Source organism: Choloepus didactylus, chromosome 25 (genome assembly GCF_015220235.1).
Source record: "Choloepus didactylus isolate mChoDid1 chromosome 25, mChoDid1.pri, whole genome shotgun sequence".
Classification (NCBI taxonomy): domain Eukaryota; kingdom Metazoa; phylum Chordata; class Mammalia; order Pilosa; family Megalonychidae; genus Choloepus; species Choloepus didactylus.
Window position 1 is genome coordinate 5,810,404 of NC_051331.1, and position 60,948 is coordinate 5,871,351.

Sequence of the window (60,948 nt, forward strand, 5' to 3'; positions counted from 1 at the left end):
CTAAGATGGCGGCATAGAGAGGAGTGGAAGCTAAGTAGTCCCCTTGGAACAACTAAAAAAAAATGGAAACAACTAGTAAATAATCCAGAATAACTGCAGGGGGACAAACGTGACCATCCACTCATCATACACCAACCTGAATTGGAAGGAATGCCCGAGATCACAGCATAAAATCTGTAAGAACTGCGGATCCAAATCGGGAGACCCCTCCCCCACAGTCCAAGCTACCAAGCCTTGTGGTGCCAGAGAGAAGCTTTCTCCCAGCAAGGGAATATAGCTCAGCTGAGCTCCAACTGGGGTTTAAATTAGCGAGTGTGAACTGCTCACTACGAGGTAGAAATCCCCAACAAGCAGACAGAGGCTTTGGGTGACGGCTGACCTTGGAGAGCCAGAGGGTTGCCTCGGACTAGCTCCGTTCCTTTTTCGGCTCAGTGGAGAAAGCCTCGGCCATTTTCAGTTCCCAGTTCTGTGACCCAGACAAGGGTATAGCACAGGCAGAGAGAGACCACTGAAATGCTAATGACCTCCCCCAGGGGCATCTATCTTCTCTAAGAGGAAAGGGGTGGGGCCCAGCTCTACTACCTGCCTTTCATCCAGAACTTACACCAGTCAAGAATTATAGGCTAATCTTTGCATAAGGCAGAGAGCCTCCCTGCACGGCCCGGCGGCCTGGGGCTTCCCTTGAGCGATGGTGCGCACCAGTGACATAGCACAGCCTTCCCTCAGCAGAGGTCCTGGAAGATCACAGCTGAGAAGGGGGGCCCGCTCGGAAAACCCAGGGATGCTACATCAATGCCGGTAGTTTGTGGGTCAGCAACAGAGAAAATCTGGGGCAAAACTGAAATGAAGGCTTAGACTCTTGCAACAGCCTTGAATCTCCAGGAACACCTGGGAGGTTTGAATATTAAAGCGGCCCTGCCTCCCTGACCACCCAGACACACGCCCCACGTTCAGGGTGGACGGCTCCAACAACAAACCCAAAATGAGTTCACCAACTGAACCCCACAAAAATCATTTCCCCACACACCACAGAGACAAGAGTTGGGGACAACTGACTTGAGGGGTATAGGTGACTCGCAGATGCCATCTGCTGGTTAGTTGAAGAAAGTGTACGCCACCAACTTGTATTTTCTGAAAAATTAGATTGGTATTTTTTTTACAACTTGAAAGAACCCTATCAAGCAAAGCAAATGCCAAGAGGCCAAAAACAACAGAAAATCTTAATGCATTTGATAAAACCAGATGCTATGGAGAACCCAATCCCAAACACCCAAATCAAAAGATCAGAAGAGACACAGTACTTGGCACAATTAATCAAACAACTACAATCGAGGAACAAAAACATGGCCCAGGATATAAAAGACATGAAGAAGACCCTAGAAGAGCATAAAGAAGAAATTGCAAGATTAAATAAAAAAATAGAAGATCTTATGGAAATAAAAGGAACTGTTGGCCAAATTTAAAAGACTCTGGATACTCATAATACAAGATTAGAGGAAGTTGAACAATGACTCAGTGTCCTAGAGGTCCACAGAACAGAAAATGAAAGAACAAAAGAAAGAATGGGGAAAAATTCAAAAAAATTGAAAGGGATCTCAGGGATACGATAGATAAGATAAAACGTCCAAATGTAAGACTCATTGGTGTCCCAGAAGGGGAAGAGAAGGGTAAAGGCCTAGAAAGCGTATTCAAAGAAATTGTTGGGGAAAACTTCCCAAACCTTCTACACAATAGAAATACACAAAGCATAAATGCCCAGCAAACTCCAAATAGAATAAATCCAAATAAACCCACTCCAAGACATATTCTGATCAGACTCTCAAATACTGAAGAGAAGGAGCAAGTTCTGAAAGCAGCAAGAGAAAAGCAGTTCACCACATACAAAGGAAACAACATAAGACTAAGTTGTGACTACTTAGCGGCCACCATGGAGGCGAGAAGGCAGTGGCTTGACATATTTAAAACTCTGAGAGAGAAAAATTTCCAACCAAGAATACTTTATCCAGCAAAACTTTCCTTCATATTTGAGGGAGAGCTTAAATTTTTCACAAACAAATGCTGAGAGAGTTTGCCAATAAAAGACCTGCCCTACTTCAGATACTAAAGGGAGCCCTACCAACAGAGAAACAAAGAAAGGAGAAAGAGAGATAGAGAATTTTAACAGACATACATAGAACATTACATCCCAAATCACCAGGACACTTATTTTTCTCTAGTGATCACGGATCTTTCTCCAGAATGGACCATATGCTGGGACATAAAACAAGCCTCAGTAAATTAAAAAAAAAAAAAAAAAAGGCAAAACAAAAAAACACACACACACAAAAACAATTGAACATATTCAAAGCACAATCTCTGACCAAAATGGAATACAAATAGAAGTCAATAATTTTTGAATTGTAACTCCACTATTTACTTCTTACATGATATAGAATACACAAACTCTAATGACAAATCAGTGGTTTTGAACTCAATGTAAAATAGGTAATTTTTGACAAGAACTATATAAAGGTGGGGAGATGGAGGAGTATAGGTACATAGTTTATGTGTCCTATTGAAATTAAGTTGGTGTCAAAGAAAAACAAGATTGTTATGAATTTAAAAGTTTAATTTTAAGCCCCACAGTAAACACAAAGAAATTATCAGAGAATATGACCATAGAGATGAAAAGTAGACTATGGGTTAAGAGAAATGGGGGAAGGGGCAATGGGGAGTTAAGAAATGAGTGTAGGGTTGCTGTTTGAGGTGAAGGGAAATTTCTAGTAATGGATGGTGGGAAGGGGATAGCATTACAACATTCTAAATGTGATTAATCCCACTAATGGAAGGCTAGGGAGGGGGTGGAATGGGAAGATTTAGGCTGTAAAAACATAATATATATATTGTGTTTATATATAATGTTTCCACAACTGAGGGAAAAAAAAAAAAAGTCTAAATAGATGACAATTGAATGCCAAGGATGACCCTGGATGGGATCTGAGGATGGAGGACAGGAGGCTCAAAGGGACACAGCTGACATAAGGAAAAGGAAATATAGAATGTAAGCTTTTATCATTGTTGAATCTCTTGTACTTCTTAGCTGCGCTTAATGGGATTGCATAAAAGAATGTTCTTGCTCATGGGAATTGTATATGTGAATTATAGTGTTTGTTCAAGGATGTGTACAGCTAGCTCTCATATATTCAAAAGACAGCAATAGATGATGGGTGATAGATAGGGAGAGAGGGAGGGAGGGAGGGAGGGAAAGAAATAGCGGTGTGACATGTTAAAGTTAGTGGATCAGGGTATCGGGGGAGGGGGGTCAGGGAATGCTGGAGTTCCGTGTATGGGGTTTGTATTGTTTTTGCAACTGTTTCTGTAACTTTGAATTTATTTCAAAACAAAATAAAATAAAATAAAGAAATCACACGTGGTGATCTTTTAGATTTGAGTGGAAGTCTGGATCCATCATGTGGAAATAAATCTGGATAGCAGACTAGTAGGAAAGTCTTGAATTGCTTTTTCTGAAAATTTTGGCAGTTTTGTGGGGTCACTCTCATATGGTCGATGTCCTAGTTTGCTAATGCTGCAGAATGCAAAACACCAGAGATGGATTGGCTTTTATAAAACGGGGATTTATTTCGCTACACAGTTACAGTCTTAAGGCCACAAAGCGTCCAAGGCAACACATCAGCAATCGGGTACCCTCACCGGAGGATGGCCAATGGCCTCCGGAAAACCTCTGTTAGCTAGGAAGGCAGCTGGCATCTGCTCCAAAGCTCCGGCCTCAAAACGGCTTTCTCCCGGGACGTTCCTCTCCAGCAAGCTTGCTTCTCTTCAAAACATCACTCCCAGCTGCACTCTCTTTCCTCTCTTTGAGTCAGCTCATTTATATAGCTCCACCGATCAAGGCCCACCCCGAATGGGTGGGGCCAAGCCTCCATGAGAACATCTCATCAAAATTATCACCGACAGCTGGGTGGGGCACACTCCAAGCAAATCCAACCAGCACCAAAACTTCTGCCCCACACAAGACTACAAAGATAATGGCATTTGGGGGACACAATACACTCAAACCGGCACATTCCACCCCCTGGAACCCAAAATGACATTATCTTTCCAAATACAAAATACATTCATTTATCACAAAAACTTAAATCATTTCAGTAACAAAAGTTAAGTACAAAATCCCATCAAAATAAGTTTAGGCTTGGTCAGTTCTAAGGCATAATTCCCCTCTAGCTGTGGATCTGTGAACCTAGAACAAGTTATGTGCTTCCAATATACAAAGGAGAGACATTCATAGGATAAACATTTCCATTGCCATAAGGAGAAACAGTAAGGAAAACAGGGTTAACAGGAGCAAAACAGTTCCTAAAACCCACAGGACAAAGTCCATTAGATTTCAAAGTCCGAGAGTCATTTCCTTGGGGCTTGAGAGAGTGGGAGCCTAACCCTTCCCAAGGGCCTTTTCGGCAGCCGTTCCTCTCCAAACACTTAGGTGAGTGCTCCAACATTTTCACACATTGGGGAGACCACCTTCTCGGCCCCACCCTCCTCAAACATCGGGGCAGCTCCCGGATTCCCTTCCATCTCCGGGGCACACGCTCAACCCCTTCAGAACAGTGGGGTGGCAGCCAGGCTCTCCCCAATTCCCTGGAAATGTGCTCCAACCTCTTTGGGACCTGAGGTGGCAAAACTCTTCCAGAGCATCGAGGCGGAAAGCCCGCCCTTGACCTCCAGGGCAAACTCACCCTTTCCATGCATGTGGGCTGCTCCGCTCTCCCAGCCCGAGACCTCCTGACTCCAGACCTCAACCTCCATGGCTCTGTCTTTGAAGAGATTTTTCCTTTAATTTTTTCCTTGTCTGTCTCCTCCAGTCCAGACCGGCAATGGCTCTGTCTATAAAGATCTCGCAAAAATTCTGTTGGCTTTGCATGAAGCATGCAGGGGTCAAAGCCATCAGACAATAGGACTTCCCACAAATCCTTTCTGGATAATTCCATCTCCAATCCTGGCTTGTACTGAAATGGTGGCTGGGTTCCATGTTTGGTTACATCCTCACGTTGGGCTGTAGCTTCTGGGATTCCACCCCCTGGAAGCTCATAATTTTCCAAGCCATCAGTTTCTGGTTTCTTGGAATCCAAGAGTTCAGTTCTAAGTTTATCTCTCTCTGCTCGCATTTTACTATAAGCTGCAAGGAGAAGCCAGGGTATATCTTCCACATGTAGTCTGGAGATTTCCTCAGCTAAGTATTCCAGGTTGTCACTTTTAAATTCTTCCTTCAATCTGACACCAGGACTCAATTTTGCCAAATTCTCTGCCACTTTAAAACAAGGATCGCCTTTCTTCCAGTTTGCAACAACACATTCATCATTTCTGCTCAAGTCCTCATCAGAAGTGTCTTTAGAGTCCATATTTCCACAAACAGTCTCTTTAAAGCAGTTTTGGCCTTTTCTATCAAGCTCCTCACAACTCTTCCAGAAACTCCCCCTTATCCATTTAAAAAGCCGTTCCAACATGTTTGGTATTTGCAAACTCAGCAGCAAAAGCACCCCACTTCTCTGGTACCAAAATCTGTCCTAGTTTGCTAATGCTGCAGAATGCAAAACACCAGAGATGGATTGGCTTTTATAAAACGGGGATTTATTTCGCTACACAGTTACAGTCTTAAGGCCACAAAGCGTCCAAGGCAACACATCAGCAATCGGGTACCCTCACCGGAGGATGGCCAATGGCCTCCGGAAAACCTCTGTTAGCTAGGAAGGCAGCTGGCATCTGCTCCAAAGCTCCGGCCTCAAAACGGCTTTCTCCCGGGACGTTCCTCTCCAGCAAGCTTGCTTCTCTTCAAAACATCACTCCCAGCTGCACTCTCTTTCCTCTCTTTGAGTCAGCTCATTTATATAGCTCCACCGATCAAGGCCCACCCCGAATGGGTGGGGCCACACCTCCATGGGAACATCTCATCAAAATTATCACCGACAGCTGGGTGGGGCACACTCCAAGCAAATCCAACCAGCACCAAAACTTCTGCCCCACACAAGACTACAAAGATAATGGCATTTGGGGGACACAATACACTCAAACCGGCACAGTCGATAACGTAATATTACGTCTGTAGTCATTCTACAGGAATCCAGTTACCCTTAATGAAGAGAGAATTTCTTAGCTGAGTTCCTCAGATCTATTAGAATGTAATTTATAATCAAGACTGTCTCTCCAAAACAGAGGGAAACAGGACCTAAAGTGCAAATATTGCAAAGAATAAGATTTGGTAGGGATAGCCTGTCTACAGAAAGGGGAAAAAGGAAAATCAAAATTCAACCCCAATATATTTCACCAAAGTGACTACTGATAAATGTGAATGTAATCCACAAACTTAAAAAGAAAACTACTTCTCTCACTAAAATAAGAGATCTGAATTACTGCCCTGTAAGATCACTTCCAGCTTAAAAATGGTAGTAGTCAAATGTCTAATTCAAGAGATATAAAGGATGTGGAAATATTCATATTAGGGTAGTAGCAATGGTTTTAAGACTATAAAGACAAAGAGTAAATTAGCGATTCTTAAAATACTGGATTCACATGAAACACAAAAATGCAGTAGTATTAAAAAATTTCAGACATCTGAATTGAGGACAATAAAAACCACTAATTTTTAATCTATCTGGAAGAAAATCAATTGTTTTACACTTAAAATTGAAATGAATTCCATTAAACAAATACACAGATTGAACACTTACTGATTTTTGATCTCATTCTCAGTAGCAAACACAAAACATATGGATGTGGTTTAACTGTTCATTTTAACCAGACAAGGAACTGACTTTGTGACAAAGCATCCTCTGTATATATGGGGCACTTAAGTACCATGATCTCCGAATTTCAATTTGGAGTAGGATATTGTACAAGAATGTACAACCTTATTTTTTTCTCTTAGAACATATAAGTGTTTTTTTATTTTTAAACTTTATTAAAAAAAACATTTCAAACAAAAGAAAGAAAAACAAATAACCTAAAAAACTACATTGCTTCCAACATGTTCCTACCATACTCCAAGAAAATTAAACCACAGTCATTCCCAAGCATTCCCATATCATTAAGATTACCCTCAATATCTTATCCGTTCTTATTAGATTATCATCCCCCTTGACTAGATGCTGTCTATCTCTAGGTTCCCTATATTCTACAATATAAGACACTTATTTTACATTTTTCACAGAACACAGAAGTTTTTAGGTTGCCCCAAATTAAATCATTGATGATAGGTTCTGGCATATACATAGGCTCAAGTACGAAGCCATCTAGGATTTGTAAGTAGGGCTTCCCAACCTGGCCAGAAACCCGAAGAGCCATAATGCAGGCTTTCATATCTTTAAATATTACAGAAAAAAAATAAAGAGGTGAATCCCCTCTTCTGAAGTCATTAGAGAATTACTTGATGAGGGTTCTGCTACTGCTAGGGAACCCATGAGTGGGGACTCCTGTCACGGTGTCACAATACTTATCTGACCACTGTCTCACTGTTAAGAGTCAGAAGTAACTAATAATGATTCTTTTCACCTACTGCTAATGTCCACTGACTAACATATTTGACAACTCTCAAATTCATAAATGACTTACTTTTTCTTTTTTGGTATATTTTTTTCTCATTTTTTAAATTGTAGAACATTTATACGTAGAAGTTATAATTTCCAAGTGCAATTTAACTAGTTAGAGAGATTTCAAAGAATATTATAGGTTACAATTCCGCAGTTTCAGTTATCTCCTTATTATGAAATATAACATATATACAAAAAGATACTATCTTTCAAAGTATGATTTAACAAGTAGATATACAGGAAATTTCCCAAGTTATTATGAGTTATAGCACCATAGTTTCAGTTATTTCCTTATTGTGAAATACATATATACAAAAAGGTATGGCTTTCAAATCACAATTTAACAAGGAGCTATAGAACAAATTTCAAAGGATGTTATGGGTTACCATTCCACTATTTCAATTCTTTTCTTCTATCTGTTCTAATAACCCAGCAACTAAGAATAAGCAAATTATATAAAGATTCAATATTCATAATCCTTTGTTAAATTCCATCTTGTCTGTTGCTACCTCTTCCTCTAGTTTAATCACCTTCCCGATCTTCAAGGATGTCCAGGCAGTGACCACCCTAACTTGTTCATGTTGGAAAGGGGTGAATGACTGATTCTTAATAACAATTTTTATATGGACCTAAACATAGGATAGCATATTCTTTCAAGAATTAGTATCGCTCTCTTCTTTTCCTTGCCCCTGCCTTATGATTTCCCCTGGTAGTCCTGGCACTGAGGATTCCTTCACTGTTGTCTCAATTTACTCAGTTTCATAATCCAAGGACACCTGCAGCTGTGAGTTCCTTTTAAATAAAAACTGTCTCTTCTAGACTAACAATATATTGTCTCAAAATTTTCCATATTTCAAATGACTATTTATTGTATTTGGTATTAGATATCAGTAAAATTAAAATTTGTGAGAATTCGTGATTAACCAGCACAAAAGAGAAGAACAGTGCCAAAGAGCTTTGATAAAGCTGAAACTATCAGTGAATTTCAAAGCACTCATCTTTCTAGGCTCCCAAAACATTCTTTCCCAGGTGTTTTCTGTTTTGGAAAATAAAAAGAATAATAGAAAACTAAAAACTCCCAATAGCAGTTAGCTTCTGTATTGCTGGAATTTAACTGTATTTAACAGCTTCTAATTTGTGCAAAATCACACTCAAAAGCTAATAGATCTGTTCCAAATTCCCATCAAAGCAGTGTGTAAGGGATTAATCTCTGGAAATGCTGTTTCCTTAATTAGGAGGCAACAGAGCATCTTGGAAACAGGACACAGTCCTGTGTTGAGAAAGTGCCTCAGTCACTTACCAGCTATGTGATCTTCATAAAGATACTTTAACACACGCTTTGTGAGACTGAGAGATAAAGAACATGACACTTAGCTCCTTTTTCTCTTTTCCCTTGTCTCCCCATATAACACATTTCAGCCCAGATGATCTGCTCAGGCTAAGCTTACAGGTTCCATCACTGTATTACCCAATATTGCAGAGCTTCTCATCCAACAGTGGACTTCTTAACTCCAGCCATCAGGATATGATTTATGTTACCAGTGGGACCGGTGAGCTTCTGGAATGTTCGTAAGAGGGGAATCCATAAAGAAGGTTAAGTACAATTCAGATGAATTCAAATGTCTATTGAGCACTTCTGTAGCTCAATCCAAGAAGGTACTACTATCCACATATTAGAGCATCCAAGAAATAAAATGTGCATTTGTGATAGTAAAAAACATGAAATAAAGTCAAAAACACTTCAAATAAAAGGTCTTCAGAAAACAATAGGAATTCCAGGAAAACTCTGAATTCCTGCGGTTTTCCCCCTAAATAATGACCTAATTAAATCATTAAACTTACTCAAAATTGTTTTCCCATGGACAGAAAATGAGAACTGACATGAGATTCTGGACCTATTTCCCCTATACACAATACTTTGAAATGAACTGCAGTGCGTTTTAACAAACCTCAGTTATTTGTTATAGTTTGGTGTATTTCTAAATCCTTGGCACTGTTGTCATGCAATACTACACTAATTTTACCAATGAAGCTGAAGCCTGGTAACTTTGTCAGTGCCACATGAAGAGACATGAGACAATGAAAAACCACTTTCGATGCACGCTGTAAATCATCCTGGTTCATGGGGATCTCATTGAGTAGAGTCCATACATCAGCTTCTGTAGTTAAATTCTGTTAATCCACTACAATCTTGTCAACACTCCAATTGCACCAGGGTTTGTTTCCCAGGAAGCATGAATTCTTGATGAAATAAAGGCTGCTCCCAGCGAGTCATACCCCCTCATCCTCCCACCAGCCCAGGCCAGCACTCTCTGGGTGCACGGAGATGGGTGGTTGGCAGGGGAACCTCACAGGCAGCCACTCATTTGGGGCTCCCCCTGGAGGCTCCCCCAAGGGACTGCCCACTGCCCAGTTTGAAATCCAATGGTTGAACCACAGCAGGAAAGATGCAGTTTCACATCTTACACCCAAGTGCATCCTCACCTTTATGTTATTGGCAGAGGACTGTATACCTGAAACCAAGAACTCAACTAGGAAAGTATCAAAAGTATAATGGAATTTGGTTGGCTAGGTTAAAAAAAATACACAGTGTACAAAATCAATAATCAGTACAAATCAATTCTCTTTCTGTAGGCAGAGGACCACAGTTCAGAAAGAAAAAAAAACCCGTTTTGTTAGTAACACAAGTACGAAATGCCTAGAAATTGAGTCAAGAATTCTGCAAGATCTGTATGAAAACTTTAAAGTACTATGAGGGACATCAAAGAGTATTTGAATAAACACGAAGGCTGTTCTTAGAAAGGATCATTAATCATTAAGATGTCAATTTTCCCCATAAGCCTGAAAATTGAATGCAATCCCTGTAAAAATACCCACTGGATTTTTAGAGGAGCCAATTCTAGATCTTTGACCCAGAAATTCAACTGGAAATCTATCCTGGATGTGAACTCACACACTCGTACAAACTTATGTACCACAATTCAACCCAACGAGGGACAGAAGTTGTTTCCAAATATTTGACAGTTTAAAATAAGGGCATTCCTTCCAACTTGATAATAAAAAGAAACAAACCAGTGACACACATTAAAATGGACAAATTGTCTGGGACAAAAGTGTCTGGGAATCTGGAAATGTAGACAGAATACTTTTTACTGTATTCATGGTGTACTTTTTAATGAGTTTCCAGCTTAAAAAATAGAAGCAAAAGGAAGACAAATATAACACTCCCAAAATAGAAAATCTCTGTATGAGGAAGATGTGATGAATCAAGATGAAAGAAACACAAGCAGGGACAAAAATCCCTCATGCCCAAACAGCTAACGGCAAGGGAGAAATCATGCGGTCACCACAAAGATAAAGAAAAAAATTCAGCGAGCACTGGGCACGGAGAAGTGTTAAGTCACTACTAGAAAATCCTTCAAAAAAAAAAAAAAAAAAAAAAAATGCTAGTAAGACTTTCACTATTCAGTGAGAGACAGAAGCCTGAATAAGCCAAAGGAAAGCTGGCAGTGTTGGTGGGACAGCAGTAGAACCTTCCCAGAGATGTCACTCAGCCCCATGTTCTGAAGAAGTAAAAATATTAAAATATTTAAGACTCGATGACCCAGAAATCTCCCTTCTAGACATTTGCCCCAAAGGAGATGTGGAAGACGGTACAAAAACGTTCAGATTGGATGCCATTTGTAATAGCACAAAGTGTGAAACAACTTAATTCCTTTGTATTGAGGAAGTGAGTAAATTTCACAATAGATATATACATGCTGTCCTCCTTTAATCTTATGACTGACGTCTGTGACTGTCTGAGTGACAAGCCAGACAGCTGAAGCGCCACGGAGTGCACTCCTGATAAATTCACCTGTAGAGATGGCGGGGCAGGAGTTACTCAGCATCCTGAGGGGGTCCTCTGGGTCGTGTGTGCTGAAACTGACACTCCTTGGCATGTGCTTCTGCTGTGTTGGCATTTTAAAGCGAGCCTTTTCCCAAAGAGGAAGCTGAGAAGACTTGTTTGTCTTAGAATTCACTAGGATTGAGTTCAGCTGAAAGCCACAGAAAGCTCAACTAACCGAACCTTAAATGAACAAGGGGTTTCCATCCGGGGGGTAGGCAGACTGGGACTCAGAGGCAGCTCCACAGTGGCTCCTTCTTTCTTCCTGCCCCCCCACCATCCGCTGCCTGGGGCTTCTGTCCTCGTGGTTGCAAGACGGCTGCTGCAGCACCAGGCACCACAGCCTGTTCCGAACCAAAGATGGGCTGCACAGCAACAGGCAGGGCCAGCCAAGTCTGCTCTTTTGTGAGGCTCTCGTGGAAGCCATGCCAGTAAGTTCCACTTGCATCTCAGTGGCCAGAGTTGGGCCACATGTTAACCTCCCCAGCCCCAAAGACACACACACAAACCCACAGAGTGACTGAAGACAGACACCTCCGTGGGGTCACCCGCAGGGCCATGGAGAACCTTGCCATCCAGCCTTGGCTAAACCACAAGTCACCATCAAGGGTGGTTTACAGGAGAGATTTATTTGAAGAAATATTACAACATATAAAAACTACATAAAGTCTTAATTTCCACTCATACAGTGGTAGATTTGATATAATGCATAATACAAAACTTTTAAAATCCAGAATGCACAAAGTACTGCACAGTTTGATCACTAAGCAATCAGCTGATAAGCAAATCTCACAGAACAGCTCCATGTCAGTCAAGGCTACAAACACCGTGGACAACACATTTGAACCAACAGATTGGGACATGTTAAAAATACAACGTCAGTGCATGTTGGGGTTTCCTGGTGCCAGAAACAAGGATGACGGGAGAGCCACGTTAGTCCTTAGTTGCTTTCTCCTCCTTTATTTTAGCTGAAGGGAAATAAAAGGAAAAAGTCACGGGGGGAGATACACAACATGACATTTGGCAATGGGCACGGACAACAAATACACGAAAGCGGGGAGCCCACGCGTGCGCTGATGTTGACAGCTGACCTAACAAGAACCCGACGTGGTTCTGAATGAACACTCAGGGAGCTCAAGTACCCCTCAAAAGATGCTCCCAAAGTCGGTTTCTAGACCATTTGGGTTAGGGTCTGAGGAGAGAGGAAAATGCCGGAGACCCGCAGGGCAGCCAGCCCCGGCCGCGCACCCGCTGTGTGCTGAGCACTTGCTCTGAGCACTTGCCACATACAACTCGCTCAATCCCCATAGTGACCTGAGGAAAGCAGAGCCACCAGGGAGGGCGGATAACTCGCCTGAGCCCCAGAGCCAGGCAGAGCTGGGAAGTGTGGTGGCTCCTCTGGGCCACCACTGCACGCCTGCCCCACGGGGCCTCACCAGCCACGACAGGCCCGGGAGCAACCCACCCCCCGCCCCACCTCCCGTACCTGGGACACTCTCTCTGGCTTTGGCCAACACACAGAGTCGGATCTCCAAGCCGATGGCTCTGGCCAGGGGCGGTGGCACGGCGTTGCCGACCTGTGGGAGGGGAAGGAAGGCAGGGCTTGGGTTGGTACGGCCAGGAGTGAGGCCTGGCCACACGCTCACACGGAGCCCACAGACCCTTCCTGCAAGATGGTCCAAGGATTCTCCCTTCGGCCCTGTCCTTGTGTCCCAAACACCCTGTGGAGAACTACCCGGGGTGAAGGGGACTACAAAGGGTGGGAGAACAACTTAAAGATGAAGACGTGGAAACCACCAAGACACGTTTAACTTAGAACCGAGATGGGCTGCTGTCAGAAAACAGGGTGGGAAGGGGTAAAATGGGGTGGTTTCCACTGTAATCCCGGACACACTCGCGGGTGTTTTAAGCTGTGCGTGTATTACTTCAATAAAAATACACCTAATTAAATAAGGCCAACCTCACGCCCCGAGAATCATCTACAGACCAGCAGCAGTAAATCGTCACTACCACCCATTCGGCCTGCTCCTCTACAGAAGTTGAACACGTCAGGACAGCTCCTTGGGCTGAATCCCTGCCTGACAGCTGTGAGTGGTGACAGCATCATGCAACGGACGACCTGGGCTCCTGAGGGTCATCTCCCCATCCACCCTCCTCTCTGGCCGCCCCTCCTGTAACAAGCTCAGGGTGCTCGGTCGCCACACTCACTGCTGGACATTCCACGTGCTGGAGAAAACTGGACACCTCCCTTCCGTTAAGCCCAGAACACTTTCGCAGGAAATGCAAGGGGGGAAGGAATGGACCCAAGCAAGGTGGGAGCCCAGCCTGGCCCCACCCCACTCACCTGCCGGTGCTTGTCCAGGATGTTGCCGAACAGCCGGTAGGTGTCCGGAAAGCCCTGGGAGCGGGCACACTCCCGCACACTCACCACTCGGTGCTGCTCCGGATGGAGCACACGGCCCTGGGGGCAAGAGGCCGTGTGGGGAGGGGAGCGAGGCAGGCCCGGGGCCACTGGGGTCAGGGAGGGAAACCGAGCCCCGGGAAAACCCAGGCTCAGGCCCTGGTGGTGTCTCTTGGAAGGGGGCCTGGGGGCTGCTCCCCACCACATCCCCTCCCGGTGCAGCTCCTCACACGCCACCCCTGGCCCGGCTCACGTCCCCACTCGGCTGCCTCGAGGGCCTCACGGTCCCTTACCTGCTTGCCCATGGGCTCGGGGTTGGTGACAGTCGTGCTGAAGAAGCCGTCCCATTCGAGCCGCCCGTAGAGGCCGGCCCAGTGGTTGTGCCTGTTCCCAGTGTGGGGCAAGCACCAGGGGATGAGGGTGTTGAACTGTCTGGCCGCCGGGTCACAGGCCTTGCCCGCTGCAAGAGAGAGCTGCAATCAGGCTGCGGTGAGGCTGCGTCCGGGCCCGGGAACGAGGCCTGAGGGGGCGCGGACCGGCACCTGGAACTCCTGCTGTGCACGGGAGCCGTGAAGCGACAGCAGGTGATGGCCCCTGTGCACTGGGCTCTCCCAGGCCTCCAGGCCTGCCCTGCTGCTCAGAGGAGCCCCCGGGAGATCCCCAGACGGCAGGGGGAGCGGGAAGCCAGGGCAGTGAGCGGGGTCCCACCTTCCACGCAGGAGCAGACCCCGCGCAGGGCCCCGGCGCTGCTCCGCCCGTTCTTCCTGTCGTGGTGGGTGTAGCGCAGCTTACGGGCCATGGTGCCATCGGAGAGCCGCACCTCAATGTTGGGCAGGTCGCGCCAGTCGGAGCCCGGGGCCAGGGGGATGTGGCGCATGCGGGCGGCCACCAGCGCACTCATGTCCTGGGAGACACATGCACAGCCTCGTGGGCGCCCCGTGCAGACCAGGACCCCACGGCCGGAGAGCCACAAGGTGAACCCGGGGGGTAGCAGGAGCAGAGGAGGGAGGACTGGGTCATGCGCTGGGGAGGACTTCTGAAGGAGGTGACGTCTAAGGACGGGGAGAGCTGAGGGAGGGTGTGGGGTGCCCAGGACTGGGACTTTCGGGGAGAACCCTGAGCCGGGCAGATAACAGGAGTGGGCGGAGGTCAGAGAGGGGGCAGAGGCCGGACACAGTCTTCAGGGCCCGTTCCGGAACAGCGGAAGCTCTGACTGGAGACTGCCAGGCCATGTGTGCCGTCGGGCCTGGACCACGGGAGCCGGGGGGAAGCAGGGAGACTCAACAGGAGACGCCGGCAGCCAGTTGGGATGACGGCGTTTGTGCTACAGGCCAGGAGCAGAGGCGGGAGGAGCCGGGAGCTGCGAAGGGCTGAGGGAGCCCCATGGGAAGGCAGGAGCCTGGGGTCACGCTGCGGCCCTCACAGCTGGGGGGAGACGTTACCTTACAGATGTGGTCCCTGAGGATGGGCTGGTACTGCGAGCCCCGGAGCTGCCTCTGGAACCAGGACTGGGGCTCCCCATTGTAGGAGATCTCCAGCGCCGAAGCCCCGTTCCGGATCTCAGGGAGGTCGGACATCGTGTCCCGCACCGTGATGGTTCGGAACGGGCCTGAACTCAACCTGGGAGAGGGCGGCAGATGGTGAGCCCCCAGGGGACGCGCCGTGAAGCTGACCCCGCATCCCAGCTGCATGTGGCCCTGTGCTGTTTGCCAGCACCAGATGTGGCCTGACCGCCAGCGAGGCCCTCTCCAGAGTGGACTCCCAGGCCCAGAGGGCAAAGGGCTGCCTGAGGGCCTGGGATACCCTCCCCTGGCCCACAAATGGTTCCATCTGAGAAGGGGCCACGCTCAGGATGGCATCCAGGGCTCACTCAGGCAGGGCTCCACCAGGGAGCAGCAACGCCAGGGATCAGGACACGAGACCGGAGGAGCACAGGCCTCGCGCCATCTGCTTCTGTCTAGAACTTTCCCCTGGCTCAGGCCTTGACAGAGCACGCACCCACACCGAGCCTCAAGGGACGGCGCTCGCGAGCACCAGCACCTTCCAACACCCCGTGAGCCAGAGGCCCCCACCTGGTGATGTTGCTGACGAACTTCTTGTCGTCCACCACGACACTCAGCTGGCAGGCCCGGGGTGCAAACACGTGCAGCGGTTCTGGGAACAGGGGGAGCGTCTCCCCGGGGGCCGCGGCCAGGATGATGGCTCTCCTCCGGGTCTGGGCCACGCCATACTGGCCGGCCTGTGCACAGAGGGCCAGAAAACCATCAGCCACCACCCTGCTGGGCCAGGCCAGCGGCACCTGACCTCCCGGAATGGCTGGCTGAGCAGAGCCCACTCATGGGAGCCCTACTCAACCCAGTGGGTTTACTCTAACGAGAGTAAATGGCATTAGGTGAAAGGATGGAAGGTGACCCCACATAGTGGCCACTGGAGAAGATGGGAGTGAGCCCCAGGCGGTGAGGGACCCCAAGGTCTTGGTGTTCAGGGAGAAGACTGGCTAGAGCAGATGCTGCTGCTGCATGTGGAGGCTGCACTGGGGGGCCAGGCAGCCCCAGCACACACTCACTTAGCCACCCCTCACTTCTGTCCAGCTGACATTTCCCTCCAGTCCTGACAGCCGTCTCGCTTTCAGTTCTAGTCTAGTTATACCATCAGTGCTGGACAGACGGAGAAAGAGCTGAGGCCTCTCAGGCCAGAGTAGGCCCCTCCGTTCACCACGTCAGCTCCCTGTCCCTCCCGAGCAGCCATCTGGAGGGCAACCCTCAGCCTTCGCCAGGGGTCTGTACACAGGAAAGTGCTTGTTTTTTTCAACTTCTGTGACACTTCAGTCCATGCATCGGTCTGCCAATTGTGCTTCACCGGCCCTCCTTGGAGACACCTGCTCTGACTGCCAGAGCCCCCTGGGGCTGGCCTTCCACCGTTCAAGCTGGAAATGGTGCAGCACAGGCCCCTTCCTGGGTGCCTGGGAGAATCTGCTAAGAGGTGGACCTGCCGGGGCCCCAGTGACGAGCCTTTTCAATCTGAACCCTGAGAGCTTCCCAGGGGTGGGGGGAGGCCCAGGTGTCCACCTCCCTCTGTCCTCACCAGACCTCAGGCTCCTGGCACAACCCTGCTGCGTGGACAGCAGGCCCGCCCCACCCAGCGCCCCGGGGGCTCACCTGCAGCACCCCAAACGTGCACTGATAGCCCATGCGGACCAGGCACCGGAGCGTGAGCTTCAGGACCATGGAGCGCTTGAAGGAGACGAAGTTCCTGACGTTCTCCAGGAGAAAGAACCGGGGCCGGTAGTAGTCACAGTAGCTGCGGGAGGCGGGAGAAGCGAGAGTGACCGCCCAAGGCCCAGGGAAGACAGAACCTACTCCCAAAAGCTTGGCATCTGGTCAGAGAAATCGCACACCCCCCACCTCTCCTGAGATCTCTCCCCGGTCAAAACCGAGCTGCACATTTCCTGAAGGCAGAGACCAGGCGTCTCCCCTCAGCTCAGGGAAAAACCCCAAGGAGCACCACTTCCCAGCCGACACATTTGGCCTCAGCCCTGGGCTGTCTGTCTAGAAGCTCTCAGGCAGCAGCAGGCCTGAGTCACAGAGGGGCTTTTGCCTCACTTACCTGAGAAAGGAGACCACCAGGGAGTTTTTGAACTTGGAGTAGGTGCGAGAGTTGAAGCGGTTCATGCCGCTGAACCCCTGGCAGGGAGGCCCCCCACACAGCATCTCCACGTCCCCCTTCTGGGGCAGCCGCTGGCCGCGGGAGTTGGTCTCCTCCCCAGCCATGACCAGCTTCAGCAGGACGTTGCAATCCTCCGTGAACACCGTGGAGCCGGGATTGTTCAGCCGGAAGGCCTGGGCCGCGGGGTCCCACATCTCAATGGCCCACAGCGTTTCGGAGATGCCTGGGGGACAAGAGGACAAAGATGCGCTCAGAAGCCTCCTGGAGGAGACGTGAGTCAGGGTTGTGACCAGAGCCAGAAAGGGCTTTCGGGTAGAATGTGCCCAATCCGGCTGTGCTCGTTGTTCAGCAGAAAACCCACTGGCTTCGGCTTACCTGCTTGGTGAAATCCTTCCGACAGTCCCCCACAGCCGGAGAACACGTCCAGGGTGCGAAGTTTAGGCAGTTTTATTTCCGCTTCCGGCTCACTCAGTTCGCAGGCCGGGGCCTTTGTCTTGCCTTTCCCTGGAGAAGACGGGCCGCAAACGCAATTGAATCCTGAGTCCTAACTTCCCACCTTCAAACACTTCGTCAAATCAAAGTTGGCCTCATTTTGAGTTGTGAACAGCACAGAACGAGGGCTGGAGAGTAACTCCCCAGAAACAAGTAATGTCAGGGACTATTCTTCCACATGAAGAGATTCATAAGGTATTCTTTGAGTGGCGGAAGAAAGACTTGAAAAGAAACTTCTGGAATAAAGACCTACCTTTTCCCTTCCCCTTGCCTTTGCTCCCAGGGCTACGGGCGTGGTTTGGAGGATCTTCGAAGCTTTTGTTTTTTGCATTATAGGCCTGAAAAGGAGAGAAACACACTGGTCCCCTCTCTAACAACTATTTAAGGAGTTAATTTGATAAAGATTCACTTAACGCCTCCCAAAACAGGGTCATAAGAAATTAACCACCAATAAGAGTGGTTTCGCTTTACTACACTGGAAACTCAAGAAGGAAAAAGAATCATTCTATGCCTCTTTGTTGCTCAGATGTGGCCCTCTCTCTCTGGCTAAGCCAACTTGAAAGGTGAAATCACTGCCCTCCCCTCTACGTGGAATCAGACACCCAGGGGAGTGAATCTCCCTGGCAACGTGGAATATGACTCCCGGGGAGGAATGTAGACCTCCTGGCATCGTGGGACGGAGAACATCTTCTTGACCAAAAGGGGGATGTGAAAGGAAATGAAATAAGCTTCAGTGGCAGAGAGATTCCAAAAGGAGCCGAGAGGTCACTCTGGTGGGCACTCTTACGCACACTTTAGACAACCCTTTTTAGGTTCTAAAGAATTGGGGTAGCTGGTGGTGGATACCTGAAACTATCAAACTACAACCCAGAACCCATGAATCTCGAAGACAGTTGTATAAAAATGTAGCTTATGAGGGGTGACAATGGGATTGGGAAAGCCATAAGGACCACACTCCACTTTGTCTAGTTTATGGATGGATGAGTAGAAAAATAGGGGAAGGAAACAAACAGACAAAGGTACCCAGTGTTCTTTTTTACTTCAATTGCTCTTTTTCACTCTAATTATTATTCTTGTTATTTTTGTGTGTGTGCTAATGAAGGTGTCAGGGATTGATTTAGGTGATGAATGTACAACTATGTAATGGTACTGTGAACAATCGAAAGTACGATTTGTTTTGTATGACTGCGTGGTATGTGAATATATCTCAATAAAATCAAGATTAAAAAAAAAACAACTAAAGGACAAATGGGGTGGGATGGGGAGATGATTTGGGTGTTTTTTTTTCACTTTTATTTTTTATTCTTGTTCTGGTTCTTTCTGATGTAAGGAAAATGTTCAGAGATAGATTGTGGTGATGAACGCATAACTATGTTATCATATTGTGGACAGTGGATTGTATACCATGGATGATTGTATGGTGTGTGAATGTATTTCAATAAAACTGAATTTAATAAAAAAAAAAAAAAAAAAGAATCATTCTATTAACACACATCCTTTCTTTGGATCAATAGTGAAATTCCTGCTATAAATACCTGGACTACCATTTTAAAAATAGGAAAAAGCATTATGCAAAGGAACAGATTATCGTGCAACTTGGCTACGGGCACATAAAAGCCAAGCTCAAACGATTTACAAGTGATTCACTTGGCCCACAGATTCCCGGACCCCAGCACAGACGGTTGTGTGGACGGGGCTGGGTGAGGGCGCCTGGCTCCAGGGATGGAAAACTGCCTGGTGCCACGGCCGGGCCATGTGTGCCGGTGCAGGGGTGCATCTTGCAGGGGAAGGGGCTCCCTTCCCAAATGCACATGAAGGCACGGGTCAGGCTGGCGGAGATGGCCTCATAGTCCTCAAATAAACCTTAGGTATTTTATTGCTATCATTTTTTTAAAAATCTTGGTGCATTAAACCCCAGAACGACGTGCCTGGTTGGGGTGTGTATACAGCTGACTCTCTTCCGATGACAAACATGAACACTGCCTGGTCCCCAGTGAAGATACAGTGGGACAAAATCACACAAGTCAACTCCCTGTTCCCCATAAAAGCCCAAACCCCGGCTGCCGAAACCCCGTAAGCAAACACTGGGCGTTAGACTGCTCTCTCGGGGAATGCATGCTGACCCTCCCTTGTGTCCACCCCGCGCAGCACCTCGAGGAAGTAGAAGCGGTCTGGGCCGCCCATCGAGTAATCCTGGACGCAGCCGGGCAGGTCCTCCCCGTACTCCACACTGCAGCGGCCCTGCACAGCCTTGAAGTCCACCACAGCTTCCTCATCGCTCCAGTAGAGCAGGTTGATGTCTGCGTGGTAGCTTGCCAGGGTGGACTTGTGAGTGTTTTCTGGCCTACGGGAGGAAGGATCTGTGCTACGGAATTCTCCTCTGCTGTGAGCTGACACCCGACACTACGAGGTGAACAGAGATTCCCGGCCATGGAGTCTGTGGAAGGTTTATTGCCCTTTGTACCCCCAACCCAGCCCAAACAGCCCGGCCCCCTCCTATTGAAAAGTGAACACAGAGTACCTCTATCTCATCCCTACGTGAGGCTCCGCATTTCTTTTATTGTTTTTACAGTTGAGTGTTACAAACCATTGCAGAGACTTCAGAAAGGTCTTTGTTAAGACATAATGAGTCAGGAAATGAAGCAGGCTTGTCATACCTATCTGTATGGGTTAGTTTCACATTAGCCCCTAACCACAATCAGTTACTAGAGTGCCAGAATAATAAGACTGGGTTAAGCCAAGGCGTTGGGAAAAAAGTAGATGAAAGAAATCCTAGAAACAGGAATGAGGGCCTGGAAAGCGCAGGGGGACCCTGGAGTGGTGAGTGGCTCCAGGGAGGGGCAGAACCCGGAAACCCCACCCCAGCTTTTCTCGCACTCTGGACTTCTGCTGAAGGGTTTCTTTTGGAGAAAGGGCTTTGCAGCTTTAAAATAAGAATCTGAAGGCTGGGACGAAGAGGTGCGTTTACAGTCACTGTGAGTACCCACCAGATCATCAGAAACACTCAGCTAAACCTGTCCAAGTCTTACACACTTGAGTGTACCGTGCCCCCACCGTTTCCGCGGAGGCCCTGGCCCACCTGTAGAACTTGTTGACCCTGATCTTGACGTCCGTCTCGCTGGGCCTGCCATTGCTCTTCTTAGGACAGAAGATCTCCTTGATCCGGCCAATCCGGAACGGCTCAGGGGCGTCCAGGTTGCTGCCCTTGATGTAGTCGGAGTATTTCCGGTAGTGCTCCGGGTACAGGTCTTCATCCACAGCCTCCTTCCGCGGGCGCTTCAAGGGGCTGGACAGCTTGATGCTGCAGGGAAGCCACTGTTAGACCAGCCAAACATCATGCCTTCACGCAGTTAACTAAGAGGGACTACTCAGTAACAACCACCAGGTCAGCTGAAATACGAACGAACTCTGCTAAATGCCCTCAGCAAAGATAAAGATGGAGACAAAACCTCATCAGTAGTTTACAGTGAGCGTGCCCCGGCTGTGCACCACGGCTTCTGCCAGCTGTTCACGCTGCTCAGATACCCCCAGCTCCCCACCTCCCGGCTACTCAGCGCGACTGTGACTACTTTTGGCCAGTGAGCTGTAAGCAGAAGTGATGACGAGCATGTCCCAGCAGGAGGCTCTCATCATCAGGCAGAGCCCCCAGTGTGCCTTCCCTCAGCTCTGAGATGGACAACTTTTGAGAAAGTGGTTGCTCAGTTGCCTTGGGGCCCGAGTGATGTGACAGACTGAGCCTCTGGCTGAATCACGACGCACACCTTGTATGAGCAAGAAATAAGCTTTCGTGCCACGTGACCCAGCAACGTGATTCCACTCCTGGGTACAGACCCCAAAGAACTGAAGACAGAGATTCAAACAGATACTTATATGCCAGTGTTCTATAGCAGCCTGGTTCACAAGGGACAAAAGATGGAAGCAACACAAGTGTCTGTCAACAGATGAATGCAGAGACACCAAAGGGTTCTTACACACAACAGAATTGACAATCAGACATGAAAAGAAAAGAGGCTCTGATCCATGCGAGAACATGGATGAACCTCAAAGGCATTATGTTCCGTGAAATAAACCACACCAAAAGGACAAATGTTGCATGATTCCACTTATACATAAAATCGAGAAGAGGCCAACTCCAAACAGAAGGTAACTTAGAGGACAGCAGGGGCTGTGTGGAGTGAGGACTTGGGAGCTATTGCTTAGTGGGGACAGAGCTTCTGTTTGGGCTGATGAAAAAGCTTTGGTCACGGGTGGTGGGGGCACTGACGGCACAACACTGTGAACGTTAATTCCTGCCACCAAAGTGTACACTTAAAAGGGTCAAAATGACAAATTTTATACTATATGTATTTTACCACACTGAGATTTTTAAAAACCCGTAAAAACAGAGAGACTGCGACGGGTTGGTTTCTGTGGTGTGACCTCCCCTGTCCCATCTGAGGGCTCGTCTAGAAGCGAGGCTGGAAGAAGGCAGCCAGCAGGGCACACGTCGGCTGGGACAACCTGAATCGGGTCCACTGACCAGAAGAGCCGGTCGGTTGCTGGGAATGCCGGGCAGCACTCCTTGAAGACAGCCATTCAAGCAGCTGGGCACCTTGCTCCCTTACCAGAACCCCAGAAGGTTTAGGCTCTCTCTGAAGGTGCCTCTGAGCTCCCGTGAAAACAGACCAGGGCATGTCCACTCCCCAGGTGGGGTGGCCAGCCCAGGGGGTGACGGCAGGGACTGTGCCGAGGCCTGAGAAACCCACTCCCCCATGCTTTGAAATTCTCTGTAATTAAACCCAGGTAGGGGAAGAGGTTCCCATTGGGACTCCGGAAAAATGTAATTGCAGGTCGGAAAACAATTATCTAAGATAGGAAAATTCCAGTTCCAATTCCCACCAGGCACTAGTTCTCAGAATGGACAAAGAATGAGTGAAGTGGGGAAAACTACATGTGGCTTTGATTTTGCCCTCAAGGGCCCCAATATTGACAGGCAAGCGAGTCTTTCAGTGTAATTCCCATTTGCTGATGAACAGCTCACATCCATTCAGGCTTTACTCTGAGCATTTTCACTGTGACTCAATCCTTGCAGCCCATCAGGCGAGACACTACTTCTCCCCATCTCAGGGACGGGAACTGGCAGCAGGAGGGCCTGGCCCAGGCCTCAAGGCTTGTCAGGGACAGCGGGACACCGACTGACTCCACCGAGGCTAATGGGACAGGCATCAGCAGCCACTGGTGCTGAGGGCACAGGTGGGGGGTCTGCGTGGAGAGACGTCCCCCGACCTCCCCTTTACTAGCACAGGATCCCCACCCCTGACCCGGGCGCAGTGAGACACTCACTTGAACGTGAAGGCCTCAGGGGGGAGGTAGACACCGTCTCCCACTCGATAGTGGACACCGTTCTTGGTGGCTGAGCTGTAGAGGACCCGGCTGTCCATGTCCTCCAGCTGGTCCAGGACCCTGGGGATTTCTTTTTGCCTCATTTCAGCCAGACGGGCACAGCTGGCGCAGAACCTGAAGGAATGAGGGACGGCAACGAAAAGCTGCGATGGCCAGTGGTGACTGCAGTGGCAGCCGCTGGCTCAATCAAGAGACTCTGGAGCCGAGGAGAGCATCTCTGAGGATGTTCGAAGAACTGGCTTTCTGGTACTTTACATTTGCACTTTATTTGGGACCAAAGCTCAGAGACAGAACATAACAAGATTACCAGCCAATCCCGCTTTTGAGTAACTGACACAAGAATCTAAAAGTGAGAACAGAATCTAGAAAGTGGTTAAGAATCCAGCAAGAGCACGAGTGCAAAGGGCAGTTCAATGCGGAGCGTATTCTAAGTTACCCTATTAGGAAATAGAAAGCTTGCGATATCTCTACAAGACACGAAAGAAAATATCCAGGATCTGTGACACACACTAAGGAAACCACAGAAGGTCTTAACATGGAGACATGTCCTGCTCCTGGATGTAAAAATCTGGTGTAAGGGTAACTCCAAGCTAGCTTATCCACCACTTAGTACAACCCCAACTGTCAGGCAGGACCTGGCGGTCAGCAAGGAAGGTTGAGAGCAGACGGGGGAGGGGAAGAAGCTACCGGATGGAAGTGCACCAAGCACTAGAGGGATGCCACGGAAAGCCTGTCGTCCTCGAGTGTGGCAGGACAGGGTCACCGCAGGGGACACCGAGGTCCAGGCCCAACACTCACTTGTACTTGTTGTCCTCCGTCGGCTGAGTCTTAGGAGGGGACTCGAAGCGTGCATAGTCTTGATCATACCACAACTGGTAGAAATAGGTTTTCCCATCGTCACCAGCCATCATGGACTCGGGATCCAGGCCGCCCTGCGTGATGAAACAGCTGGATCGGCCCGAACACCACAGGACGACGCAGGAGCAGAGCGGGAGCAGGGATGTCTGGGCACTCACCTCCAAGGCCCAGTTGTCCGATGGAGCTTTATAAACCACCGTCACTTTGCTGTGAATGTAAGAAAGCTGCATGTCTTCACACTCGTCCACCAGGAACAGCTCCAGAGGGTCTGACGTGGCCCCGAGGACTGTGTCTGTCCCAGCACAGAACCAGTGGGCATGGAACATCTGTCCGTTGCTGCAGTCCTCCCACAGTGCAGTGACTCTGGGATGGGAAGAGGGCACAGGAAGAAAATTCTATTTGACAAGCAGGTAGGCGACTGGGTCCACTTAGGGGAACTTGTATCATTTGTGGTTTTAGTCACGAGTGAAAGAGCTGCTTCTGCTAGTCTTGCGAAACATGCCTCTCCTGCTTGTTTAAGAGAAAGTGTGGGCCGAAGTCAAGGAAAGGGAAGGATACAAACCTTGCCAAATACAGCGGTTTTGAGGAATCATCTGGAATAACAGAGACACAGTCCCCCACTTCCAGGGTTTCTGAATCGATGCATACCTTCTTATAGTAACTCTTCTTCCCATCAGTCTGAAACAAGACAGTTTAACTCCAGAGGAGGATCCTTTAGAAGATCCAGGCAGACTTGAACTACACGATCTTGTTATCTTCTATAAACACATGACTAACCACAATTTCACTATGAAGCTATGAGCTCCAGATGTGGCCTCTCTCTCTCTAAACCCTCTTGGCAGGTAAATCCACTGCCCTCCCCACTACGTGGGACATGACTCCCAGGGGTGTGAATCTCCCTGGCAACATGGGACATGACTCCCAGGGATGAGCCTGGACCCGGCATCGTGAGATTGAGAAAGTCTTCTTGACCAAAAGGGGGAAGAGAAGTGAAACAATATAAAGTTTCAGTGGCTGAGAAATCTCAAATGGAGTCAAGAGGTCTTCTGAAGGGTATTCTTATGTATTTTATAGATATCCCTTTTTAGTTTTTAGTGTATTAGAATAGCTAGAAAGAAATACCTGAAACTATTAAACTGTAGCCCAGTAGCTTTGATTCTTGGGGACAATTATACAACTATATAAACCTTGTGGCTCACACTCCCTTTATCCAGTGTATGGATGGATGAGCAGAAAAAAGGGGGACGAAAAGTAAATGAATAACGGGGGTAGGGGATTATATGAGATGTTTTGAGTGCTCTTTCGTATTTTAATTTTTATTCTTACTTTCATTTTTATTTCTTGGAGTAATGAAAATTTTCAAAAACTTTGTTAAGGTGATGAATACAAAACTATATGATGATACTGTGAACAACTGATTGTACACATCAGATGACTGTATGGTATGTGAATACAGCTCAATAAAATTGCATTTAAAAAATAAAAAAAAAGGAGCCATGAGCTCTGCTGGCCTAATGATAAAGAGGAAACCTCCTCTCCTCGGCTGGAAGCTCGCAGCGAAGGGCACTCGCCTCCTTCCTATTGCCAGCTCTGCACTTCAGCAGTCAGAGAACATGAGGTTTAACAGCAACAGTACCAATGTCTCAACATGGCCCGTAAGGCCACAACCTGAGCCCCAACTCCTCTCCTGCACATCAGCCCTTTGCTCGATCCACGCCGGCCACACTGGCCTCCCGTTTGCTCAAGCAAGGAAAAGCCAATTCCCACCTCGGGCCCCTGCCCTGGGTCTCCCCCAGCTCCCCACACAGCTGGCTCCTTCCTCAGCCTCTAGGCCTCAGCACATGGCACCGCCTCAGGACGCCTTCCGCGGCCCCCAGCCCCTTCCGTCCCTCTGCTCTGTGCGTTCCACTATGGCATTCACGCCACCTGACGGTACACGTCCTGCCATCCTGCCCCGAACACCAGCTCCGTGAGGGCAGAGACTTGTCTGCCTGTCCCCGCCACGTCCCAGGCCTAGTACAGCCCCTACAGGTGGGAGGCACGCACTTCTGCTGAGATGACCGACAGAACCTTTGGTTTACGGACACCATGGAAACAACGCTAAGAGGACACTGCCTCTCAAGCTTTGGTAAAGGCACTGACCTTAAGACAAGCCAATGACCACAGATTCTGCCAGGGCCCTGAAAGCACCCCTTCCCAGGCTGGGGGCTACCACCACTCTTCAAAACAAGTGTTGAAGCGTAACAGCCCGATGGCCCCAGAATTGTGTGAAATGCCCATTTTTGGATATTAGGAAAACGGTCTTACAGGCACACAAGCAAAAATGCATTATTGGTGCTGGGCCATGGGGCCCAGCTTCTTGGCCAGCCCTGCTCCTCTCATGGGCAGGACAGGTTCCTTGGCTCTGGAGCTCGGCCTGCTAGATGATGTGGTCAGCAAGAAACCACAAATGACTTGCTCGTCAGGAGAGCGGCAGTAAGCAGACAGGCTCTCCATGGATTACCTTGACGGCTTCTCCAACCCAAGAGATCCTGTTCTTGTTCTGTTTCTTCTTCTTCCCCTGGTGCATTTTTTTGGGTGACGGCATCTCTGGGATGTTGTCATCGACTTCTTCGTCGTCATCTGCCTCCTTCATGGCCATGTTGGGGCATCTGCAAAGTCGCACTTGTTACAGGTCTTCAGGTGCGCACATGGGGAATCAGAGAGCCAACATACAACATCTTGGCCATAAACAAAGCCCTTTTTATATATGAAACCAACTGGGGCCATTTGACTAATCAGCGACCCGCCTGGTGACCACCTAGACAAAGGACTTCTGCTTACTTTACACCCCACAACCCAGCTGCCCCCGACAAAGCGGGCCCCCGGGAATGGCACGTTTCCCATCAGCTACAGGAAAAAAGTCGCCAGACCTACCTCCTTTCCAGGCAAGCCTGTTTGCTCCGTCCACTGCCACCAAACTTAACCATGTCCTTACAGGCTTTGCACTTGCCACATTCAGGCTGTTGACAAACCTAAAAAATATCATTGGGAAAACTTAACAACCATCAGTAAGAGTTAGTAACCAGTTTTCTGCGGTGAATTACAATTTTTTTTCCCAGCCTCATTAGAAAAGTGGGAAATGAGAGTTATTAACAAGTTAGCTTTCTGCCCCCTCGATTGGCAAAAGTCAAGAGGCCTGAGTTGTGAACCCTGACGGGGAGGACGACGGACGAGAACTTGCACTGCTCCAAGAACAAGTTGCTAAAACCACTTTGGAGAGTGATTTTCCAGATCAAAGCTAAGTATGTGTACTCACACCCCAGCAATTCTACTTTGAAGTAGAGACTCTTGTTAAAAGATATCACTGCAGCATTATTTATATCAAAAAATGCCTACCACTGAGGATTAAGTTGGGATAGTCACACAGTAAAATGCTACAGAATAGTTAAAATGAGTTTAGATCCACTTGTATCAACATGTAATGCAGTTGCAAATGACACTGGCTGTGTGTATTTTTTAAAAAGTTAGTAACATTGGATACACGTGTGATAAGTGAAAAAAGGGAAAAACAAAAACAAGGAAGGTGAGCACATGCAAATCCCCGCTAAAGGTGTCCCTGAAGACAAAGGGAAACGCTCTGGAGCCTGCGGGACAGTGTCAACACCGGGCAGTTCAGAGGCAGCTGCCACCCTGGGCTTTGCCTTAAAGGTTCCAGAAAAAAAAAGTCAAATAATAGATACCAAAATATACCTGCTCTCTGGGTCACAGATCAGGGAGGTTAATTCCTCCAAAAAGCTGTAAGTAGATATAAACAATTCACAGTAGGAAAGAGAAGCCTTAGTCTCAGGCCTCCTCCAACTGAAGCTTGACAAAGCATGTGCTTCCCAGGAAAGTCAGGCCAGGAGCCAGGGGAGGTCCTGGAAGGGTTTCCTAAGGGAGGAGGCAGTGCCTCCTGGGTAACAGCTCCCGCAGCACTCACATCAGGGCCTCAGGACACAGGGAAATGGAGGCAGAGCCAGGGACCCCGGAGGCCCAGGCTCAGACCCCCACTCTGCGGTTCACGACAGCGGCACTAACAGCAGGGTCCAAGAACAGGCTCCCCTTTCCACGAATCTCCTCCGTCATGCAGGCTCCCCCCAGATCACTAACTCTTTGCCCCAACTTCTGTTTTAGGGGTCACGTTTGGCCAGGAAGAGTGCCAAGACCCAAGGAGAAAGCAGCTGGTTCCTTGGAGGTTAGGCCAGGAGCCGGGCGTGCCAGGGGCCCAGGAGTCTGGCTTGGAGAGTTTACCTCACAGACGCCACACCGCCGGCGCTTGAAGGCATTCTCCTTGTCTTCTCGGTCATCCTTTTCGATCTGCTCGGCGAAGAAGGTGTCAAAGATCTGGTAGACGAGCTTGGTGGTGGTGGCTTTGGTGGGCCCTTTATCCTTCTCCCTGGTGGAGTGCCTGATGGTCTGCCGTCGTCTCTCGGCTCGCCTGGGAGAGAGGTTCCCACCATTTTAGCAGACTGGGGGAAGAGGACATGGGAAGCTGCCTCTTGCGATCGTCTGTCTTCCGCCTCCTTCCTGCGGTGCCCTTACCTCTGCCCCAGGGTGACCCCAGCCAGCTTGATCAGGTCCCTCATGCAGGGGGTCAGGAAGATGGGCTGCTCGTCGCTGTCCCCGGCTTCATCGTAACTCTCGACCTGCTCCACCACAAACTGGGCATGTCGGAGGAGAGAATCCTCCGTGAACCGATTTAGGTTGAGTCCGGAAGGAGGAACAGTGGTCTGTAAAAAAAAAAGAGAACAGTCAGGGAGTTCCTCCTACACTTAAGCAGAACTGTTTCAATCTAGCAACATCTATACCGTCTGAAAACAGATATGAATCCCAGGTAATGAAGAACATAATCGGAACCTCTTACCTCTATCTTATTGATCAGGTCTTCATAAGTTGAGTCAGGATTGTTCTGCAGAAACTCAACTACTATCTTACTTATGTAGATTTTCTCCTGCATCAGCCCAAATATCGGTGCATACTCGGGGCAGGGGTCCATCAGGATATATTCGGCAAATGCTGGAGGGAAGAGATGAGGTTTCAAGGAGCGTTTAAACCTGATGGCACCTACGGGTGGCCACCAGGCAGAGATGACTCCGTCAAGCATACAGAACAGCCTAAAAGTCATTCTACACCCAAGTGTCAAAAACGCCAACAACACTGCATCAGAGGTCACTCATTCCCAAGTGGCCTGCCTGTGCCGGTTTGGATGTATTACGTCCCACAAATGCCATGTTCTTTAATGCATTCTTGTGGGGGCAGATGTATTAGTGTTGATTAGGTTGGAATCTTTGGACTAAGTGTTTCCATGGAGATGTGACCCAATCAACTGAAGGTGAAACATTTGAGTAAATTATTTCCATGGATATATGGACCCCGCCCATTCAGGGTGGCTCTTGATTTAATCACTGGAGTCCTATAAAAGAGCTCACAAACAGAAAGACCTCAAAGCAGCTCAGAGAGACATTTTGGAGACAGTCACTGAAAGCACTTTTGCTGACACTTTGCTCTAGAGAAGCTAAGAGAGGACAAAATGTCCCAAGAGCAACATTTTGAAGAACGCACAGGAGCTGAGAGAGAAACTGGAACACAACTCAGGATTAGCCGACACCAGTCACATGCCTTCCCAGCTAACAGAGGTTTTCCGGACATCACTGGCATTCCGTTGGTGAAGGTATACTTGTGTTGATGCCTTAATTTGGACATTTTTGTGGCTTTCAAACTGAAACTTTGCAACCAAATGAACCCCCTTTATAAAAGCCAATCCGTTTCTGGTATTTTGCGTAATGGCAGCATTAGCAAACCAGAACACTGCTGGAGCTTTAATTTGGCTCTTTGCTGGTTTTTAGACTAGGATGTGGGTTGCAAGAATATATCCAGCTCTTATAACTCGAGGGCCAGTTCCAGGCCCAGCCACAGCTAACACAAGAGGCCATCCCAACTGACCTTGACATGGTGCCAACATGGGCACCCGGCACTTTTCTGCAAGGCTGCTGGGACTTCACACCAGAGCCCAGCCAACCCCCAGAAAGCAAAGGAGTGAATCCCCCCTGTTCGAGTCCCAGAATGAGCCTACACCTCAGGCAAACACTTACAGGTGCTGAAACCAATGAGGGCCTTTTCACCTCCATCGAAGCCAGTGATCCACCATTCATTTATGGGGCCAAGGTTTTTGCCATTAACACCTCCTAAGAGAAGAAAGAGAAGGAACAAAGTTTCCCAAAAGGAAACGGACCAAGAGCTATGACACATGTCAAAAGCCCGGAAGGCCTGAGTGGCACACTGAGTGCCCAGCTCAGTTGAAATTTCTCCTCGGCCGGGCCAGGCCAGGCAGCCTTTATCGGAGCCACCACAGCGGTTTTGTTTCTGTCTGTTTAGTGCACAAAGGCCTGAGCCCTGACGTTTAAGAGGTGGGTGCTCCAGCAAAACGTGACTTTGTAGATGAGTTCGGTTTGTCTGTCTAGTATCAGCCCCCAAAGAACCTCGAGCCGTTCCACTTACCTTCAAGAGACGGGTCATCATCGTAGATTGGCTTTGCTGAACCAGAAAAGGAGAGTTCGACGTTCTTCTCGATGAGGCCAGTGTCAATGGGGCACAGGTGGCCGTGCTTACAGTACACACTAGACAGGGGAGAGGGGGCTCAGCAACCAGCCAGTGAGGGAAAAGCCCGGCACACAGCCAGAGGCCAGACGCAGGGGGACGGACTGTGTATAATTCCTAGACTCTGTCATCTTTTGACTGCCAGTTCTACCAACCAAATCGAGTTTCTACCCAATTCTCCAACCTGTGCATCAAGAGTACACGTGTCGGCAAAGGTAATAGCCAAGAGGTGGCTGAAACCTGCCATGGGGTAACAGGGACCCCCACAGCAGTTCATTCCATCCTCCCCTCGGCACGTTTCTGAAAGAGAAACCCTGGTGTCTAAAACACACCCTGTTCACAGCGCTAGGCAGCCACTGCCTCGATCTAGTTCCAAAACTTTCTCATCACCCCAAAAGGACACCCTGGGCCCACTGAGCAGTCACACTCTGGGGAATTCTCCCCTCTCCAGCCCCTGGTGACCACCAATCCACTCTCTGTCTCTATGGCTCTCCCTCTTCTGGAAACCCCCTTTCAGGGTTAAATCTCAAATTTAAAGGCAGCATCCATGGCCCCACCACCCACAGATGCTGCTTGACACTTGGGGGGTATGTTCCTCATTAAGAGATTCAAAGGCGAGAATTTCTGGCTTCCAGGGAACCAGGTTGTGTGTGTGGTGGGGAAGGCTGCAGACCCCACGTAGCCCACGTGGGGGCTTAGAAGGATGGATGTGGCTCCTCTGGCAGGTGGGGGGCTGGTCCTGGGCCGTGAGTGTGCAAGTAGGTTCAAACGCAGAAGCCCCAAACTCAAGTCTTCCTTTTCTTAACTTTGCCATCCTGCTTCTCTACGAAGGCTTGAAAGGAGAGGGGGGCTGCCCCTAGGGCCAAGCCGGTCCCCACAGAGACAAGATTAAGCCTCTGAGAGGGAGCCAAACTGCACAAGGGACGCTGGGGACGCTGGGGACACTGGGGAACGTGCGGACTCTGCCGGCTCCAGAGCTAACTGGAGCCCAGGCAAAGGGAACCCTCATCACTGCCGCAGTCGGCACAGCCCTGCAGGGTCCAACCCCTACCACTTGCCCCCCTGCCCCCTCTACCCCAGCCTCATCACTACTCTTCTGTGGCCACCACAAGCCCATCTCTTCACCTGCTGCCCCCTCCCTGGGATGCTCGTCCCCTAGCTCTCCCCTCGGCCGTTTCTCTTATGCCACTGAGGCCTTGGCTCAGGTCATTTCTCCGCCGCTCTAAACTGAACTCCACTTTCCCACCTGCTCCCGCTGCCTACCAAGCTCTTTTAATTTGGTTTGTTCCAACCTGACAGGGGCAATCTGTTTATTTTCTCCATGAGAGCAGAGACCCACACGGCCATATCAACAACACCCACAGCAGCACCCAGCACCCAGCTGGCCCTCGTGTGAACCAGCGACTCACAGGTTGTGCACAGATTCAAAATGTAACAACTGTTATTTAACAACAACCACTTAAAATAAAAAATAAAAAAAAAAAGCAAGGGTCTCCCCACCCCTACCAGCTTTCTGGCTCTCAGTCATGAAGTGTTAACGGCTTCCTTAGGAAGTTTTGTAGGCTGGGTGCTAAAGAGCCTCACTCTGGGGTATTAAGAACTTAGGGGTCTTCCGGGAGGTGCTGGCTGATGACAAAGCGAACGCACAAATGGAAGGGCCGCGGTTACCTGAAGCACGTCAGTTTGTGCTGGGGAAGGGCCTCATAACTCTCGAAGCCAGATTCATTGGCATCAAAGATGGAGAGTTTCTCATTTGTCAGCATCTGTGGCTCGTCCACCTGAGAGACACACGAGGGTGTTAGGCGGAGGCACAAAAGCCGGGAGATAAAAGACTGAAGGCCGACGTCCCACTTACCGCGTCGGGGGGATGTTGCGCGTACTTGAGATCGGGGTCGTCCAGGTACTGGCCGCACTGAACACACTTGGGGGGCTGGGTCTGCAGGAGCAGGAAACAGATGCTGCCCAAGTCACCCCAGAGGCCCCACAGGGCTGCCGCACAGAGTCTGCCCCACATGGACCTTCACACTGAGACTGCCCCACAGTACAGCCGAGGGAAACCCAAAAACCCAAGGCAGACTCGACTTGCTTTGCAAATTGTTTCCTGAATTTCTCGCCTGAATGTATCTACTACTTGCTTTGGACAAATGGAAGGGGTACAAAATACACTTCCTCACCTCTTAATCTTCTTAAATATAGCACTAACGAAACCCGTTATTTCAATCAATAATTTGGAGAACTACTTCCTTCCATGCTCGAGTCTATAGAATGCCATCTAAGAATATCCGACCATTAAAGTTTTGCAAAACCAAGTGTGTGAGACAGACCATTCATCAGTCAAAAGGCCTTTAAGTAAACTGAGGTATAATTCACATACAACAAAATTCCTGTTTCATAAGTGTACCACTTGACAAATGCACAACTCAGGAGATCACCCCAATTAAGACACAGAACATTTCCATCCCCACAGTGAATTCCCATTTATGACTCTCTAAGTCAATCCCCAAATTGGAAAGGCAACCGAGCCCCTGACTTCCACCACCCTGGCTTTGTTGTGCCTGTGGAATAATACAATATGCCCTCACATCTGGCTCTTTCAGTCAATATAGTACTTTGAGATCAATAATTGCTGCACATATCAACAGCTCCTCCCTTTGCACTGCTGAGGGGGGTGCCGCTGTGTGGCTGGACCAGGTTGGCTACCTGTTCATTCATGTACTGATCAACATTTGGTTTTTCCAGTGCCTGGCTACTGTGAATGATGCCGCTATAAACATTCTCATTCAAGGCTCTCTGTGAACATGTGAACATGTCTTTTAATAAAGGAATGTTTCTGAGATTTAAAAGAACAGTAACATTAGACTACTTGAGTACAATCTAGCGCAGAGTTCCTCAGCCTTGACAACTGAAATTTGGGGCCAGGCAAGTCTTTGTCATGGGGGGCCGTGGGGTGCGCTGCAGCAGCTTTGCTGGGGCAATGCAATCCTGGAATTGGGGCAGCCAAAGAATGTGCGGAGACACTGCCAAATCCCCCCCTGGGCTAGGGACCACCGACGGAGGGGAAGCAGTTCTCGAGTCTGGCACAGCATGCCTAGCTAGTATCTTGGGTTTTGCATTCCATACCCCCCATCAAGTCTTTGACAGTAACTGACAGATATAAGATACAGTCACCATGAAGCACCTTTAGGGATAGGGACAGAATTTAAAAGGCAGAAGCTGGAAGTGACGAGGTCCCAGTGACAGCTCTAGCAGCGCTTTCTGGCTCCTGCCCTCTGTGACATAGCCACTGTTCCTGGAGGTAGAGGCTGTTCTCTCTGTCAGCAATATCGTAAAAGATAACCTGACAAGCACCCGACTCTTTTTCTCACCCTCTGTGGTAAGACACTGGCCACCACTCCCTCAATTCCCCATTCTGGTTTGAAACAGATCCCCCTGCTCAGGGCCTTCCTCTCCTTGCCTTTCCCAGAATCCTACTCTCCATCTTCTCTCCCACAACACCATCTCCTTCCAGCTCCTGTGTCAGCCATGGCCCTTCCAGGTGCTGAAGACACGCCTCCAGCTTCAACAACTGTCACACTCCATGCCCAAAATAAGAGCACCCCCTGCCACGTGTGTGGGGTCAGACCTCTTCACTTCCTCCTCCCGGAGTTTATGCGGCTCTGTCATCACTTAACAGCCTGCCTGCCAGTCTGGAAACCATCACACCTCCAGTGTCCCTGTGGCTACTCCTGCGTCCATCAGGTCTCTGCAGAAGGGCACCTCCTCGGTGGACCGTGCTTCAGGCGGCCCTCCCTCCCTCTCAGCTCTCCAGGAGAGGCTACCCACCCCGAAGGCCTCCCACAGTTGTCCAGCATCTGTCCAGAAGTTTAGGCAGGAGAATATCAGCATCCTCACACTCATTTAGAAGAGAAAGAGCTTACCTTGGAGGATACTATTGTTTTGGTTCGAGCAGTTTTTTTCTCAGTTCTGGGAAAAAAGAACAAGATTTTTTTTTTTTAAATCATTTGAGAATATCAAGATTGACCCTATTGGACTTATGCCTTGTCCAGCTGATGCAGCCGAGCCCCAGCTGCAACAGGAGGGGGCAAGGAGCTGGGTCACGGTGGATCTTTATACAGCGAGAGGAGCCCTGCCTCTAACAGCAGAATGGGAGCGTCCTGCTCCTCTGTTTACAGACCCAGCATAACGCACGGCTAAGGCTGCCTCTAGAAACTGACCACACTCCCCTTTATCTTTCTTCCCGGAAGAACCATTTTAATATATGATCTGCTTCACAGACAGACAAAAAATAAATTCTTACGGTTCTTTGGATGAGGTTTTGCGTCTCTTCTCCTCCTAAATGGAGAAAACAAGAGAGGAGAGAAGGGTAAAAGGTATTTTCCATGTGGATGATGCTTCAGAGTTAACATTTTACGCATGTGATTATCACAAAGCCTCGTCAGAGGCCAGGAGGCAGTCAGAGGACCAGGAATTAGTGAACAGAGACCTGTGTCCCTCTCAGCATCTCAGTACAATCACTCCTCGTGCTCAAAAGCTTATAATCAAAGGCTTCCTGGATTCACAAGAGAGTTCAACTTAAAACAACAAAACAGGAACTCCGTTTTCCTGCACACACAGTGCCTCAAGGCAAGCAAATAACTTGATATGGGGGAAATTATTTCTATAATTCTATCAGATAAATAAAGGAAAGAGAAAACTAGGCTATCACCATTTTGCAGCCCTGAGGGGAATAATGGATTTAGGCTGTTACATGACTACTAAAAGTGTTAGGTAACAATGGTTAAAATGGCAGATTTTATGTTACCACAATAGAACTTTTTTTAAAAACATGTTAAAAATAAATTAGGTGTATGGTGGCTCACACTCCTTTTATCCAGTGTATGGATGGATGAATAGAAAAATGGGGACAAAAACTAAATGAAAAATAGGGTGGGGCGGGGTGATGGAAGTTTTAGGTATTCTATTTTTTTTTTTAATTTCTTTTGAAATAAGGAAAATGTTCAAAAATTGACTCTGGTGATGAATGCACAACTATATGATGGTGCTGTGAATAATTGTACACTGTGGATGATTGTAGGGTATGTGAATATATCTCATTAAAACTTTATTAAAAAAATTAGGTGTAAAGCTGAGGGGGGCAGAATCCGTAACGGATGGGTAGACAGCAGCTGGTCAACCTTGGCATTGAGACGTCCCCGAGAGTCAGCAGAGCCTGCTGTAGGCTGCAGCAGGGAACACAGGGCACTGCTTCTGGCACTATGTGCTCCTGAAAAATGCAACCACCACAACCAAAGACCCACATCAGGTCACGCCTCTGGACCTGTCTCTCCGCAGAGGCACAGAGGGAAGGGAGTGCTAAACACCAGAGGGAAAGCCACTGGAAAATTCTAGAACCCGGGAAGCTCTACAGATAACCCAGTTCCTTCAACAATTTGGAAGAAAAAGAAAGAGGTGGAAAACTATAGATGAGACAGTTGAGACAAAATATCACCCAAGTACACTGATTCAAAGTAACGGTTTAAAAAAAATTTGTGAGGCAGTAAGGGAAATTTGAACACTGATTAGATTTTTGATATTAATTTTGTTAGGTATGATAATGATACTGAAGTTACGTTTAAAAAGAGAGTCCTTTCCTTTCAGAGCTACTTCTTCTGTAAATATGTCAGAATGTCAGAGATTTGGTCAAAATCATCCAGGAGCGAGGGTGAGGTGTGGAGAATGGGTGGGGATTTGATTGAAACACTCCTGGCTATGAGTTCTCAACTGTTGAAAGCTGGTGAAGAAAACGTGGGGGTTCGTTACTCCAGCCTGTGCACTTTTGTGTTTGTCATACCCCAACCAATGGGATATATAAAAATACGGTAAAATAGAAAGAGAAACTCCGGGCATTACCTTTTCATCCTCATCCTTTTCATCAGGAATTTGTGTATTTACTCTTTCAGGTTCATTTTCTTCAGGTCTCCGTTTGGCAGCTCTGTTGTATAAACAAAAATATACCAATATTATTAGCTAGAAAAACTAACTATTATTTTGTCAACCGGCACCAAAAACGACAAACTAATGCCTCCCCATTGAAAAGCAAAATAGCCAGAGAATATATGTGGGTAGATTCTTCCCATCCTAAAAGCAAGCTTCCTTGCCCCAGTGGCTCTAAAGGCAGGCTAATAATTTATAATCCCGTAATAAGGCCTTCAGAAGCCCCATCCGACCCCTCAAGGGTAGGGCCTGATGCGAGACACGTGCTTCTGGGCAGGGTGATCTGGAAACCTGCTGGAAGTGGCGGAGGGCAAGGCTGAAGCCCCGAGTTTTGGTTTCTTTATCTAATCCTGCCCCAATTGATCCGATCATCAAATAGCATCAACTCACTTTCACGTCATCATTTGTTTCTAGAACAAGTATTCCAGTAATTAAGTTTACACAAAGTACAGCACAAAAACACAAGCATTTTAACCACTTACAGATCTTTGGGTTGACTTTCGTGCCTCTTTTCATCCTGAGAGGGAGGCGGAGGGGAGGCAGAGGGATAAAGGGGGGAAAATTAGTTTCTGAGGAAGAGTGAGAGCAAACGCAAACACCCAAGTATCAACTGGTGACCTCAGCCCTGTGGAGTGAGAGCCAGGAAGGTCTAGAGGGTGGTGGGGAGGCGCCCAGCGTTCAGTCCCTGCGTCTCTCCCTCTCCCTACAGACAAGAGGTACTCGACAAACTCCTGGGCCAGGGGCTGCAAACTGTTTTTATAAAGGACCAGATGACACACGTTTCAGGCTTTGTGAGCCACGTGGTTTCTCTGGCAACTACTCAGCACCAAAGCAGCCACAGACAGTACGTAAATGAAAGGTGAGGCTGTGTTCTAAAAAACTATTCCCAAAAGCAGGCGGAGGGCCAGTTGCGGCCTGTGAACCTGTCCTAGGCCACAGCTCAGCTGGAAGGGAATACAGACACATTTGCCTGTAGTTCTCTCGACATTCAGCCCGAGGTAAAGACCTCATACAGGAGGCGCCGGGATATCAGGGGGTGGCAAAAAAATATCAAACTTAGGAATCTACAGAGTGGAAAATCAATATACAAAAGTAAGAAGTACCAATTCAGTCACCAGCTCCATGTTACACATGGGCAATTTAGTATTTTCTGAGCCTGCATAAAAAGAATACCTTTATGAAAAATCTACTTATTTAGTTGACCTTCAAATGACAACAAATCTATGAATGGATTTATAAAAATACAAGAGGAGCCAGCAGGATTAGGGAAAGCCAAATGCTTGATCCTTATATCCAATTCAACCATGAGGTAAGCGCCGGCTGTGTGGTCCGAGGCTCTTGCCAGTTTCTGTGTGAGGAGGGTGGGTGGTCTGACCACACCACCGGGGCCTCCTTAGCTCTGAGGGGGACTCCAAGCAAGTGCTAACATGGTGACCAGTGTGCAGACTGGGGGCGAGGAGCCGTAAGATGACACAGCAAGCTGGGTGCCACACCACGGGACGAGGATGGAGGCCCACAGCCACCCAGGTCAGCAGAGACGGCTCACAGCCAGCCAGGCAGGGCCCTCCCGCTCTCAGTGGGCAGAAAACCAGTGGCCATCCTGGCACTGTCCTAGCTCTGCCTCTCCCAGTCAGACGGGGCAAACTGCTCAAGGAGCTCACAACTCCAGCCAATGACCTGGCCACCTCCCCTAGAGAGGTCTAGAAGCGGGGCGGCCCTGAAACAACCCTGTAGGCCTCTCAAAAAGCCCGCGAAAGATGCTTTAGGGGTGAACCTGTTCACGTAAATGAACAGGTGGGGAGGCCGGCAGTTGTGGGGAAAGTGATGGGAAAGAAGCGTGTCTGGAGTTGACCAGGTTGAGCCTCCTCACAAAGGAAGGTGCTCTCACACGTTAGTCAAGGCACACCCCAGGCCTCTCAGCCACTGTGGGTAGACAGACAAGCATCTGCTCACGATGCATCAGTGTCACGTACGCAGACGCACAGTGACAGCCACCAAGCCCCCAGGCACCCCACACTGTCTCTCCTAACCAAATGGGCAGCGTAAGAGTTAAGTCACACAAAGATACAGTCTTTACTTTCTCATCTCCTTCTTTATCCATTTCAGCATGACTTCCTGCTTCGGCTATCCTGTCGGGCTCCTCCTTAGGTTTTTGTTGAGCAGTTCTGTCACACAAAACAGAGCACACACACACTGGTAAGGGTCCCTGGAGCCATTTCAAGCAGCCCCAAGAAGGGCTTCCTCCCCTCCCCAGCTGTAGAAAACAGTCTCTCCTCCATCTGAAGGGCAAAAAAGCCTTCACAGCAGGAAACCTGGAAGGCACCTATTACCCCAGGATTTGTGATCTTCAGGAACACCACTGACACTTCATGTGAATGCTGGCGAGAGATGACAGTAGTTCAAAACAACACAAATTCAGGACTCCACTGATTTCTCGTAACCTGATGGGAATCCGGCCAGTGGTGGAGGAAGGCAAGGGTCTGGCACTGCAGCTGACCTGGTGCCAGTTCACGGGAGCCAGCCTGATGTGTGGTCTGCACAAGCAACCACGGAAAGCTGACGGCACCCGTGGGCCTGTGTCGTCACCTCGCCCTCTGCCAGGGCCCTACCAGCCGGCACAGGGTTTTCTGCCCACCCCTAGTTCAGGCCCACACTCATCATTTGCTTTGGCCAATCGGATGTCAACACAGAGGCTGGAGAAAGTGCTTCCTTTCACTTCTGCTCTCGCGCACTGCCGCTACCGAGGGAGCTCACCCATGTGAGCCGAGTCCTGGAGTGGAGCTGAGTTAGCCCCGTCACCTGCCAAGATCGGCCGACAGCCGCTGAGTCGCAGACTCGTGCTCAGTAAATGCTTCCTGGTTCAAGCTGTGTTACCTGCGTTTTCACACTGGATGCCCTTTACCACCACACGACCCACCCCTGGGGCTGGGCCTGGGACAGGGGCAGGAATCAAAGCCGATTTCAGCTTCGCAGTGGTGGTCGGACCTTTCACAAACAGAACCCACCCACACACTACAGGTAATAATTAATGCACCGAATCCTTGGTACCAATTCAATATGTTATCAGAACACTTGTTTTTACAATTCATTTCACAATAGAAAGCACAAAGGCATTTAACTGTACTTACAGTTCTTTGGTTTGATTTCTGAGTCTCTTTTCTTCCTAAGTGGAGGGGGAGGAAAAAAGAATAGTTACTTTTTTTCCATTTCGTCCTGATCTTTTTGAAGATGTTTACTAGTCTTCTGTGGAAATTAAATATTGAAACTGATTCTGCAGTCTACTTGGTGAGGGTAAAGTCTGTCCACCTTTAAGACTTTTTTGTGGCGTGGGGCAAACAGGCAGGAAATTAAAGAACTCTTAGAAGATAAATTCTAGAACACTGCAGTTTAAGCATTTTACCCCCAAATCCCTCTATCAACTGTCATTGGAAGTGCTGAGAACCTCATAGATAATGACTTCAAATCAAAACCAAGAGTCTGTTAATAAAGGACTGAGGTGTGATGCCCTATTTTGGACAATAACTCCACCTCAAACGTGGACACGGCTCATTCTGAGCCTGGGTTTAAAGAGCAAAACACACCTCTCCGGAAAACCCACATTGAAGTCAACCTCCAGAACTCCACACGTGCAGCGTGGAAGAGATCACAACGACTGGCGACGTTAAGAGAAGACAACACCTTGCAGACTTTTCCTACTGCAGGAGGAGACCCTGCCGGTTGGCCCCTGGGCAAGAGATCCCAATCTGATCCCAGGTCCCTTCTCTGGAGGGTGGTGGTCAGCCTTGCCCATACAACTAAGTGTTTGGTGCTGAATGGGATCCTAGAGGAGGGCTGACTGCAACTGCCATCTAATTTTAACAATCAGGGTAGGAAAAGCAATCAATTAAAGACATAAGACACACTCCAAGCATCAAATGGTTCAAGAATTATTGTACATCTTAGTTTATCTCCGCATTACAGCAAAACAACAGACACCTATGCTCGAAGAGGCTCCCAACAAAGGCTCTCTCCACCCATTTACCACCAAGTTTGTAAGAAACTTCTAGTCAATGTCTTCACATGTGACAAAACCAAAATGGGACCCAATTTTGCTCCATCACCCGTTACTGCCCCATGCTGGCCCCTGTCACATGAGGCAAGGCTGCCTGGCAGTGAAGCACCAGCATCTGAAGCCTTCAGCACACCACCCGTTACCCCTCCAGGGGGCTCAGGGAGTACATCCGTCCATACTGCACAGAACCAGGACGTTTCTGATTTTACAAAGGAGCTGGAGGTCTGGGGAAAGAGCTGTTAGTCTGGGATTTTGCAGATAAGAATTCAACTTAATGTTTGGATGATGTGATAGAACTCCAACATGTCACACGTTTGAAAAACTGGACTGCACAAAGAACTTGTCCAATGAGAGAGGAAAGTGGGAGAAGGGACAGACTGCAGCTCTGTGGCTAACTAAGTAGCAAAGGTCCAGCTGACCCAGGCCCACCACTGAGTACTCACTATCACCACAGCCTTGTAACACGGCTTCTGTGTAGAGAACGACCAGAAAAACTAGTTCGGAAAGTGTTTTGGACAAAGTAAAGGTCATTTCGATCATTCGTGAAAATCTCTCTGTTCCTACATACTCCCCACTCCCTCCCGGACCAAAGGGACCCGTATGAGATTAAGGTAGAGTTAACAAACTTCGAGGTGACAGGCTTTACTTTTTCATCTCCTCCTCCTTCCTTTTCAGCATGAGTGCCCGGTTTTACTCGTTCCAGCTCTTCTGCTGGGAGAGGTTCTGCAGCTCTGTTGAGCAAAATAAAACATACCTGAAGTGTGACTTACACGGCCTCCTACCCCAAAGCAGTTTTCCTAAGATCCTCCTTCCTGCCCGCCCAAACCAATCTTCATCTCAGGAGCCCAGAAAGGCATGTTCCATTTTAACATTTAACATACTTCACACACAACCTTCACAACAGGGTATGAAAACAACTGCCAGACATGCTCAATTCATTCTTTGCAATAAACAAGAATTCAACCAGAATCAAAAGGGTCAAAATCTGACCCCAAATACTGCATTCTTAACAGATCTATGTGCAGCATGGCAACTCACTATACATCTCTTCTTTGTCAAACCTTCCAGAAAAAAATCATTTCCATCATCTAAAATACCCATTGCAAAAAACAGAAAGACAGATTAACTATTCTTACGGTTCTCTGGATGTAACTCTGCGTCTCTTTTCATCCTATGTAGAGGGAAGGGAGGAAGAAAAAAAAAGAAAGAAAATTTGTTTCAAAACAAGATCAAGACCAATAGCATACATTACAGTATTAAGCAAATACATTTGATACAACTAAAAATAGGGTAGGAAGGGGGGGGTCTGGGTTTTGGGGAGATCTGGGCAGCTCTCAGTCTGGTACTGATGTCCCACACACCCCCAAAACAAAGGAGAGGCCCAGGAGTCAGTCCATCATGTCTGCTTACTGGAGAATGCCTAGCGATGCTGTAGAAAAGAATCAAAACTTCTCCAGCTCGTGTAAAGAATTCTTTAATATCAGAAAAAAACAAAGGAATAACTTGGGATTCAAATCTGAGAGTGGTGGTGACAACCTAAATCGGACACTAGCTTTTCTTCTCAGTTCCCCTAAGTACAGGACACCTGTACTTATGTCTTTAATTTAAAAAGGTTAAAATATTGTGGTGATGAAACCAATCTATATCTGCTTTGAGGTGCAAGTTACACGCATGCCTACATGCAAACATGTGACAAAAGTGCACAGCAGCACACACACAATAGTACATGTAAAACCTGGTGATGTCTGAATTATGCCTCAGAATCACCTCGAGAACCTCTGTTGTTGCTCAAATGTGGACTTTCTCTCTCTAAGCCCAACTCTGCAAATAAATCCATCACCCTCCTCCTGATGTGGGACAGGACCCCAAGATGAAGGAGCTTTCCTGGTGACATGGGACATGGATTCTGGGAATGAGCCTGACCCTGGCATCGAGGGATTAAGAATGCCTTTTTGACCAAAAAGGGAAAAAGAATGGCAACAAAATAATGTTTTAGCGGCTAATAGAGTTCAAATAGTCGAGAGGCTGTCCTGGAGGCTGCTCCTATGCAAGCTTCACCTAGATATGCCAAATGGCCACAGTATGATATGCCCAAGTCATTTATCCCTTTTCAACATGAGCAAGTTAGCGTGGTCACTGCCTAGACATCTCTGAAGATAAGGCAAGTGATTAAACTAGAGGAAGGGGTAGCAACAGACGAAATGGAATTTAACAGGATTATGAATACCGAATCTTTATATAATTTGCTTTTTCTTAGTTGCTAGGGTATTAGAATAGATAGAAGGAAAGAATTGAAATGGTGGAACTGTAAACCACAACATCCTTTGAAATTTGTTCTATAGCTACTTGTTAAATTGTAATTTGAAAGCCATATAAGTTATATTTGTATATAAATTATATTTCACAGTAAGGAAATAACTGAAACTATGGTACTGTAACTCCTATGTATCTACTTGTTAAATCATACTTAGAAAGATATTACCTTTGTGTATGTATGTTATATTTCAATATAAGGAAATAACTGAAACTGTGAAAAAAAAAAAAAAAAAAAAACTGGTGAAATCTGGAAAAAGTCTGTAGATTGTACCAATGTCAATTTCCTGGTTTTGATATTGTATCACAGTTGCCTAAGATGTTACCATTGGGGAAATCTGTACACCAGACCTCTCTCCACTATTTTCCCAATTTCCTAAGAGTCTATTTCAAAATAAAGGTTTAAAAAAAAGGATAAAAATAGCTGGAGAAACCACACATATAATCTGAAACAATATAGAAGGAATCGATAAATGCTTGCCTCTAGAAAAGCAAACTGGAGACCCAGGGCTCAAGGTGGGAGGGAGAGCTATATACTGAATATACTTCTGTATTGTTTGAAAACTTTGCCAAATGAGAATAAAACATGCTTTAAAAAAAAAAAAAAAAGGCAAAGGCATATTTTTTAAATGGTAAATTCTCAGAACTTTAAGGTGACTAAAATAAGTTCTCTGTATCACTACTTGTCTGAGCAATGCCATCTGATAATACAGGTTATATACACTAAGTCTCACTCTAATGTAACAGAATAAACTGTTTTTACAAGCGTTCATCCATGAAGCCCCCACTGCCCCGACTTGCTGCCAGTGACATGGCTTCACACCTGAGAAATGCTGTGTTGGCATGTTTCTTTTGAAGCCAGACAAAAGAAACCTTCCAAAAGGTTATAGTGTAAGAAACAACTAAGCCCGGTGCGTTTATAAAACCAGAGTGGTCAGTTATTACAAGAGGTAGCTTGTAATGCTTTTTCCTAGGAAGCAAGAGACTGGGCCCTGTGACTTAGCTGTGCCTCAGTTTCCCACTTGACATGGGGTGCTCAGGCTAAACCTAACAACAGACGTAGACTAACTTCCGAGAACAGGATAGTGTGAGAATCAGTCTGTCTTATCAGAGGATGTCAAATCCACCTGAGTGACACTGAGACGGTCCCCTTAGCCCAGTGCCTCTCACCCAGCGGACAAGTGGCAACGTCTGAAGATGGGTATGGCTGTTACAACAGGGGGGCAGGGGTGTGTGATATTGGCATCTAGTGTGTAGAGGCCAAAGCTGCTGCCAAACATTCTCCAGTGCACAGGCCAGCTCCCACCACAGGGAATTAACCCAGCCCCAAATGCCAACAGTGTCACGGATGAGAAATCCAGCCTCGGTGCAAAGCATGGATACCCAGCTTTACCCCACAGCAGTAAGGCACTTACTACCCATAACCTGCAAGATTCCTCCTCAACCGATACAGCTAAACCTGCAGCAAAACTGAAAAGAAAACCCACAGCGTGTGAGTGTGTGGTAGCATCTAGGTTTGACTCACCCTAGGGCATGTGGGACAGTGCTATAAATGATAAACAGTTCCTGCCTTGGACCCTCAGCAAGCCACCAGCTTTTTAACCTAGAGTCTAAGCAGCACTGTCATGTTAAATGTAACGATGGTAAAATTCTCTGCTTCCTCAGAGAGACTAAACATGGGAAAGGAGCTTACCTGACATCAGAAGCAAATGATTTAAACAAGTCATGCCTGCTGGTTTGTCACAGATCTTGGCAGCTAGAGAGGCCGGTAGGCAGACAGGGGAGAACAAAGTCTGATGCTATGGCGCCAGCCTTTGGGCAGCAGGGGCCTGCCAACGCCTTGGGTCTAACCAGAAGACACCTGGTTCTGTCTGCCCTGGGCCGAGGGATGTGTCCCAGTGCCCCCTCCGTAGCTTAAAGTTCACTTAGACCACGGGCAAGGTCACGAGCTTCAGCAAATGTACCAAAATAAGGCAGAGTCAAAAAACTTGAAAACACCAGCCCTACCTGGTCCTTTTCTTCTTCGTCAACAGAATCCTCCAATTTTGCTCTTTCAGGCTCTTCCTCAGGTTTCCGTTTGGCAGGGCTGTCACACACAGTAAAGCCGACAGTTAGCTCAGCCAGACCTGAGACCTCCAGTGAGCCCTAAATGACAAACTGCTCCCTAGGCAAAGCCCTCTCTTTTAGACAGATTTTGGACATGGATGCCTTCTCCCCTCCTAGGAGAAGTCCTCATCACAGGATGGTTGAAAAAGGGTTCCAGTTTAAAGTTTCCTTGACTGACAGGTTTAGAATATCACCATTTTGCAACCCTAACACATCATGGATCTGGAAACTGATCAATGGCTGTGAGTATCACAAAGAAAGAGCCATCACAGGCCTCTGATGGAGAAACACACCACATCTAGGAAGAACTCAGTCTCAAAGGATAAAAAGTAGGAATCTGACCAAGGCTGTAGACCTGACTATGGCTTACAGGAAACACAAGACAAGGAAACACAGGAAACACCACAAGAAAGCAACTGACCTAATCGACAAACTATTGGACCAGTGACTAGTATCTTCAAATAAATGCCATGGAAAATAAAAGGGAAGGGGAATCGATAACTCGAAGGGCTTAAGGATCAAACCAAATACTGAGTGAACCTGGTTTGCCACAAATGGCTAAATTGGAAGAATGATTATGTATTTGACAAGAAATTGTTACACTCTGTTACGTATGCAGATAGTATTACATAGTTTTATAGATTATAGGTTTTACAGATTTATAAAAAACAGAAACAGAGACCTTGTCTTCTAGAAATATCTGAAGCATTTATGGATGAAATGACATGTCCAGGATTTGTTTCCAAGTGATCCACTTGAGGGGGACAAGGCATATGGGGGAGTAGATGAAACAATGGCTATGAGCTGACAAATTCTGAGCAAGGTAATGGGTGCCTGAGGGTTCATTATATTATCCTCACTAATTTTGTGTATATTTGAAGTTGCCCATAAGAGTAAAAACAGACGAGGTCTTCAGAAATGCTATTCGTGAACATCTAATGTACAAAACTTTCGTACGAGATACGGGAGTCACAACTGCTAACCTACCCCCTCCTCCAAATTCCATTCACGGTTTACCAGAAGTATTAGTGGGCCCTTAGAAAGGCAGCTGTCAATTCATTAAATACTGACCCCCTTGCAAAATGAGATGTGATGGTGGTCTGCCTGGTAGTTTTCCTTGTAACCCTGGGGCTAGGTGAAACGTCAGCTGTTTAAAGGAAAAAAAAAAAAAAAAAAAAAGAAAGAAACAAGAAAAAAAGCCACTATGAATAGAAAAAAGTCCACAGCAACGGTGTAGTTCTTCAACATCCCCAAGCCAAGTGCCAGATTCTGCGGGCCAAGCATCCTTTGGTTCTGATTTTAATCGGCAGCCATCTGGCTGGTGTCAGCCCTTAGCACCAGCCAGTCTGCTGAGACATTTTACATTTGCTCTTACTTGAGGGGAGCCCAACCCTGACCCTCCCTTCACACCACCAAAAGGAGAAATGGCCGAGAACCAGACCTGGGCACAAGTCCCAGGCACCCTCATTTGTTTTTAAAAATTCCACACGAGTTACTCTGCCTGCAAAGGGGAAGAAGTCTAACAATAAATGTTGAGCTTCAACAGGCATAACTTCTCAGAAGTAATAAATGATTTGGGGATCTATTGCTCTCTACCTGGTCAAAGACAAAATTAAAGAAGCACACGTCTAAGCTAGTTAAGGAGTAGGAATGACTCCCGTATTAGTCAAGAAACAAACCAGGAAGAACCACCCAGAGGTACATACGATTCCAAGTTCGACGGTCCCTCCATCAAAGTTTAAAGCGAGTCAAGTGTTCTTACAGTTAGTCTCTCCGTCTGACTTGCTTCTTCTGGGCGTGCGAGGCTTTGACACAGGTCTGAAGGGCTTGTTTGCCTCTTCCATTCTCACTCTGCGATCTTCACCACTCATATGGCTCCCATTTTCTAGACATCCGTTCACTTCCCGACTGAAAGCATGAGCTCCATTCTCCAAAGACAAATCTTTATTTAAAAGGGATTTGACTTTAGCCAGGTAGCCCTCCTACAGCAGGAAAGGATAATTTTTAAGTAGCAATGAATGTAAGCAAGTGGCAAGAAGAGAACAAGGAAACACATGCATTTCCTTTATCATTATCAGGCAATAAGGAGAGGGGGAGTTATTCTGCCTCCCTGATCAGACAACTTACATCAAAGACGACACTTTCTGGAAGTTGGGATGCTAAGAAGTGACTTACCTCTGACAATTCTTCTTTATGTAATTTGGTTTCCAAGTCACATAACTGATTCTTTATTTCTGTTTGCAGAAATTCGTGCAAGAGATTCAATTTCTCCTTCACACATTCCTAAGGAAGGATTTGGGTTTAGAAGTTCCCAAACTCTCAAGCCATTAACGAGCGAATGAATACACAAACAATTAAGCTGCCTGGTCACATAACGATGACTAAACATCAGGCAGATGCTGTCTCAGCCAAAAAATTATTCACAAAGCATATTCATGATGTTTCCATCAAGATTTCATCTCACATACCTTCTAACTGGGGAAAATGGGAAGCTTAGAAGTGGGAGGGAGATACATAATAAATAGTGTATTAGAACAAAGCTGTTTGAAAACAGTGTGACCAGGACAAGTCCAAGTCCAGAATCGATGGTTTGGAACCTAGATGTTGTGGCAAGCCCTCTGGTGAGTTACCAAATACCACCTAATTACTTGTGCTAGTTTGGATACATTATGTCCCACCAAAAGCCATATGCTTTGATGCAATCTTGTGGGCGCGGTGTTGACTAAGTTGGATCCTTTGATTGAGTGTTTCCATGGAGATGTGACTCAATCAACTGTGATTGGATAATTTCCATGGAGGCGTTACCCTGCCCATTCAGGGTGGGTGTTAATTGGATCACTGGAGTTGTATAAAGGAATTCACAGACAGAAGGACCGCAGAGCACCAGAGAGTGACATTTTGAAGAGGAGCTGCAGCTAAGAGAAGACAAAACGCCCCAAGAGCAACATTTTGGAGAACGCCATTTTGAAATGCAACCTGGGAGCAAGCGGACGCCTGCCCCATGCCTCCCCAGCTAACAGAGGTTTTCCGGATACCAATGGCCTTTCTCCAGTGAAGGTACCCAATTGTTGATGCCTTACCTCGGATATTTTATGGCCTTAAGACTACAACTTTGTAACCAAATAACCCCCCTTTATAAAAGCCAATCCATCTCTGGTGTTTTGCAAATGACAGCATTAGCAAACCGGAACATTACTGTAGCACATCAAACAAGAAAAATATCCAAGTTATCCTGGAAACTTTACGGGAAAAGAGCTGATTCCACTTAGAGAAAACAAACCTCTTTTTATTAGCCACAAAGTACCTAACAAATAGTCATATTTCGTAGTTCAAAAAAAAATTAAGGTGGAGATTACCTTTTCTGTTAAGCTATCTCTTTCCAAATCTTTGAGCCTAGAGAAAGGAAAAAAGGGAAGAAAGAAACTCTTGTTAAGCAACATCATCTGTAAGAACTAATACCACAGCTTTCAGGAACTTTGGAAATGTTTACCATAGATGAATTTTAGAAAAAATTCTGGTGGCTTCTCCACTCCTTGCATTCCACCCCTACTTCCCATATCCCCGGTCCACTATAGTGCCTGCACAGTAAGAAGGCCTTAGTGATCTGAACAAAGCCGCCCTTTGGGGGTAGTTTTTCTGGTCTCTCCAGTGATGATGAGAAGGACACTGAACTCTCTACCAGACTGTATTATTTTAAAAGGGAGAGCAGGTCACACGGTTGGGGGAGTTGTGTCAGTTAAGTGCCCATGGCTGGCCTCCCTCCAGTGGGGTCTGGCAGGAGCCTGTAAAAGGCGGCACACCATGGCTGGCGTTAAAATCAGGAGGGCCAGGCAGGGGAGAAAGGCGGCAATTCTAACCAGGGATGTTCAAAACAGGGGTGTCGAGGCATCTGGGCAGCAGGGGATGCCCTTGCACAGGGGAGACAGATGAAATCAGGGAAGTTGAGAAAATCCAGTGGCTCCCAGAGCAGTTCCTCCTTACAAGTGCTTGTACCTAATGGTTCAGATGTGCAGGACTGTCATGAGTTTGGCTGGAAAATCATGGTCTTAATCTACCAGTTGATCACTGAAGATTAGTAGCTTGCCCTTTTTTTGCAGGGCGGGGCAGGGGAGATAAAGGAATAAAGGAAGAGAAATAAAAGACTGGAAGAGAACGGAGATGATCGCAAGGCCATGGTTCTCAGCCACTGTGGGCAGTGGGGCGAGGACAGGTTTGAGAAGCCGAGTGAATGGCTCTCAGTGGGGCAGGAGTGCCCAGACCTCCACCTCTGGACTGTCCCGTCCAGCAAGGACTAGCAGCTCAGTCATCACTCGCCCAAAGGGCAGAAACTGAGCTCTTCCAGGCCGGCTCCCAAGGGCAGATGCAGAATGCAAAGCCAGAGAAGAGAGCAACGAGCTTTGTTGAGCCAATGGCATCCAGCGGCTGCTGCAAGGACAAGCTATCCTGCCTCCAGCCCGCCTCACCACTCACATCTGTGGGTGCCGCAGGCATGCCAGGCTCTGTTCCAAGCAGCGAGCCGGCTGATCAGAAAGAAGTGCCACCAGGCAGGTGTCCCCTGATTTGCTAGGTGGTCAGGAAAGAGTTCTTTGCAGAAAAGCCACGTGGCAGCCCTGCAGATGGGGGTAGCAGTCTGCAGACAGAGTGACTTAAGAGACTCAACACAATCCCAAACTCAATTCTAACAGCCTTTGTCAGAGAAGTGGAAAAGCCGATCATCAAAACCACATGGAAGAGCAAGGGACCCCAAAGAGCCAAACCATCTTGGAAAAGAACAGAGCTGGAGGACTCACACTTCCTGATTTCAGAACTTACTACAAAGCTACAGTTATCAAAACAGTGTGCCACTGGCACAAGGACACACATGTGGACCAATGGAATCAAACTGAGAGCACAGAAATAAACCCGCACATCCAGGGCCAATTGATTTTTTTTTTTTTTAATAAAAACAATCCCACAGTATTTACTGTGACCTGGTAATAACACAAGGGTAATCAAAACAATACGAACTAAATGAAAAATAGTGTGGGATGGGGGGGATGAATTGTGTGTTCTTTTTTATGCTTATTTTTTATTCTTATTCTTTCTGGTGTAAGGAAAATGTTCAAAAATAGATGGGGGTGATGAATACATAATTATATGACGGTACTGTGAACAGTTGATTGTACACCAAGGATGACTGTATGGTATGTGAATATATCTCAACAAAACTGAATTTAATTAAAAAAATATATGAACCAATATCTTAAAACTATATTAACAAAGGACACCTAAAAAATGTATTACCTTCTCAACAACTTCTCCTTCATTGATCATTTCCAGTTGGAAACACTTTGTAGCAGAGTAAAATTATCTCCTGTTAGCATGATCCCACTCAGTGGTTTTCTTGCCTTTGTTTTGGAATGAATCTCTTCTGCATCATCTAAGACGAGGTTCATGTATTCATCAAAACCAGTAACACAGTCCTCTATCCGCATACTTAGTTGCTCATAGAGCCAAACCTAAATCCAAGATCTGATTTACAAATATCTGAAGATGAGGTTGATGGGCTGCGCAATCACCTCCTGGACTTCTGACCCTTACCACTGTATGTCACCGTGGAAGTGCTCAGAGACCACCCAAACCTGCACCAACTGATTTTTGACAAAGGTGCCCAGTCAACTCAATGGGGAAAGAATAGTCTTTTCAACAACGGTGCTCGGAAAACTGGATATTCACGTGCAAAAGAAGGAAAGTGAACCTCTACCTCACACCATATACAGAAATTGACTTGAAATGGATCAAAGATCTAAACATAAGAACTAAAATTATAAAATTCCTAGAAGAAAACATAGAGGAATAGCTTCAAGACCTTTCACTAAGCGATGGATTCTTAGGCTTTACACCAAAAGCACAAGCAACCAAAGAAAACAAATTATCAAGAAAGTGAAAAAACTCACAAAATGAGAGAAAATATTTGGAAACCATATATCTGAAAAGGGTTTAAGATCCAAAATATATAAAGAACTCCTGCAACTCAATAACAAAAAGACCAACAACCCAATTTTTAAAGTAAGCCAAGGACATGAATAGACACTTCTCCAAAGGAGATACACAAATGGTCAATAAGCACATGTAAAGATGTCCAACACCATTAGCCATCAGGGAAATGCAAATCAAAACCACAATGAGGTACCACTTCACACCTACTAGAATGGCTATTATTAAAAACACAAGTGCTGGTGAGGATGTGGAGAAATAGGAACACCTGTGTAATGTTGGTGGGCATGTAACACGGGACAGCTGCTGTGGAAAACATTTTGGCAGTTCCTCAGAAGGTTATGTATAGAATTAACATACACAACCCTGACAATCCCACTTTTAGATATATACCCAAAAGAACTGGACAGATATCTGTACACCAGTGTTCACAGTGGCATTATTTCCAATAGCCAAAAGGTAGAAACAATCCAAGCGTCCATCAATAGATGACTAGATAAACAAAATGAAATAAATGAATATGGTGGAATATTATTCAGGCATAAAAAGGAATGAAGTTCTGATACATGCTTCAACATGGATGAATGGATGAACTTTGAAGACATCAAGTAGAATGAAATAGGCAGACACAAAACAACAAATACTGTAAGATCTTACTCATAGGAAACAGCTAGAATATGCAAATTCACAGAGAGAAAGTAGAGTACAGGGTACCAGGGCCAGGGGTAGGGAAGGGAATGGGGGCTTAATGTGTAATGAGTACAGACGATGGTGAGGGTAGCACAATGTTGTGAACATAATTAACACCACCAAAATGCATCCTTGAAAGCAGTTACAATGGGAAATGTTATGTTGTATATATATAACCAATATAAAAATGTAAAAAAAAATAAAAGGAAGACTCGGAATCAAGATTTCCAGGAGCATATGGTGCAGCTTCCCCACCACCACAAGAATGCAGGTCCTGGGAGAGTCTTCAATGAGGACAGTCGCAGAGCTCAGGACAGAGGCAAACTGTCATTCTGCTCACAAAACTGTGGCCAGACACGGCCTACCTCGACCAGCAGGAACCTGATGTCAGCCCAGGTGTTAAGGGCAAGTCTCAGTGGCTACGGGGCCCAGCAAGGTGCCCTTTCCAGAACGCTGACAACTCCTACAGCTGGACACGAGGCAGATGTGCAGGTGTGAATTCTTCCCACCCTTCCTATGAACTGGGACATTCAGCCTGGCGAAGAGGAAGACAAAGAATCTTCAGAAGGTCTAGAAGGCCTTGCTCAGTGAAATGTGGATTTACTCTGCCTGGCCACGGAACGGAAGGCCGGAATCTGGAGCAGGCACAGAAGGGCCAGGGGCACCGGCAGGAAGGAGGCTGCCCAGCAGTGAGCCTTTCCTCCCTAACGCTCCCGGGGAGCTTAACTTGAGATCCCATCCCCTCCCTGGTAGAACCACGAGGACACCACCTCCAGTTTGCTTTACATTCACAGGCAGGATTAGAAACAAATGCGAAGGGCCTAGCGGGGTGCTCAAAGGGAGAGAGAGAAGAGTAGTTATGTTATCAAAGACAGAAACCAGCTGGGATCCTCTCCAGCCTGAAAAGCCATGATTCATTCCTAGTTGCTTCCCTCAGAGATCAATCTTATCAGGGAGATAAGATACAAAGAAATAAGGCAGAGAGAGTTAAAAGCTGAAGGGTTCTGAAGAGAGAGGAGCTACACGGCATCAGTAAGGAGGGGTCCAGGACAGATGGGGGCTCTATATGAACCCAACAGGGGGACCACAGCAGGGCAGCCGGCTCACAGTATCCCCAGGAAACAAGCACAGTCTGGCTGACACAGAGCGGGAAAGGCACATCCAGAGGGAGGAGGCCTGGGTGCCAATCTGAGGAACATCAGGAGTATCAGGCTGGAAATCATCAGTTCTGTTCCACAGATAGCAAACCACAGGAGTCACAGGGGCGGTGGACCACACGTATCAGAGCCATGCTTCAGGAAAATTAACCCGGCAGAAATAAACAATATAGGTGGACAGGAAGAGATTAAACAATGGTGGAATACTCTAACATCCCTGAGCTTGAGATGCTGCTTTGAAATACAGCTGGAGCAGGAGTGGAGACCATGCAAGAGGAGGTACAAAGCTGTAACCCCTGTCTTTTGAGACTGGCTGCATGGCAGGGGGATGCGAGGGTGATCCAAGCTGGTACCTGTGGTTGGCAGAATGGTGACCCCAAACGTTCCCAGGCCCTAATCCCCAGAACCTACGAATATGTTACCTTATATGGCAGCAGGGACTTTGCAGATGTGATTGAGTTCACGGCCCCTGAGATTATCCTGGATTCTCTGGATGGGCCTGATTTAATCACAGGCGTCCTTAAATGAGAAACTCCCCAGTTGCCATTAAAGAGACGCCACTAAAGACCCAACTTGGAGAGAGAGGCGACGCAAGAACTTGACCTGCCACTGCCAAGGGATGCAACAGCCTCTAACGCTGGGAAATGGCCCCCAGTTTACAGCCAGCAAGAAAATGGGGGGCCTCAGTCCTACAACCACAAAGAATTGACTTCTGCCAACAACCCAAATGAGCAGGAAACAGCTTCTTTCCTAGAGCCTCCAGAAAGGAATGCAGCCTGCCGACTCCTTGGTTTTAACCCAGTGAGCCCCGTACTGGACTTGTGATGGGCAGAACTGTAAAATAATAAATTTATGTTGTTTTATTTAAATCACTAAGTTTGTGGTAATAAGTTACGGCAGCAATAGAAAACTAATACAGCATAAGAAATCCCAAACTTCTTAGTGGGGAGAAAGCAGAGGAAACAGGCCAGGAGTTTCAGGAGTGACACATTTAGGTTAATGGTAAGCCATCTAGAAGGTCTTTTGGCAGCTAGAAAGTGGGACCAGCTCTCAAGAGAGGCATCAAAACCGGAGGTAGCCATCACCAGCTGGCATCCCAAGCGCCAAGCAGAGTCCTAGGAAGAGATGAGGGTCCAGGAAAGAAAGAACGGAAAGCAGGGGAAAATCACGAAAGAAAGAAGCTCCCTGCAAACAACATGACAAAAGTCAAGGACACAGCAAATTAAGAAGTAAGATATCGAGAGATGAAAGAGGATAGAAAGCCACCTATGCTCTTAAGGGAAGACTTTCCAACCAAGAGAACTGGAAGAGCTTTGGTAATGGATGGTGGCGATGGTAGCACGATATTTGAGCACAACTGACACCACTGAATGGTGTGGTTGAAGGTGGCTGGAATGGGAAATTTTATTTTGTGCATATGTTAACACACACACACACACAAAAGAGCAGAACTGGACATTTGGCACAAAAGCTAAGGCAACAGCAGAAACGGCAAGTCCAGACCATTAGATAGGAAGCCAGATGGAGAGGTGGGAGTGTGCTAAGCAGACACATACCTCATTTCCATACGGTGCACAATGCCACATTAATATCTGTCTCAGTATCCGATTTGCACATTTGTACTTTAAATTATGCTTCCCTAATGGAAATGAAACACACAGCTGACCATGTGAGGACACTTCGTGGGACTCTGTGGGAGCCGCTCGGGCGCCTTTTCACCCATCAGCTCAGCCTTCGGTGCCCCTGTGGAACAGGCCACTCTAGTCCCATTTTACAGATGAAGACACCAAGGTCCCAAGAGATAACTTGGTCACACAGCTTGTAAATGACAGGACAAGGTGTGAACCCAAGTAGCCCAGTCTGCCTCTAGAATGCTCCCACAAGGGAGCAGAACCAGAAAAGTCACGCTGGTTTTGCCTATTCAATACCTACACAGTAGGGCCAAGGACCTAGGGTTAAGAATTTCAAGACTCAGCTTAATCTAATCACGGAATAAATAGCAGGATAAGAAAGCTGTGCTAATCACCAAGGCTAATCAGAGTTGAACTAAGGAGGGTGCTACAATCAAGGTGTAAACACAGGCTTCTTTAAAGGGGTTAAGTCTGGCACGCAAATGTCTAAGAGACGACTGTGAACCAAGCTGCAGATATAAGGAAAAAGGCAAACAGGGTCTGACAACAGTCCCGGAAACAGCCATCAAATTCAGGTTGCAAAAGCAGCACACTGGGTATGTCAACAGAATCCAACACCCTTTGGATGGTGGAGAGAGGGTAGGCGGAGCCCAGCCTGTCACTCCCTCTGCGTTCCCTCTGTTCCCGCTGCCGTTCCAGTTCTCTGTGCATGGAGTCAGGCTCTGAGAAGATGCAAGGTGGCCTGGGTGGCTGGTGAAGAGAACACAAGATGAGGCAGGCAAGCGGACAGAGACTCTGGACTTCATGCTACGTGCGCCAGGTAGTGCCGGGGAGGGGGCAGGGAAACCACTGGATCCAACCTGTGTCTTAAGTTTACAGTTTCCACTCTAAAAAACAGACCCGACTCAGGGTAAAATGGCAGCAGGAAGGCAAGTGGGAAACTATCACTATTTCTGTACAAACGATGGCAGTTTGGACAGCGTAAGGAAAACCACAAGGAAAAAATGTGGCTTGCCCTGAAAGTATGATTTTAGAAGACTGAGAATATATTACACTTCAAAAAGAAGTTAAATGTTTAAAAACCCAAACACTGAAAATATACTTTCTAGTATCTACATCTGAGTTTAAAAAGGAAGCTGCCTGGTTGGGAGTTTTCTGTAACGGTTTTGTATACTTTTTGTAACTGTCCAGTAAGTTTAAAATTACTTCAAAATAAAAAGTTAACTGTAACATAAAGGGGAGCTGCCATATAAACACAAATTAGCAAAAGTGAGAGAAGCTGCAAGAGCTGTTTAAATGAGAACCAGGCTTAATTTAGCTCCTAGAATACTCCACTGGACTTAGGTGCCTCTTATATTATAGGCTATGCTTCTCTACTAATTTTCCTCAATCAAAAAAACTCTCACCTTCATTTACAAATCTAAGTTTAAGAGATTGTCAAATGTCACGTTTACATGTATATTTTGTGTGCAGTGAGTTACTCCAAAATGTGAACAAATAGCTATAAAGAAGGTCACGGAAGCTGACCATTTCAGTGACCATCCCATGGCCTACAGCCAATGTCAAAATTCCAGGCCAGAAGTGGGCAATCCTAGTTCAAAGTAATATGGGAACCTGGCGTGGATGGTGGAGTGTAAGACTCATCTACAGGTGTTCAATTTCAGCCAAACAAAGCACTCATGCAGGCCACAGTGAGTCAGGATCCACTGGCAACCCCTACTCATGGGGCAAAGACTATATGGCAAGTAGATCTACACATAAATCCCTGCTTCTTAGTAGCTCACTTCTGAGACACCCACTCTTAAGATCTTGAGGATTAAATGAGATAAAGTAAAGCACTTTATGCAATTAGCAACTGATTAGCAGAACTGAAAAAAGGCAGGCAAATTGGGGGAAAGCAATGCTCATGTCTTGATGTGCCAATCCTGTTGCTTAAAATCCACATTATTAATTCTAAACCACAGATGTCTACTACAGGTGGCACACACTTGCCCAAGGTGGCTAACAAGCCAGAGGAGGGAGGGTTACCAACAAGGTAAATAAGGCTGGGCCCCAACTTCACTTTCCTGGGTCTCATATGGTGAAATCAGGTTATTTTTATCATTTCATTTCCATTTTAAGTCAAGTTCTATCTTGGGGAGGGATTCTTCGGACAGGACACATCCCCTGTAACTGTTGTTAAGAAGCCATGTGAACTTTACACAACTGGTACAGAGACCCCCAGAACCCCCCACCCCACCCCCAAAGCCCCAATCACAACTGGCCTGGCCCCGCCACAGGGAAAAAAATGGCAAAACCGGGTTCACAAAGCCGGTGTGGACGCTTTCAGCCTGCGACTCGCTTGGCACAAGTTTCCAAGAGTGACTCTGATGCCCGCCGCAAACAAGAGGCCCGCAGACCCCTGCCCACCAGACGGGAAGGGCCTGCCTTCGGCCGCCACCCTGGACCCCGCAGCCGGCCCTGGGATGCCCGGGGCGCCCGCTTTCCTTCCACAAGGCGAGGGCCGCGCAGTCCGCGGGGGATGAGGGGAGCCCCCCAAGAAGGTCCGGGCTCGCAAACCTGAGCCGGCAGCGCCCGGGCCCCGACCCGCGATGTCGGTCTCTGGAGGCCGCCATTGGGATGCACAGCTTTTTTGGGGGCCCCCCCAAAGCGTCCCCCCGGGGGGTCCAGGCCGCCCGAATCCCCCAGCCCGGCTGGGCACCGGAAGTGGAGGCCGGAGTGCCGGGGCTGAGGGGCGTCCGGAGGCCGCGGGCTGCCCGCTTCCTGCCCAGGCTGGCTGCTCAGGTAAGGGGGAACCCCGAGGCGAACCCCAGTCTTGCTCTCTTTGGGGAGGGGAAAGGGTCTGAAGAGACCCCAAGTTTCTAGCCGCCAGCAAGCCGTGAGGGCCCACGGCCCGTTTTGGCGCCAAATGGCCAGCGGCGCGCGCGACCGGAAGTACCACCCTGCCCGCGCCAACCGCCGCCCGCCGCGCCACCCCGCGCATGCGCGCCCGTCTGTCAGCGGCGGCCGCAGGCCACCCCGAGGGGAAGCGACCCCCCCCACCTCCAGCGCCGTGCCTCCCCCCCCGCCCCCGACCCCCCGAGGACGCGGTCTCGTGCGGCACTTACCGCCTGCGGACATCGTCGGGCAGTGAGATGGCCGGGGAGGCCAGCGCGGGCACACGGGCCGGGGCGGTGCGGGCGGGCATCTCGGAGGCTGCAGCGCGGGCGGGTGGCCCCGGCTTTTCGCGCGGAAACCGACTGGGAGGGGCGGCGAGCGGAGACGGAGCGTACCACCCCGGCCGGGCCGCGGGGAAAGGCGGGACGTACCATACGGAGAGAGGCTGTACCATGTGCGGGCGGAGAGGGTCGTGCGCAGGGACCGCGCATGCGCGAGGCGGACGGGCACCCCTAGGCGGAGCAGTGGGCTGGCCCAAGCTGCGTCGTAGGCGCGGGGTGGGAGCGCCCTACCCAAGACTTTCATTCATTCATTTTCTTGGGCATGCTGGGGATAAAGCAGCGAGCAGCCTCAGGGGGTTCCGAGTTAAAGTCCTCAGTCCCAATCCCAGCTCTTTGCTCACTAGACGACCTTGGGCGGCGGGTCGCTTGGACTCAGCTTCAGTTTCCTCATCTGTAAAACGGGGCTAATACTACCTACTCCGGAAAATCTTGAGATTGCACAGAATATGTAGCTAGCAGGAAGGACCGCGGCAGTGCAGGCAGGTCGAGGTCATTTCCACAGCCTATGTTTTTTAAAAAGCACCGGGTCAGGTTAAAAATTGTGGTATATATCTCTCTCTAACTAAGCCACCTTGGCAGGTGATCTCACTACCCTCCCCCCTACGTGAGACCTGACTCCCAGGGGTGTAAATCTCCCTGGCAATGCAGGATATGACTCCCTGGGATGAATCTGGACCCAGCACAGTGGGATTGAGAATATCTTCTTAACCAAAAGGGGGATGCGAGATGAAACAAAATAAAGCTTCAGTGGCTGAGAGATTACAAATGGAGTCAAGAGGTCACTCTGGTGGACATTCTTACCCACTATATAGATAACACTTTTTAGGTTTTAATGCACTGGAATAACTAGAAGTAAATACCTGAAACTATCAAACTGCAAACCAGAAGCCTTGACTCTTGAAGAGGATTGTATAGCAATGTAGCTTACAAGGGGTGACAGTGTGATTGTGAAAGCCTTGTGGATCACACTCCCTTTATCCAGTGTATGGATGGATGAGTAGAAAAATGGGCATAAAAACTAAATGAAAAATAGGGTAGGATGGGGGGTGATTTGGGTGTTCTTCTTTACTTTTATTTTTTATTTCTTATTTTCACTTTTTCTGGTATAAGGAAAATGTTCAAAAATAGATTGGGGTGATAAAATGCACAGCTATATGATGGTACTGTGAACAGTTGATTGTTCACCATGGATGATTGTATGGTATATGAATATATCTCAATAAAACTGAATTTTAAAAAAATACAGCAATCAAAAAAAAATTGTGGTATAACTCTTTAAATTTTTTGTGGTATAACTCTTTAAATTTTTTGGTATTTAACAAGCAATGCATTTATGCACACACACACACACACACACACACACACACACACACACACACAGACTAGGTTCTCCAACAGCTAGGAATCTACCTGGCCAGAAGTGGACCTCAGGCCCTCTGGTTTCTACGGGTTACACACATGGCAGGATCCAGGAAGACTGAAAAATAATTTTAAGACAACAATTAATAGTTATTAATTTTCTAGGTAACTGGTACTTATCCACTGTATTGTTCTAGGCTCTTTAAAGGAGTTATTTAATTTAATCCTTAACAATCCCTAAAGAGAGGTATTAAGACCCCATTTCCCATGGTCTAGGATATTTGCACAAAGGACCCTGACTGAGAAGCAGCTTCCCAAGGTCATAAACTCAATAAGAGGCAGGGACTCGAACTCAGAGCTTGAGTGCAAAGCGGTGACCCCAGAGTTGGTCAGCCGTCCGGCCCATGGGATGCCAGAGGATGGCTCTGGGAGAACTAGATTAAGGAGGAGGTGGAGGGGATGGCAGGTGGAAGACAGTCTCACCAGAGTGAGGTTCAGGCCCCACAGACCTGATGGAACCCAGCATCCGGGCCCCTAACCCACCGCGGGGAAAAGGGGTTCTCACAGGACCAGAGTAATCAGGCAATCAGACCTGCTATTCCAGGGGCCTCAACTCAAGAGAAAGCACTTGCGTTTATTCAGTGTGTCTCCTTTGTCAACTTTGCCAGGAAAGGATGACTTGACCCATTTTGCAGATTTGCTCAAGGACGCAGGGCCAATTGGTGCCAAAGCTGGGCTGCTCCCAAGCTGCTCATGCCAAAAAGCCAGGCGCCATCTTTAATTCCTCTCCACCCCGTGTGTTGGGGACTGAGTCACTCACGTTCCCCATAAAAGACAAGTTCAAGTCTCAATCTGCGTCCCCGTGGGTGTGAATCAACCTTTGAAGATGTTATTATTAGTTAAGGTGTGGGCTCATTTGTGGATAGCATCTTCAAAGATCTTTTTCAGTTGAGGCCAAATTAATCAGGGTGGGTCTTAATTCTTATGACTGGAGGCCCTACAAAGAGAAGACATTTGGACGCAGGCAGTCAGCGGAAGCCAGAAGTCGGAGAATGAGCAGATCACCATGTGATGGAGGCAGACGCACGCCAAAGAATCCGAAAGATTGTGGCAAGCCAGCACCAGAACTCTACGGACTCTGGGAGAAAGTGTGGCCTGTCAAGACCTCACTTTCTGGACTTCCAGCCTCCAAAACCGTGCGACGATAAATCCCGTTGTTAAGCCAACCAGTGTGTGGTATTTGTCATAGCAGCCCTGGCAAACTAAGACAGCCTGCATGGAATGAGCTGCTCCTGTTGCTTCTTCCTCTGAAATGCAACTCAAGTCTTTCTGCTTTCTTCCTCTGCTGCCTTCCCAGCCCAGACTGCCATCCTCACTCACCTGGACTATTCTAGTGACTTCTTTCTCAGTCTCCCAGCTGCCCCGGAAAGTCCCTTCTCTACAGTGCAGCCAGAGAGCTTTAAAAAAAGAGAGAAAAAAAAATTGGAACATGTCATTCCCCTCTAAAATCTCCCAAAACTTCCTATTGCCCTTGAAATGAAATCTCAGCATTTTATTCCATTTACAGGTCTCCTTTTGTCTTCACGGAGCC

At 47.6% G+C, this 60,948-nt stretch overlaps 1 protein-coding gene and 1 pseudogene across 4 annotated transcripts; both read right to left on the bottom strand.

Annotated features, from left to right (window-relative positions):
* Positions 1 to 6,104, bottom strand: part of LOC119520340 — a 6,689-nt pseudogene extending 585 nt beyond the window's left edge.
* A 5,970-nt stretch (positions 6,105 to 12,074) lies between these two features.
* Positions 12,075 to 58,061, bottom strand: DNMT1 (DNA methyltransferase 1). Of its 4 annotated transcripts, none has more exons than XM_037818142.1 (40): positions 57,888 to 58,061; positions 48,683 to 48,719; positions 47,502 to 47,609; positions 47,089 to 47,308; positions 46,398 to 46,473; positions 45,228 to 45,306; positions 42,044 to 42,078; positions 41,554 to 41,638; positions 39,985 to 40,019; positions 38,934 to 39,021; positions 37,339 to 37,373; positions 36,773 to 36,854; positions 35,181 to 35,215; positions 34,801 to 34,846; positions 32,739 to 32,819; positions 32,552 to 32,661; positions 30,785 to 30,903; positions 30,379 to 30,471; positions 29,151 to 29,302; positions 28,829 to 29,016; positions 28,538 to 28,724; positions 27,182 to 27,279; positions 26,769 to 26,916; positions 24,828 to 24,943; positions 24,424 to 24,628; positions 24,206 to 24,339; positions 23,348 to 23,521; positions 21,105 to 21,326; positions 20,177 to 20,369; positions 18,279 to 18,363; positions 17,909 to 18,037; positions 17,474 to 17,756; positions 17,026 to 17,167; positions 15,940 to 16,106; positions 15,310 to 15,487; positions 14,576 to 14,771; positions 14,161 to 14,327; positions 13,811 to 13,927; positions 12,953 to 13,043; positions 12,075 to 12,434 (listed from the first exon to the last, which is right to left on the bottom strand). In XM_037818142.1, the coding sequence occupies exons 1-40, from the start codon at positions 57,965 to 57,967 to the stop codon at positions 12,400 to 12,402; spliced, it is 4,851 nt and encodes a 1,616-aa protein (XP_037674070.1). In that variant the 5' UTR covers positions 57,968 to 58,061; the 3' UTR covers positions 12,075 to 12,399. The 4 variants fall into 4 exon arrangements, with proteins under 4 accessions (XP_037674070.1, XP_037674072.1, XP_037674074.1 ...); XM_037818144.1 differs by lacking the exon at positions 57,888 to 58,061 and adding an exon at positions 57,340 to 57,653; XM_037818146.1 differs by lacking the exon at positions 57,888 to 58,061 and adding an exon at positions 53,572 to 53,586 and having other exon boundaries at positions 47,089 to 47,268.
* Between the last annotated feature and the right edge of the window lie 2,887 nt (positions 58,062 to 60,948).

What these genes read in the sequence shown, in the direction of transcription:
- DNMT1 (XM_037818142.1), bottom strand. Translation starts at nt 57,967, where the DNA reads ATGCCCGCCCGCACCGCCCCGGCCCGTGTGCCCGCGCTGGCCTCCCCG. An exon ending in ATAAAGAAGAATTGTCAGAG is followed by an intron (nt 47,309 to 47,501) that starts GTAAGTCACTTC and finishes TTCCTGCTGTAG; the next exon opens with GAGGGCTACCTGGCTAAAGT. An exon ending in CTGGTGGTCTCCTTTCTCAG is followed by an intron (nt 17,168 to 17,473) that starts GTAAGTGAGGCA and finishes CGCCTCCCGCAG; the next exon opens with CTACTGTGACTACTACCGGC.